The sequence below is a fragment of the Aquarana catesbeiana genome, linkage group LG03 (genome assembly GCF_042186555.1).
Source record: "Aquarana catesbeiana isolate 2022-GZ linkage group LG03, ASM4218655v1, whole genome shotgun sequence".
Classification (NCBI taxonomy): Eukaryota; Metazoa; Chordata; class Amphibia; order Anura; family Ranidae; genus Aquarana; species Aquarana catesbeiana.
This window is the reverse complement of record NC_133326.1, coordinates 26701561-26773649: the sequence shown is the minus strand read 5'-3', so window position 1 is coordinate 26773649 and position 72089 is coordinate 26701561.

The following is a 72089-nucleotide window of genomic DNA, read 5'->3' as shown; positions in this document are numbered from 1 at the left end:
ACAAACAATGAATTTAATCCTACAGAGGCTGAATCCTTCTTCTCAAAAATAACCTTACCTGAGTTATCTCAGAATCAAAAAAGCAGTTTGGATGAGCCTATAACTATAGATGAAGTTGCTAACGCCATAAAAGACCTAAAACTTAACAAAAGACCAGGCCCAGACGGCTACTCGGCTTTATACTATAAAACATTCTCAGAAATACTCTCTCCCATTCTCACTGAAACTTTTAACAAACTTCTAGATGGACATTCTTTTCGGCAAGAAACACTAATGGCAATTGTTTGTATGATCCCAAAACCCCTTTCTGATGATACTTCCTGTGTGAATTATCGGCCTATCTCTCTGTTAAACCTCGATATTAAATTATTAGCAAAAATAATAGCAAAACGCCTCAATAGCATTATAGGAAAATTAATACATAGAGATCAAGTAGGCTTCATGCCAAATAGACAGGCAGGCGATAATATACGCAGGGCAGTGTTATTGGCACATATTGCTAAAAAACGGAAAATCCCTTTATGTTTTCTATCTCTCGATATTAAGAGGGCATTTGACACAGTATCCTGGCAATATATGCAATATTCATTACAAAAATGGGGTTTTGGACCCCACTTTTTAACATGGATCAAAGCATTATATAATAAACCCAAAGCCTATATAAAATATGCTGGATACAAATCTGAAGCCTTTAATATCGAAAGAGGTACCCGACAGGGTTGCCCATTATCTCCCTTATTATTTGCCCTTATACTCGAACCCATGGCCCAATACATCAGAACAAACCAAACTATAACTGGCATTGAAGTAGGAGGTATTACACCCAAACTATGTATATTTGCAGACGATATATTACTTTTTCTATCATCACCACAGGTCTCTGGTCCTAACTTAATACCAGCTCTTGATGGATTTGCAGCCCTATCCGGCCTTATGATTAATCCTAAGAAATGCCTAGTGCTTAATATTTCACTCACAAACATGGAATTGATCCCGGCTAGGGCTGCACTCCCATTCACATGGGCAGAAAAATCAATCCAATATCTTGGAATTCATTTAACAGCATCTCATTCTGACTTATTCTCAACCAATTATCCTCCTGTATTAAGACAGATCACAAATCTAATAAAACAATGGTCGCAACTTCCTTTATCCTGGATAGGGAAGATTAATGCAATCAAAATGACTATTCTACCCAAATTGCTTTATTTTTTTCAGAGTCCTCCCTATTCCAATTCCTTCCTATTTTTTGAGAATAGTACAAAAAAGAGCAACTTCGTTTATATGGGGCTCTTCTAAACCACGTATACCTATACACACACTACATCTTCCCACAAATAAAGGAGGCCTGGGATACCCTAATTTTACTAACTACTACAGAGCAGCACATTTGGCCAGTCTGTCCAAATACCATGCAAAACAGGAAATCCCATTATGGGTATTTATAGAGGCTTCAGAAAATGACCCTCTATTAATATCAAATTTATTATGGCTTGATCCTAAAGACCGCTTTAAAATTCATAATCCCATAACTAAACACTTCCTATCTCTCTGGGATAAACTAAAAACCAAATATCAGTTACAATCTCCACACAATCCTCTCCTTTCTTTTATCAGAAATCCGGCCTTTTATCCGGCATGGATCTACCCAAATTCTTTTAAAGCTTGGACAACATCAGGCATTCAGACACTAAATGACTTCATAGCATCTAAATCATTCCTTTCATTCCCATCGCTTAGAGAAAAATATGATCTACCAAACTCTGAGATATTTAGATATCTCCAAATCAAAAATTTCTATACACCATTCCTAAAGGGGGATACACTATTATCCCAATTATCCATTTTTGAATCAATCTGTACAAAAGATCCATTTGCTAAAGGTACGATTTCATCACTTTATAATCAATTATATGGAGTAGCAAATCTTAATAGACCCTCTTACGTTCAGAGGTGGGAGGAGGACCTGGGACGAACTTTAGAAGACACGGACTGGTCTAACATATGGCTCACATCTAAGTCATCTTCACCCAACATCTTAGCACTGGAGACAAATTATAAAGTCCTAACTCGCTGGTACCTTGTACCCGCTAGAGTGGCAAAATATTCACCTAATACCTCAGCTCTTTGTTTTCGAGGATGCCCAGAAATAGGCACATATTTACACATATGGTGGACGTGCCCAGTAATCCAAACCTTCTGGAAGGAAGTCTTCGTGATTGCATCTAAAATATTTAAAAAAATAATACAACCAGATCCATATTTAACTTTACTTAATCTAAAACCGGAATGGTTAACACTCTCTCAATTCAAACTTATGATCCAACTAATAACGGCTGCAAAACAAACAGTGGCCAAGGCATGGAAATCTCCTACATTGGCACTAGCAGAAACAATTCACAGAATGAATAATACAATGTCCCATGCTAAGATGGTAGCCATCGATCAAAATCAAATTCCAAAATTTGAAAAACTTTGGCATCCTTGGATAAAACAACAGTTCCTGTCAAACTTCAATGACTCTGTCCTGTTGCCATGGTAACAGATTAAATGACTTACAGAGACACCCATTCTAAGGCTTCAAAGAGAACTAAAAAGAATAATAAACTGACGAGCGGGACAACCTTGTGGACCATACCTCTACCTTTCAACCCTTTTTCTTCTTTCTCTTTCCTTTTCTCCACCTTACGATTAAAGCTCATTATCAGAATTTATTTGACCTATATACACTCTACTTGTAAACAATATGTATAGTAGGTATAAATCATTTAAATACCTACAAAAGTAACTAAGGAAATTATATATATCTTTAATTTAGGTTTACGTGAACCCAATGTTTAATATTTGAAATTTCATGATATTTACCTATATAAACCCTACTGTAAAACAATGAGCTTACTTTATAGATCCTTGTAAACTTACTTTATGTATCTTTATAACATTGTATACTCAATAAACTTCTTTTGACAAGGAAACTATTAGATAAGCACCTGAACGACCACAACATACAGGGATATACAATTTAATACTGACATATAATCACAAACATAGGTTGGTCTTGATGGACTTGTGTCTTTTTTCAACCTCACCTACTATGTAACTATGTAACCACTTTCTCAAACTCAATCTTTCTAAAACTGAGCTTGTTATATGTACTCCTTCCTGGTCCCCTCTCCATGACTTTACCATTAAGATCAACAGCACAACGATTGGTCCCTCCACACATGCCAGGGTGCTGGGTGTAATCCTTGACTCAGACTTCTCCTTCAGCCCCCACATCCAATCACTGGCTAAATCTTGCCGTCTTAACCTTAATCGTAAAACATCTCCAGAATTTGCCCCTTCCTGACGAACGGCACCACAAAGTAACGTATCCACACCTTGGTTATTTCCCACCTCGACTATTGAAAATCTCTCCTCACTGGCCTATCCTTAGACAGGCTATCCCCCCTTCAGTCTAATATAAATGCTGCTGCTAGACTAATACACCTCACTAATCGATCCATGACTGCTGCCCCTCTCTGCCAATCCCTTCACTGGCTTCCCCTACCCCACCATATAAAATTCAAAATACTAACCATAACATACAAGGCCATCCACAACATCGCCCCCAGCTACCTCACCAACCTCATCTGCAGATATCGCCCAAATCATCCCCTCCGCTCCTCCCAGGACCTCCTGCTCTCTATCTATCTATCGCCTCCAGGACTTCAGTAGAGCCTCTCCCGTCCTCTGGAACTCCCTGCCCGGTATGTCTGATCAGCCCCTACCCTGTCCACCTTTAGGAAATTCCTGAAAACTCATTTATTCAGAGAAGCCTATCCCACACCCACCTAAGAACTGTACCCAAGCCACCCCCATCAAATCATCCCCCGCAGCTATTACCTTTTTGTACCACCACCCCCTCCCTTTAGAATGCAAGCTCCATGAGCAGGGCCCTCCTATCCCTTCTGTATTGACCTGTACTGTAATTGTGCTGTCTTCCCTCTACATTGTAAAGTCCTGCACAAACTGTTTACGCTATATAAATCGTGTATAATAATAATAATAATATACTGTATACATAAAGAGAAAGAGAGAGAGATGGCTAGAACTTTAAATTCTGTATATTTTGAAGCCTGGCTTCTACATAATAATTCTGACCTGGGCTAGCATGGGATGTCTCATTATGGATGCATCCTGTTTTTGCCTCTCTCTCTCTCCCGCTGACTTGCAGTGGGGAAGAGCCTCTGAGCCCTTTTTGAAGTTGTCGTTCATAGAAACGTGGACAATGTGCAATGTTCAGTCTCAATAATGAAATGTCATTCAAAGACTGATCCATCAGACCTTTCCTTCACATGTAGGAAGATGGGCCTTCCTGAAAGAGAGCTCTGACTTTTGTATATGTGTTTTGCTGTGTGTTTTTTAATGCATTTCTGATGTTGCAATGGGAAAAAAAAATGTTTGTATTTGTCCAACATATTTCAATTCACAGAAGACAAAAGGCCGGAGCTACTAACCTATTCACTTTTTGACAAGTGTATAGTGTAGAGTGTAATGCAGCCACCTCTCAGTACCTTTGAAACAAGCAGAGAAAATACAACATGATTTTTGTACATTATGGTTCACATACAGAAATGTTGCCATTCCGTATTAGGGACATATGCAAGTTCAACTGTCAAGCCAAAGATCAGTGAACACTATGCCATTATTTACTCTGATTTTCCATATTTCAGGTTCCCATTCTGTTTGTTGCTTTATTTGCAGCTTCCATCTATACCTTCTGCTTCTAACTATACCTGGCTTTATTCCGTCACATCTACAATATGCAAGCGCATTAAGGCGGTTTTATATACGCTTTATGTTATGCATCCTTTCTTAACTATTGAGCTTTCACAGCACATCCACACAGTTATCACCCCACATAACACTGTTTATATAATCTTCTATGTCACAAGTGTCAAACATAAGGCTCGCTGGCCATCTCATGTGGCCCTCGCACCCAGGGCTTTTTTTTAGCTGGAACGTGGTGGAACAGAGTTCCTCCACCACCGGCTCTTGGCCTCCGCTCCCCACTTAACACCGTCACTTATAAACACAGAAGCCTTCTGTGTTTACAAGAACAGCTTTCCTCTCGGCTGCTCTCACCGATCCCTGCCTGTCCTGCACTCATGGCGGGGACAGGGGAGATTTAGGTGCAGTGTGGGATGGGGCACCACATGGTAGGCTGCACTGTGACCCCCATCTATGCCTGGGTGCACAGATGCCGAACAATGATCTCCTTGCAAGTAAAAGAGAGAGGCAGAGCTGCCTAAACTGCTGGTGAGGTAGTAGAGCCGGGCCGTGTAGGTGAGATACTGGGAAGCTTTTTTTTTGGGGGGGGGGAGCTATGGAGGGAGATGTGTGCAGAGGTGGGGGGTGGGGGGAGAGTGGTGAAGAGATCAGAGCCAAAGAGGGGTGGAAGTGAGATGTGGACAGCTTATGAAAAAGAGCTGAACCCAGCACACCCCAGAACTCTGCACTCTGTATGTAGCGCACTCCTCAATCCTGCACTCTGTACAAACGCCAAGCTGAAACTCTGCACTCTGTATGTAGCTTACCACTAAACTATGCACTCTGTACATAGGGAACCCCTGAAACTGCACTCTGCACATAGCGCACCCCTGAACCCTGCGCTCTGTACATAGCGCATCCCTGAATGCTGCACATAATTCACTCCTAGCATTTATTGCCTCTTTAAGATCCTCCCACTGTGCAGTTTGGCCACAATTACTATTTGATGCAGTTCTGCATGGGGGGGGATGTTCCTGCACCTATTCTCTAAGAAAAAAGCCCTGGATACATTTATATAGTCTTACAGATACAACCGGCCCTTTGAGGGCAACCATAATGCTTGCTGATGTGGCCTGCGATGAAATTGAGTATGACCCCTCTGTTCTATGTCTATGTTAAGCAGGTAGATAGGGGGGCAAAATATTCACACATTAGTGAGATAAAGTGGAATAGAAATTTTTGAGATTAGGCGTTGCTATATACATCAGGTTCTGGGCTCTTCCTATCCGGCATTTTTAAAATTATAAGTTTGATTCCTTAGCTTTCAAGTTCTTTGAGGATATTTTGAAGAAGATTAAGATACTGAATGCTTTTTAGGTAGTTTTGGAGTAGTTGTCTCCTTTTAATGGTGGTGGAATGTTGTCTCTTGTGGTTTCAAACAGTATAGACTACTTTAGTACGCTCCAAATAGTGTATGTATCACCTTGTCTCCTGTTCTGGCTAGTAGTTTATCAATATAGTGGGCTACAGTTAGTTTTTCCAGTCTTCTGAACGGTGGTCAAGTGTTTTGTCAATAAAGGGTATTTGTTGAGTGTTTGGCTCATAGAGAATAGCAACGGTATACTTCCTACCATAGTTGCTTCCCTTTATTAAGGCATACACTGATACCTTGAAGATCTGTAAATTGTTCTTTAGGGGTGAAGGAACATTGCTTATGTATGGCAATGGCGACATCTTTAGCATTGGGAATTGGGGAGTGTCCCAGGTACCATTGATTGTATAAATAATTTTGAAGTTTAGGGTATTACTTTGTGTAAAATGTGTGTCATGTAGATGGAAGCACAATTTGCGGTCTGAGCCAATTAAGTTCTAGACAATGCTTTTATGTGGGAAGCATATACTGTATAAGATAATGCTTTACCATTTGATATATGTCTATGTGAATAGCTATTAGTTACCTAAGGAAACTGTTGGTTATTCAGCAAGACAACCACGGGTCTGTCCTCTGACATAGAAAGAATTAAATGTCAAATGAAAGAGAAAAAAATAGTCCCAGTAACAGTAACAATATGAACACCAATACTACCAAGGCTTCTGGGGTTGGACAGGCCAAGTTGGTGGCCTAGTGTGTTCCATCCCCTAAGATCCTGGTTCTCTAGGAAAGAAAGCTCTATCATCCAGAGCGTGACCTATTGAGGAGGGATCTTGGTCCTGTTCCCTTGTCAAGCTGGTGTATATTGGTGGAAAGTGTAGAAAAAGTGGGTACCTGGGAGCATTCCTGTCATGGCACAGATTACATAAGGGACTTAGAGGCTAAGAAGAGTGTGAGCACAGTCTCCAAATCAGGATACAAGCAGCTGAATGAGTTTTGTTGTAATATTGGGGTGGACCAGTTTGGTTCGAGGTGCACATCAAATTTAGCTCTATACTGTATGGGCTGAGTTTAGATAAGTTTGTGAGAGGTTTGTCACCTAGCTCTAAAGTTACATGGCAATTATAAAGTGTTCATAATGGAAAACACCAAAGGTGTGTGATTTGAAATTGTAGAAGTAATGTAAGATGGTGACCAAGTTGTAGAGGTAATGTAAGATGGTGACCGAGCCCAGGAGGGGTTTTGGATGAGGTCTCTGTTCTTGTTCCATCCTGACCAGGCAGTAGAATATTCTCTCATAGTGTCTTAGTCACCTCTACATTCTTTCAAGCATTCCTACAGGGTTAATAATGGCACTAATGTAGGGTGTATTCTAGGTGGTCTACCACCATACAACCAGAGCCGATGTCAAACATGTGTAATACTGTATATGCGTAATAGCCTCTCACTGATTCTCACTGATTCTCGGTAGCTGTATTTCCTCTATGACTCTCCAGTTGTGGATATTGACATCTGGTAAATTTAGTGAAAGAAGAAAGTGGGGTAAATCACTTTTATGTCCAAAAGTAAAATTTGTTACCAAACAGAAAAGATAGCCGCAATGGTAGCTGGTTTTTACTCCTCACAAGATGCCAAGTAGAGAACAGAGTGTTCTTCTCATCATTAAACTTTGCTTGGAAAGAGCTGGGTACAGGTATAATTTGGCACCATCAAAGCAGAAGTATTTCTTAGTATGTATTTCTTGCATGATGGCATCCTTCACATTTTTTTTTAAGTGTACATACAGTATGATGTCTCTGGGACGGTCAAGTTCTACACCTGGCAATCTCAATGCTCAATATGTATAACAGTATCGTTTTCCAGGATTTTGTTAAAAATTCCAGTCAAAGTGAGGATTGGGTTCTTAGGCCCAGTGGCTTCTGGACAGCCTTCAATGTGTATGTTGGAGCATCTACTCCTATTTTCATAATCATCTAGTTGGGTTAGTAAAGATTTGATTCTAAGGTCTTGTCTGGAGGATTTCTCTAAAAGAAATTCTACTGTATAAAGTACCCCTTTATGCTTGCTTTCCAGGGTTTACAAACTGTGACACGGTCGGACTTTTCGTCTACAAGAGTCCGACGGACGCCGACGGACAAAATACGGCTGACAATCAGATCGTGCGTGGGCTTCCCCGGACTGTCAGCGGACTTTCAGCGGACTTTTCCAGCTGCAAATCTGACGGACTTTAGATTTGAAACATGCTTCAAATCTTTACGTCGTAACTACGCCGGACCCAGAAATCCGCTCGTCTGTGTGCTAGTCCGACGGGCAAAAACCCACGCTAGGGCAGCTATTGGCTACTGGCTATCAACTTCCTTATTTTAGTCCGGTGTACGTCATCACGTATGAATCCGTCGGACTTTTGTGTGATCGTATGTAGGCAAGTCCGTTTGTTAGAAAGTCTGCCGCAAGTCCAGGCGAGGCATTACTCTCTTGTGTAGTTTCAGTTTTTAAGTTGGCTATTTCTTGCTTGAATGTCTTTTATACACATGCCATAAGTTTTTTAGGTCTTTCTTGGTGGAGATAAACCCTTGTCTGCTACTCCGTCTCCTAATCACCAGCTTGGGGATGTTGACATACCACCAGCAGTAGTGTCCAACCTCTACCTCAAGTGCTCAAAGTTGGATGCACCCTGCTGTTTGTTCTTACAGTCTGGAAAGTAAGCACTCGGTGCTTCCCTGCATTGTTTGGGGGGTATATTGTGGCAAGGGAGATGTTTTCTACTTACCTAACATAATCATATGGGAACGTGTTCCCAGAACTGGGTGCTGTTTTAAATATCGGATTGGGAGCATTTCTTTCACATATCCTCACCCACTCATAGCCAGACCAAGCCCTCAGTCCACCTAACACTATAACACACCACAACATACATGTGTGAAAACACACATGCTTGTTGAGGAATACTGGGAGGGAAAGATGAGCTATGTTTTTTGATCCATAGGTGCTTTTAGAAAACTTCTAGGAGGTAAATGAGTAGATTTAACTCAAAGCACATAGACACATCATAAAATGCACCAACATGTTCTGCAATGCACATGGCAAAGTGTGATTAGGCTGTAAAGGAAACCTGTACTTATTTTCTGAGTTGCAACCCCAGAACAAAAGTATTGTTTTCTCTCTGTCTTCAGCTAGTACAGGGACTGACAAACTAGGTCTCATTCTTCAATGGGTGTTACGACTGTACAAATCTATGGAGGAAACTCTCACAACTGTTGGGTTAATTTAGTAGGCCAAAGTTCCCTGGAAAGTACTTTTACCAGGGACATTGACATTAGTTTCTTCAGCATACTAAACTGTGCTGATAGCCCAAACCCTATTTTGCTTTGGCCGCGTAAACATATCACAACTATTGTACCATACTGCCAGTATTTACCAAAACATACTAGTACTATAAAAATAAGTAAATAAAAATTCTTTGGAACTGTAACAGTATTTTTTTGTACAACTTATAGCCCTTTTGTCTTTTCTTTGTTATCCTTTTTTAAGAATATCCTAACATGTGATGCTGGATAACACCATTTCACAGGGGGATAAGAGCAATGCTTTGGGCATTAAATTAGGCTGATGGAGCTGCATGGTGACCAGGGGCGGACTGATAACTCATGGGGCCCCCGGGCAATAGGAGATTATGGGGCCCCCAGGCAATCAGAGAATATGGGGCCACACAGTATACACACACACACAGTATACAATCACACAGTATACACATACATGTACACACAGTATACACAGACAGATGTAAAAAAACACAGATTTATACATACTGTCCCTGGTTTTACTAAGGCTGGCAACCCTGATGGGGCCCCCTAGTGGCCTGGGGCCCTCGGGCAGTGCCCGAGTGGCTCAATGGTCAGTCCGCCCCTGATGGTGACTTAATGGTTCGTACTCTTGCCCTGCAGCTTGTCCCAATACACGTATAGTACGTTCTCATTGTATTTTGATTATTTTGCAACCACTATGAGAAAATCTACAGGTGGGTTAAAGAGGAAGTAAACCCTGAATAAAAGCATAATGGGCTAGTATGCATCACATACTGCGTATTATGTGCCACTTACCTGCAAACGAAGCCCGCGATGTCCCCGCTGGTGACCGCGTCCATCTTCATCCTTCTTCCTTCTGAGGCCGTGGAATCCGGCTCTGTGACTGGCCGGAGTAGCATGATGTCACTCCCATGCATGCCGACAGTCACAACACGTGCCCTATAGAAACGGCGAGGTCGTGCTCTTTCTACAGTGTGCATGCGCCGATAACGTTGGGGCAAGCGTATATGGTAAATATTTCCTAAACCATGTAGGTTTAGGAGATATTTAAAGTACCTACAGGTACCTACAGGCTAGTAAAAAAAAAAAAAAACTATAATATTATTTAATAATTAAGTTATTGCAGAAAATACGAAAAACGAAATTATCCGAATGTAATCGATTTGTTTCAACTATTCAACTCGCAGGTTGAATAGTTTTTTCATTCTTTTGGATTTTTGTATTTTTGAAAATGTTGGTTCTGTCGGATTCTCATTCTTTCTGACAATTCGTTTTCGTATGCATTCGTCAAAAGAGTCTTTCGTTCATTCTCTTCGCTCCTCCCAAGACCTCCTGCTCTCAAACTCCCTTGTCACCTCATCCCATGCTTGCTTCCAGGACTTCTCCAGAGCCTCTCCCATCCTCTGGAATGCTCTACCCCAATCTGTCCGACTTTCTCCTGCTTTGTCCACTTTCAGACGATCCCTGAAAACTCATCTCTTCAGAGAAACCTATCTGGCCCCACCTAACAAGTGTACATTTATTTTCTACATCCCCCACAGTTATTACCTTTTGTATCTCTTGACCTTCCCTCTTGGATTGTAAGCTGTAAGGAGCAGGGCCCTCTGATTCCTCCTGTAGTAACTACATGCCGACCAGCCTCCGTCGTTAGACGGGGGCAGGTTGGCTCCCCTACACGAATCGCCATAACTGTACGTTTTAAGGGCTATGGGGGGGTGCACGTGCCTGTGGCTCGACCCTGGAGCCAATGCGCATGGCCAGGCCCGATCGCTCCTCAGAGAGCCAGAATGGGGATCTGTCTATGTAAACAGACAGATCCCCCTTCTGACAGGGAAGTATAGAAAGATCTGCTGTTCCTAGTGATCAGGATTAGTGATCAGTGACCAGTAGCGATCTCTCTCTACTCCGAGTCAGTCCCCTCCCCCCACAGTTAGAAACACCTCCCTAGGACACACTTGAACTCCTTGATCGCCCCCTAGTGTTAACCCCTTCCCTGCTAGTTACATTTATACAGTAATCAGTGGCTATTTTTAGCTCTGATTGCTGTATAAATTTCAATGGTCCCAAAAAAGTGTCAAAAATGTCCGATCTGTCCGCCGCAATGTTGCAGTCCCACTAAAAATCGCTGATCATCGCCATTACTGGTAAAAAAAATAATTAACAGTAAAAATGCCATAAATCTATCCCATAGTTTGTAGACGCTATAACTTTTGCGCAAAACAATCAATACACACTTATTGCGATTTTTTTTTTACCAAAAATATATAGAAGAATATATATTGGCCTAAACTGATGAAGACTTTTTTTTTTTTGATATTTATTATAGCAAAAAGTAAAAAATATTGTTTTTTTTTCTCAAAATTATCGCTCCTTTTTTGTTTATAGCGCAAAAAAATAACCCACAGAGGTGATCAAATACCACCAAAAGAAAGATCTATTTGTGGGAAAAAAAGGACGTCAATTTGGTTTGGGTACAGCGCCGCACGACCGCGCAATTGTCAGTTAAAGCGACACAGTGCCATATCTCAAAAAATGGCCTGGTCATTAAGGGGGTAAATCCTTCCGGTCCTTAAAGAGGAAGTAAACCCTCCTATTGTTTTCAGCCAAGGAAGCTGCCATCTTGGCCTCTGATAATTCTTCAACTGCCATAATACTGCGCATGTGACCAGTTATGACACCAGCCATTGGATGGTTTGAAAGTTTGGTTGAGAGCACAACCAATGTGAAAGTTAGCATTTCCAGCACACCGAGAATGTAAGTTTTTTTTTTTAAACTATTAAATCGATGGGTTTACTCCCGCTTTAAGTGGTTAAAGTGTATTGTACTTGTACTGTCTACCCTCGTGTTGTAAAGCGCTGCATAAACTGTTGGTGCTATATAAATCCTGTATAATAATAATAATAATAATAAAATGCCAAATTTCATCCGAATAACGAATTGCACATGTCTATTGGCCATACACTGTTTTTTTGTGTTTTTTTTTTTTTTTTTCAGCACGCAGGCAGATTTCTCAATCCACCTTTTTTGTGGATGAGGAATTCCACTGTATTCTGACAAGGGCAACCACTCCTGTCAGAATACAGATTTCAACCAATCTGGAAAAGTTTTCCATTATGTCCCTTCAATAGAAGTACAGTGGAACCTTGGATTACGCGTATAATCCGTTCCAGGAGAATGCTTGTAATGCTTGTAATCCAAAGCACTTACATATCAAAGGGAGTTTCCCCATAGAAGTCAATGGAAACAAAGATAATTTGTTCCGCAATGACTTCTATTACATGCAATACCGCATGTGGCCAGAGGTGCGGTGGCGCCGGAGAGCCTCGGAAATACTCGGGGACATCTCGGCTGAACTCGGAAAGGCTCGGAAACACTTGGGAACTGAGTATTTCCGAGTGTTTCTGAGTATTTCCGAGTGCTTCCGAGTATTTCCGAACGGCTCTGAACCGTTCCGAGTTTCACCGGCGCCCCCGCACCTCTGGCCAAATGCGGTACTGCACACCCCATTAGCTTGAATTCTGCTCGTTTTGTGAGACAACTCGCAAACCGAGTCAGAATTAAAAAAAAAAAAAAAGTTGCCTGTAAACCAAGGTTCCACTGTAGATCAAATGATCGGCTTCTGTGAATCGGGAATGACCACACACTGCTCAAAATTTAGCTGGTCCCGTCTTAAATAGCTGAATTTCCATCAGTGTTGGGCCAGCTTTAGTATGTACCTGTGGAAGGAGAGGGTAGGTTAGATTAGGTTGGGGGACAGGGGCAAAAAGCATAAGTGCACTTGTTTTAAAGGCTGATTTAAACTCTGCTATATATATTTTTTGTTGGCCCCAAGGGGATTATGCCATAATGTGCCCTAGCATGCACAATATATTATCACATTATGGCAGACTTACCTGTCAAACAAAAGCCCTCCAGCACTGCACTGTCAGCGCTCCAGCTGGTCCCCGTGCTTCCACCTTCTCCCGGTCTTCCTTTTGGGTTCACTCTGTTCAGCTGCTTGAATGGCTGGATAGCAAAGATGTTACTCTCACGCATGCGCATTGGAGTCACTTCATTACAGCACAGAGCGGTGTATGCAGGGTCCGGTGTACATCACCAATGACAGGCAGGGAGAATCATTTTTGACAGAAGAGACAACCAGGGTCTCTTCTGTCATAAAAACACTACTAAACATGTGCAATTGGTTTTGTTCCAAATTAGTTTTTTTTATAAATTTCGACAAATTTGTTGATTCGGAAATATCCGAATTAACGAAAACCCCGTTTAAGGAATTTTTCAGAATATTCGTAAATTTGAATATTCGAACATTCTGAAATCCGAAAATTCGGAAATTCAAAATTCGAAAATCCAAAATTTCGGAAATCCAGAAATTCGAAAATCCGGAAATTCGAAAAATCCAAAAATAAGAACGAAAATCTGAAAAATTGGAAAACCCGAAAATTCGAAAATCTGAAATAATAACTAACTAATAATAACTAATAATAACTTAACTATTACTAACTATTAAATTATAGGTAGTGGAATTTCCTTTCAAATTTGGCTGTTAGTGAATGTAACGAATATGTATTTATCCGAAGTTTCGAATTGTCTGAAATAACTATAACTTTTATTATTATTATTAATAATAATAATTAATTCCGTTCAATTTGTTTAGATGCGGCATTCATTATTTCGTATAATTTGTAACTTTGGATAAATTTGTTTTCATAACGTTGACTAACAGCCAAATTTGAAAGGAAATTCTAATGCCTATATTTTAATAGTTAGTTATTATTAGTTAGTTATTATTTTGAATTTTCGGATTTTCTTTCTTATTTTCAGATTTTCTAATTTACGAATTTTTTAATTTTCGAATTTATGAATTTTCAAATTTACGAATTTCAATCATATCAAATGACCCGAAAAATGAAAAAAAGCAAAAAACAAATGAAACAAAAATGAACATATTTTTCGGCAGTGCACATGTCTAAACCCTAGCAGTCAGCATTTTTTTTTTAATGAGAGTTTCATTTCACTTTAAAGTAAACCATATCTATCAAAGACCCATAAAGCCTGGTACACACTACAGCGCTGGTCAGGAGCCGCTCTACTAAACATGCGAGGTTAGTCCAGCGATCTCCCCCTCTGATCTGTTGTGCTCTGACAGAGGGACGGCCCCCCTGCCAGAACACTCCAATCAGCACTCTCTGTCATTGGCTGAGAGCGCTGATTGGGAGTCGGTCGTATGCTGGTTTTCCAACATGCATGTCCAATAGAAGCCGGCCAAACGTCTGGCTTCTGTCAGACAGACTGACATACACACGGGCAGAATGTCGGCTGGTATTTTTTGTACCGGTGTTTTGGGATTACCGCTACCCATCAGATTGTGCCATGGAAGTGACGTTCAGACCAAAAAAAAAAACTTGCTGCACATGCGCGATTCGTTCCACCATGCGTTCCACGACACTCTGCGTTCCACACACTTTAGGATCTGACCGGTAGCGGTATTCTTATAGAACACCGACCCTCCTACATTAAAGACACATTCTCCTCTCACAGGGGACACTCTTGCCCCCTAGTGGTGGCTCTAGCTCCGCTGTGGAATAGACACCATGCGGACATCTTAGTACACCCAACTACGTCTTGAAATTCAGAATAATTTTAGCAATAAAGTGAGCGTATATCAATTAATAAAGTATTCTTAGATTGTAAGTTTGCAGGGGTGGGGCTCCTCTAACCCTCTTGTTTTGAATTGTACTGTTGGTGTATTGTCTCCCTTTAGATTTTAAAGCGCTGCACAAACTGTTGGCACTATATATATCCTGTATAATAATAATAATAATATTAATATATTGATATCTGTGATATTGATTTATATAGGCTCACTTCATTGCTAAAATTATTCTGCAATTAAAGACATAGCTGGGTGTACTAAGTTGTCCGCATGGGTGTTCTATCAGAATACCGCTACCAGTCAAATCATACAGTATGTGGAACGCATAGCGCGCCGTGGAACACATGGTGGAACGTCACTTCTGTCGCACAATCTGATGGGTAGCGGTTATCTGATAGAACACCGGCAAATGTCTCCCGACATTCTGCCCATGTGTACGGGGCTTAACATGTGTTGTCGTAGTTTGCATCAATGCATTTATTCAATGAGTCAGCACTTATTAGATAAAAGAAGTAGCAAGCACCAGAGAATAATATACCTAATTCCCCTCAGTGTATATAAAGATATATGGGTGCAGCGCTAAACATCTAAAAATATATACCATTAATTTGTAAAAATAAAAAATTTTATAGAACTAAATTCACAAGAAAAATATAAATGTGAAAAAAATGATACACAAATAAGTGACCAATTAATAGTCCATACACCAATGTGAGTAATAATTCCACCAATTCCTGAACATATGGTGCATACATTCCTTATCTAAATCATTCTTAAAGGGGAGCACCAGCCCCCCCCCCCCACCAAAAAATTAAAAGACAGCAGCTGCTGACTTTAAATATTAGGACACTTACCTGTCCAGGGCCATCTTTAAGGCAGGGCAAAAGGGGCAGCTGCTTAGGGCCCCATCATTGTTGTGGGGCCCATGGCAGCTGCCTCATACTTGCCAACTATCCCAGTTTAAATTCCCTTGCCCCTTGAAGTTTTAGTCCCATGATATGTCCCGATATCTCAGTGTGAAGTGCTGCTACTAATGCTGCCCAGCTCTGCCCTATTGTTGTGTACAGATGTCTCACCTGCAGACCCTGTGTTTACATGGAAATAACCGGCATTCATATGTAAATAGAGGCAGCATCCATATGTATATCACCCCCCCTGAGGTCATATTCACCATCACCTATATTGAATGCTGCCCACTGGGGAGACAAAGGGGCATGCTTGAAAGTCCTGCCTACAACTGTGGTCATTAAGCCTAACATCAGCCTGTTCTGCAAAGGTAAGCAAATTGGTGGGGGGGGGTAGTGTGGGGTGTGCAGAGGTAGGCAGAGAAGGAATTACAGTTTGGGGTGCACAGGTGAGCAAGGAGGGGATGTATGGAGGTAAGGAAGGTGGATGCAAAGATGAGCAGAGGAGGCAGGTAGAGTTAAAGGGGTGAAGGGTTGGAGTGGAGAGGATGGGGGGAGGTTTGGGGTGCAGAGGTTAGTAGGGGTTTTAGGATGCAAAGGTGTACTGACAGGGTGGATAAAGATGTAGGTCGCGTGTAGGGCAGCCCATTCATTTCAATGGGCTGCTCTGTGTGCTAGAAATGCAGAAGAAAGTCCCTAACCCTTTTTAAAAATCACAAGGTGCCACAGCAAATGTCAGCAGATGTGTGAGGGTGTCATTAACAATTGATGGCACTGCAGTGTATCTGCTAAAGGACAACACGTTTCTGTGGTGTAAGGAAAGCGATTTTGCATGCATTCTCAACACACACAAATGTGAACGCAGGCTAAATGTCTCAGTTACATTGGTGGTCAGTGTAAATCTTCTCATTACATTGGGGCTTGGTGTACAATCCTTTCATTCACACTAGTGGCCACTAGTAGTCCCCCTTACATTAGTGGTCAGTGTAAATCCCTCCTTAAATTGGTGGTTACTGTGAATGCTTCTATTACATTGGTGGCCAGTGTTGAAACTCCTCTTTATATTTGTAGTCGGTAAAAAAATCAGCATTGTCATTGATCACACCCTCCCCTCCACCCCCCAGCACTGCCACTGATCCCCGGAGTCCTAGGAGTTTTCTGTTTATTGATGGGTCTGCTCACCTCCCCAGTCCATGGTGTGCAGGCAGTGAGGAGATAATGTGCTGTAACCTCTAGCAACCAATCAGTGGGCAGTATTGATGTGCAATAACCTCTATAAACCAATCAGTGGGCAATATTGATGTACAGTAATCTCTAGCAACTAATCAACAAGCAGAAATCATGTGCTGTAACCTCTAGCAACTAAACACTGTAACCAGTGAGCCATAATGTGTGCTGTAACCTCTAGCAACCGTTAGTAAGCGGTAATGATATGCTGTAATGTCTGGCAACCAATCGCAATCGCTGCCTGATCTGATTCAGTAAACTGATTTTGAGTCTAGCTGCTATTTATTGTAAGTCTCAGAGCAGGTGGAGAGCGGAATTTCATTGAGGGGGGCCCAAAAAATGTTTGCCCAGGGTACAATCACTATTAAAGATGGCCCTGTACCTGTCCAGGGATACCGAGATGTTGGCACCCCAGCCGATTTTTCAATCGGTTCTCGGCTGCTTCCGCCGCCATTCCTTTCAAAGGATGCCAGCAGTGAAGCCTTGCGGCTTCACAGCCGACTCCTATTGCGCATGCTGCTCTTTGTGAATGGCTTGGTGGCAGGGGAAGGAGGAGGGGGGCCAAAATTCTGGGGGACCACGCCGCGGCAAGGTCACCCAGGAGTGGAGATGGGTACCTGTCAAAAACAGGTACCCGCTCCCCCCCCCCCGATAGGTGCCAAATGTGGCAGCGGAGGGGGAGGAAGCAAAGAAGTGGAGCTTCCCCTTTTGGGTGGAGCTCCACTTTATCCTATTTATTTACATTTAGATTTAAAGCGGAACTTTAGTCAGAAAATTAAGTCCTACTAGATCACTTCAGGCTGGCCCCTTTTGCAGGTATAGAACATTAAAAAAATAAGTGTCTATATTATTTAAAATCCAAAAATACACTGCCTCACCCAGCTCTGCACATGCTCAGTTGTTCTCCATTTTTTTAACTTTGCCAAAAATCAGAGGCACTAGAGGCGGATCTCCTGACAGCCTAAAGATTTACTGTTGCTCAGGGGCTCTGGGCTTCAGCAAAATGGCGGCCTCCAGCAAGAAGAAACAGGAACAATGCTGGAGGCAATTTACAGGACACACTCATTTTATTAGCATAATTATTAATGTGGAATGTATGTTCCTTTCTAAAGAAGATTCCGTTTTAAGTTGTTATGGCAAAAGTTCCACTTTAACCCTTCAAATGCAAAAAAAAATAAAATAAACTAACAGCACATAACCTGACATTATGTTCATTTACTGGCAATTTTTATCTAATAATTGCCTACAATGAGTGGCCTGCAGTTAGTGCCAGTTCACACTAGTCAGTCACAGCTTGTCTGCTTGCCTCCTTTTGATCCTTTAGGCCTCCCCCTCATCTGCTGAGTAGCAATTCCATGAATCCACCATCCTGAAAAGATAGTGTTGCAGCTGAAAGCCTGGCCGATTGTAGCTGGCAGCTGCCTGTTTTCAAACGAGGAAGAAAAGAAGTTCAATGAGCGTATTTAATTTATCCACCGCCACATTAAAAAAAAAAAAATGAAATTACTGAGGTCTTTCTTAAAAGGAGGATTCTTCTTGTGTCTGCTTCAGAAAGATTTGTTATGTCTGCGCTACCTGCCAACGTTTAGAGAAAGGGAGTGGAGCTGACAGGAATACATGGCACTCAGATCTCTGTGGTGCCAGACTGAGCTGGAGTAAGTATTGTCTTTTTTTTTTTTTTTTTTTGCCTGCATGAAAAAAAATTGGTCTTCAAATTCCTTCTGAGTCTCACTTTGGTTAATTAGAAAGCACAGCTTGATGGGTCTGAGCCAAGTTAATAAGCATTTTATCCAGAGATAGCTGGGTTAGAAACACACTTTGTAGACTGTGCATACAATAAAACAGGACATAAAGGACAACAATACGAAGGAGTAGGTATGTGATTTATTAAACTTTTATTTGTTGTCCTTTATTTCTTGTTCTTCCTCCTTTGAAGCATGCTGTTTGTTTAAATTGTGAACGTCTTATCTAATGCTGAAAGAAGGGGCATCCTTATTTTGTCACCTTATATCACTTTAGTCTCTTCAATGCTGCTTTAGCTGGTTTTTCTAGTCCTAGAAAAGCCAATCTCACCCCGAAACCCTGAGGTTCCTCCAGAGGGGTTCCTTGAGCTGTGCCTGATTGACAACCTATTTTATGGTGCATGCATAGTTCTAGAACCAATGCCACTTGGCAAAGCCAGCAGCATGACAACTATTATCTTTAAATATAGCATTCTGGCCACCACTGTAAGGGTTTTATTCTTCCTACTAACTACCACTGTAAGTGGAATTTTTCTCATTGGCCATCAATGATTTGTGAGATTACCTTAGGGCCAACACCACTTGTCAATGCCAACAGCATGACACTGATTATCTTTTTAGCTGTCTGTATTGATGGCATTCTGACCACTACTGTAAGGGCTTCATTCTTCCTACTGACTATCAATGTAAAAGGGATCTTTCTAATTGGCCCACAATAAATTGTAATTTTTTTGATCTCAGTGCAAAGGGTAGGGATGTCCTTGTTTTGTCATCTAATTTAACTTCAGTCTCATCAATGTTTTTTTAGCTGGTTTCCTAGTCATAGAAAAGCCATCCCCAACCATGGTTCCTCCAAGGATTTCTAATGTGCTTTAGCTGGTTTCCTAGTCCTAGAGAAGCCAATCTCACCCAGAAACCCTGAGGTTCCCCCAGAGGGGTTCCTTGAGCTGTGCCTGATTGACAACCTATTTAATGGTGCATGCATAGTTTTGGAACCAATGCTGCTTGGCAAAGTCAGCAGCATGACACCTACTATCTTTAAATATAGCATTCTGGCCACCACAGTAATGCCCCGTACACACGGTCGGACATTGATCGGACATTCCGACAACAAAATCCATCTGATTTTTTCCGACAGATGTTGGCTCAAACTTGTCTTGCATACACACGGCCACACAAAGTTGTCGGAAAATCCGATCATTCTGAACGCGGTGATGTAAAACACGTACGTCGGGACTATAAACGGGGCAGTAGCCAATAGCTTTCATCTCTTTATTTATTCTGAGCATGCGTGGCACTTTGTGCGTCGGATTTGTGTACGCACGATCAGAAATTCCAACAACGGATTTTGTTGTCGGAAAATTTTTGTTCTCAAACTTCGTGTGTTGGAAAATCCGATGGAAAATGTGTGAAGGAGCCTACACACGGTCGGAATTTCCGACAACAAGGTCCTATCACACATTTTCCGTCGGAAAATCCGACCGTGTGTACGGGGCATAAGGGTTTTACTCTTCCTACTGACTACCAATGTAAGTGGGATTTTTCTCATTGGCCACCAATGATTTGTAAGATTCTTATCTTGGGGCCAACACCACTTGGCAATGCCAACAGCATGACGCTGATCATCTTTTTAGCTGTCTGTATTGGTGGCATTCTGACCACCACTGTAAGGGCTTCATTCTTCCTACTGACTATCAATGTAAAAGAATTTTTCTAATTGGCCCCCAATAAATTGTGATCTTTTTATCTCAGTGCAAAGGGTAGGGATGTCCTTACATAGTTACATAGTTAGTCAGGCTGAAATAAGACACAAGTCCATGTAGTTCATCAACTAGTCCTTGTTTTGTCACCCAATTTAACTCCAGTCTTATCAATGTTTTTTAGCTGGTTTCCTAGTCATAGAGATGCCATCCCCAACCATGGTTTCTCCAGGGGTTTCTAGGGGTTCCTTGAGCTGTGACTGATTGACCACCCAGTTGATGGTGCCTGTACAGTTCTAGAACAAATGTCTCTTGGCAAAGCCAGCAGCATGAAACCTATTGTCTTTAAATCTTGGCCACCACTGTAAAGGTTTCATTCTTCCTACTGACTACCGATGTAAGAGGATATTTTCTCATTGGCCCCCCAATAAATTATGAGATTCTTATCCTAGTACAAGGAGCAGATATACCTTGTTTTGTCATCTAATCTCACTTTAGCGTGATCAATGGATTTTAGCTGGTTTCCTAGTCGTAGAGTAGCCATCGTCAACCAGGGTATCTTCAGATGTTGCTAGGGGACCAATTATCTTTTTAGCTGTCTGTAAGGATGGCATTCTGACCACCACTGTAAGGGCTTAATTTCTTCCTACTAACTGCCAATGTAGGATACATTTTTCTCCTTGACCCTGACATAGGTGTGTACCCCAAATCTCAAACACATATCTGTGTGTGTGTATATATTGTGTATATATTTTATATATATATATATATATATATATATATATATATATATATATATATATATATATATATATATATATATATATAGCAGTAGGGTAATTGATAGTGCCAGTAGAGCAGTGGACAATGTCAGTAGAGCAGAGGTCGGTGTCAGTAGGGCAGAGATTAGTGTTAATAGTTTATTTTTATTATTTTTTTGTTATTACTTTTTTACAACTTTTTTTTAATGTTTACAACATTTTTTGAAATAATTTATTTATTTATTTTTTTACAATCTTTTACGAGCCCCATTGGGGGCTTTGGTGAAATATCAGGGGTCTAAACCAGCCCCTGATGTCTCACTTTTGAGACATAGATTCCCCAGTCCCTTTCTTCAGCAGCCAAGCAGCAGGGGAAATCTGTGCAGCACATAGTGATTAGGGTGTGCCCTGGCACACCTGTCACACCCTGTGCGCACGCCTATGGACCCTGATGAATTTGAACCTTTTATCTCCATCCTTGTTTTATCACCTAGTCTCATGTCAGTCTTATCTATGTTTTTTAGCTGGTTTCCTAGTCATAAAGAAGCCATCCTCAACCAGATTTCCTCCAGGGGTTCCTAGGGGTTCCTTGAGCTGTGACTGATTGACCACCCAGTTGATGGTGCCTGAAATGTTTTAGAGCTTCGTTTGGCCACCACTGCAACATTTTTTTTTTTTTTTTCTTCTTACTACTAACTACCAATGTAAGAGGTATTTTTCTCATTGACCACTGATGAATGCAAACTTCTTACCTGCAAATAGCAGGGTTATCCTTGTTTTATCACCTAATCTCACATCAGTCTCACCTAAGTTTATTAGGTAGTTTCCTAGTCCTAGAGCAGCTATCCTTAACCAGGGTTCTGGAAAACTTTGGGGTTCCTCCATAGGTTACTTTAGGCTCATTGTGCTGTTTTCAATTGAGCCTTTTTCAATTGACCCCCAATGAATTGGTTTTAGTGGGGCTAAAGACCTTAAAATGTTTAGGGGTTTCTCTGGAGTAAAACGTTCTAGAGCACATAGCTAATGGTTCAAAAGGGTTCTGGAAAAGGTTCTACTAAAGCTTTAACAGCAAGTTTTTTGGTTCTGCTCCAATTAAAAGGCTTCTGCCGTATGACAACATCACAAAGCGTACAACTAAAATGCACAGCTCAGTTCCTGTACTACCTTGGGATGACTTCAGAGCGGCTTGCATTGACTTCTATACAGAAGTCGTTTTGCAAGCCGCGCTGAAGTCGACTTTGAAGCTGCCCCTGTGTGAACCGGCTTTTAAGGTTAAGATTTAAGTTTACTAGGAGAGTTGGGTTTAGGGGATCTTTGTGTTAGCACTTAGGTTTAGGGCTCATTCATATCGGGGTGGCTGGCACTGCGCTGGGAACCCTTGCCCAGCGCAGTCCTACTGCAAGGCAAGGCAAGGACAGCACACATGCCACTGCGTTGCAGTACTTTTTGCATCGTTTTGCAACTCAAACTACTGCATTCCAACAACTCTGCAAGGGTTAAAGCGGAGCTCCACCCTAAAGTGGAACTTCCGCTCATCGGATTCCTCCCCCCTCCGGTGCTACAATTGGCACCTTTCAGGGGGGATGGGTGTGCCGATACCTGTCTAATACAGGTATCTGTACCCACTTCCGGGCATAGATAGCCGCAGAATAGCCGCAATTGCCCACCCCCCCCCCCCGTTGTGTTCTGGGAAACACACAGTTCCCAGAACACAACGGGGACCAGTGAAGACGCGCAGTGCGACTCGCGCATGCACAGTAGGGAACCGGGCAGCGAAGCCGCAACACTTCACTTCCTGATTCCCTGACCAAGAATGGCGGCAGGGGGCAGCCGAGAGACGAGCGATCGATCGGCTTCAGCTGCCAACATCGCTGGACCCTGGGACAGGTAAGTGTCCATTTATTAGTATTTATAGCAGTATTTGTAGCTGCTGGCTTTTGATAATTTTTTTTAAGGTGGAGCTCTGCTTTAAATGCTCCACTTTCATGGTACACAATAGCAAATAAAAAAATTATATAGCATATACAAATGCTACACAAGCCTTACTTATTGAATGTTAATAAAACTTCTATCTGCAGTGCTGTAATTTTTTGTAAAAGTCAATGCACTATGCCAACCTGGAGGCATTCTGTACACAGAAATGTCATTTCCTGCTTCCTGTGATTAGCTCACTGATTTACCCAGAAGTCTGCACTAAGATACAGGTCAGATTATAGGTCCTCTGTAAAAAAACATTTCCTTTTTGGTGAGATACCCCTAAAGGGTTAATCACTTCTAAAAGGGATGCTGACACTGCAAATTTCCTTATTAGAACACTGCAAGTACATCAGCTGATTAATAATGAAAAAGTCGCTCCCATGCAGATTCACTCTGCACACAACTAGAGATGGGCCGAACACCCCCCTCTAACAGGGGGGCCCTCAAATCCCGCCCCCCTCCCCCCATGTGAATGAGTATGGGGTACATTGTATGCCTACCCCTTCACTAAAAAAGTGTCAAAATAAATAAAAACAGTAGACAGGTTTTTGACAATTCCTTTATTACATTTTTTTTTAAATGTCCCCCGATGTGGATCCGTCACCGGACCCAAAAGAAAATGCTCCTCAGTCCATAAAGTCTGACTGCCTACTGCAGGCTCCGCTGTTTGACAGTTCTTGTATAAATAAGGGGAGGAGCCACCTGGTGACATCATCTGGTAGCTCCGTCCCCTTGTGGCATCACCAACCAGTGCATGCTGGGTTGGTGATGTCACAGGGGGCGGGGCAACCAGGTGACATCACCAGGTGGGTCTGCCCCTTACCTATATAAGAACTGTCAAATGGGGAAGCCTGCAGTAGGTGATTGGACTTCATGGATGACAAAGCTTTTTTTTTTTCTTCTTTTGGGTCCAGCAGGTGGCGGATCTAAATTGGGGGACATTTTTTTTTTTTAATAAAGGAATTGTCAAAAACTTGTCTACTATCTTTATTTATTTCTGACACTTTTTTTGGTGAATGGGTAGGGGTACTCATTCACATAGGGGAGGGGCGCCCTGGTTAAAGGAGTTTTTTTTTATTCAACTGTCATCAGGGAAGCCCATTGACACCTAATGACTCATCGGTTGTTAAAGACGCGGCGGCTGGCTTCCTGACCTTGTTCCTTAACAACCAGCTATTCACTGCACCCTAATTGGGCAATATTTTCATATTCTCTTATAAAAATTTTCCTTTTAACAAATAAAGTGGAAAACAGTGTATATGAAATTGAAGTGGGTAGGGCCCACTTCCTTTGAAACATGAGTATATATGTGTACATAGAAGAAGAGCAGGAACAGGTTGTATTGTACTTTTCAACAATAAGGAAGGTAGGGTCAAAAATACCATTAACCTTCTGCTCGGGGGGTACCCTGAGGGGGGGGGGAGCATAGACTGAGGAGAGAGGAAGGATATAAGGATCAAAAAGGTAGGCCAGCTTATTTCGTGCCAAGGGTATAGCCGATCAATATGATTTTGTTAGTAGATAGCCATAAAACCCAGATGGCTCTATATGGTCCAGCTAAAGGTAAAATATAATAGGTGGTGTGAGGAGATGCGATAGTTAAGGGTTGACTAGGCAGAAGGCTAGGTACTTAGTGCTCTGGGGTCTGATAACCAGAACTGCCACTGTTGGTGGAATTTATCAATATGCATATGTATTTTGGCAAAGAGTTATTCCATATGAGCATGATCAATGAGTATGTCAATGGCCATACCAAGGTTGGGAGAAGAGGTCTGTTTCCAGAGTCGGGCTATGGCCAGGCCAGCGGCAATGAGTATATGTGTAATTACAGTGTGAAATTTTGATGCGTAGGCCGAGAGTCCTAAACTGAAGAGAGCCATCTGCGGGACTAGTACATTAGGAGTTTGGGTAACATCATGAATGAGAGTGGAAATGCTCTTCCAATATGGAGCAATGGAGGTTCATTCCCACCATATGTGGAGAATATGACCATCTATATCACAGTGTCTCCAGCATTTCTGTCAGCATTTTCATTAGAGTAGAAACAGGTAGGAATCTGCAACAAAGTTTGTTAAAATCCTTTCAATGTACATAGAACACCCAGAGGAGAATGTTTTTTTCTCAACAAAAGTGGGGTTGCTCTTTAAGATTTAAGGATAATGGTAAGTTTTTATGTGTGATGTGTTCCATTTTAAGGTTAGGTGTTTTAATTATTTTTTACTTTTTTGGGTCCTATTGCTGTCTAAGGCATATAAAAAAGTTATTTTCCAGCTAAGTGCAAACTACTGTGCCAATTTTATCACGTTTAAAACCAACATACTGATCTGCCAGCACATTCTTCTACCTTGTGTCAAATGTTGGAATATATGAAAATAAACACGCTGCATTTTCCAATATGTCAGACGTGGAGCTAACAGTGTCAATCTGACATCAGACTAGGTTCACCTTTCATCTTCCTTCAACTTTACAAATAGTGCCAAATCCAGTAAATTCCATGCTGGATGGGTTTATACTGGGGAACTTGTGTACAAAAGTGTACATAAAAGTCACCTGTAGTAGACATGGGGCAGGGGATGTCTGCATGTACGTTGTACATCATGAGCATGGGGAACCTGAAGGTTTTAAAAGCTTGGAAAGAAAGGTGTGAGCAGCCTAATTCATGACTGTGCACATAGAACGTGATGAAGTCACTCACTATAATAGGCCTGGTGGTGTTATATGAGCTGATAATCAGGACCTCAAGTAGAGCACTGTATTTACACACTAGTAGATATGGGATAAATCATGGCTGCTTTTATATAATGTGAAGGCTTATAAAACCTCAGGAATAATGTTTGAAGGCCCCTAATTCATGACTGTGTATTGAATCCACTCAACGCTTAACACTTACCTATATTCTGTGCAATGAAAAATGAATGCCAATGTGCATGCACTGTGCTCAACAGCCTTATAAACTAAATAGCAGGGCTTTACCCCACTAAATTGTATTTATCGGCAGCCCAGCTCATGGTATCAATGAAGAGAAAGCTCCAAAGGTATCATGATTAGAGGCGAGCTACGGGGTTTGCCCCGAACACAAGTTTGGAAGTTCATCAACACACTGGACTTTTAGCCCTTTCAGCAGGAGATGAACTTCATAAAGAGCAGTGGATGTTTCTCCTGCTTTTAAATAAGACAGATTTCTTCTTTCACTGTCAATGGTTGGTTAAGGAAATGCTGCATCCCTACCAACCAGTGATGACACCCAGACCAATTCATTTAATTGCCAGTAATAGTTAAAAAAAAAGAAAGAAAAAAGCTTGGGGTCCTCCCCATAATACTTGCCAGGCCCTTCAGGGCTTGCATGAATTTTAGGGTGGAACCTCATGAAAAATAAATTGTGTGGGGTTCCCTCCAGAAATATACTGTGCATCAGCCCCTTATCCAAGCATGCAGCATGGAGGGTCCAGAGAGGATTGGGGTAACAAGTGTGCACCCCCCACTTGAACTATACCAGGCAACATGCCCTCAACATGAGGCTTTGCCAGGGGATCCTATGATGTAATTGACCAAATATGATCATGTCCATATTTGTTGTCACTCAGGAGACCCCGCCCCTTTGTTTATACTCAGCTGCCACACACTAGATCCATCATTCGTAAACAAGCAGTCCTTGGGAGAAAATGATGTCGGTGGTCTGAGGGTTTTTCTTTCGGTGAGTTGGCAGGCATCGTGACTGTTGATTTTCATCACTTGGTGTGATTGACAGTGGATTTACATGTGTTTTTATTCACTTTTCTCATTCACACAGGGAGCTGTATCTGGGGGCCCCCTATTGGTAAAGGGGTCTTCCAGATTCTGATAAACCCCTGGCCAGCGGGTACCCACAACCACTGGTCCAGGTCTGTGGAAAAGAGGCCCCTGTCCTCATTATAATAAGAACAGGGGACCCCCCTGGCAAGAAAACACCTTCCCTTCTTCATGCTGAAGGCATGTGGCCTGGTATTGTTCAGGAGGGGGGCTGCATGCTTGTCCTCCCTTTTCCTGACTCACCAAGCTGCATGTTTGGTTAAGGGTCTGGTGTATATTTTTATGCCGTTTATTTCTTTTTGTGAGGGACTCTCATTAACATCTATACCAGACCATCATCAGACATCCACGGACATTTGTTTTAAAACATATCAAAGCAGCAAAGCATCACCTGGTGAAGGAAAACCAGGCTAAAATAAAAACCTAATGTAGCCACCACATTTAAAGTAAAACTGAACTGTCAAAGAACCCCTCCAGAGCTGTGGTGTCAGCATTCATGTCCATCATGGGTGCTTCCATCTTCTTCCAGTCTTCTTTCTTGTTCTGGACTCTTCAGCCACTTGATTAGCCAGGCCAAGATGAACTCCTGTGTAGGCTTAAGCCATACTCATTCACTTAGAGGGACAGTGGTATCTGGGGGGCCCCTTCCTAATAAAGGAGGCTTCCAGATTCTAAGTCCCCTGCTCCCAGATCCCCACAACCACTGATCAGGGCTGTAGGAAAGAGGTTCATGCTCTCATTAACATTGAGACAAGGTGCTTTGCCAGAGGGGGTCCCACCTGGTGAAGTACCCTCTATGTTGAGGGCATGTGGCCTGGCATGGTTCAAGAGGGAAGCATATGTCCCCCCTCCATCTTTTCCTGCCCAGCCAGACTGCATGCTCGGATTAAGGGCCTAGTATGGATTTTAGGAGGACCTCACACATCTTTTGTTTTGTTTTTTGTTTTTTTTTATGCGTAGATCCCCCTTGCCTAGTAGCTCAGAAAATGGGCAAGTTTAATTTGACAGATTTGGCTCTTATTGATATCAGTGAAGTTTTCTGAGCATCACACAAACTGAACCCAGGGCTATTTTCTGGCTACAGGCCAGGCCATTCTCTGCCCCTCAACACACGTAAACACAGTGGAAGGATGCTAATTATGTCAGCTCTTATATGTACATATGCCTAAATTCAATCAATGTCATGTGCCCACCAACATCCCTGTCCTTTGTTTACATGTGCTATGAGATGGGTAACAACCCAGCTTGCAGCTCATTAGATTAGAAAATAGTGTAAAGCCAAGGTTCAAATAGAGCGGGTTCCTGCATGCGCTGCTTGGCAAACTTCAAAGAAGTTTGGATATAGAACCTGATCCCTGTTAAAATCAATGGGATTTGAATCTGTCAAATTAAACATACCCATATTCTGAGCCAATAGGCAAGGGGGTTCTCCATGCAAAAAAAAATAAGAATTGTGAGGTCCACCTTAAATTCCATACTAGACTCTTAATTCGAAACATGCAGCCTGGCTGGTCAGGAAAGGGGAGTGAGCGTGTACCCAATTCCTGAACCATACCACATGCCTTCAACATGGGCGTACCTTGCCAGGTGGGACCCCCTCTAGCAAAGCGCTTTGTTGTGAAAGTAGAGTGAAGCCAAGGTTTGGTTAGGACACCAGAGTTCATCTCTACCTGCAAGAATTTCAATGTACGGAATAGGGCTGACCACGAACAAGACCTAACATCTGTGTACACATTCCTAGCACTTAGCAGCGTGGGAACACCCTGACCAGTAATTATTTCTTCTTTGATTGCACGGCGGTTATGTTTTGTTGTCATTGTTGGTGCAAATCGCGCTTAACGCGGTTTTCATATTGTCACCTGTAAGTTATTTTCAACGCTTTGGCTTGAAATCTGAATTCAACAGGAGAGGAGCACAGAGTTCTCATGTGTGATTTAGCCCTTGCAGCTTACAACAATAAAACATTCTATACCATAGATAGTGGATTGTTAGAATCGGTGGTGTCAGATTCAGCCAGTTTCTTCTTAGCTGCAGGAATCCCTTGAGTGCTTTCTGTTTTCAAAGTGACCCATAGACAGCTGGACAAAACAATGCTATTTCCCCAGGTGAATGATTTGAAACTCTCTCACCTGTTCCATTGTCCCGAACATTAGCCACTGAACATTCTATATTTCCAACAAAGGCTGGAACTAATGAGTTGGGTAGGTGAGCTCCCAGCTACATTTGATACCCATGATAAACTGTGAATACGAAATAAATACAGCTTTTCTTTTGCCCAAGGACCTTTAAGTGGGTTATTTATGGCCTGCTATTCATTTTGCAAGCACAGAAAATAGATACTCAAAAATGCTTCCAGTTGTGTTTCTTCTTCAATGAACCTTAAAAACTGTAAGTGGAGAAATGCGGTTATGGTCATTTGTCCTCTTCTATTGTTGCTATTCATTCAGCAATAGGATGTCACATAAAACTTTACATTTTAATTTTAAAAATGATAGAATGCTAGTATGATAAATAAAAAGCTATTTTTTTTCATTCTGCTTTAAAATGTATTTCTTGAAATTTTTTTTTTCTTAGGCCCCTATCATATGGGCATTCCATCAGTCATTTTTTTTTTTTTTTAATCCCTCTTTTTTGTGGATAGAAATTAGACAGTAATGTATTTCAATGGGCATGCCGAAGTTTATTATTATTATTATTATTATTATTATTATTTAAGGTACTTGTATAGCGCAGTCAATTTACACAGAGCTTTACATATACATTGTACAGTCACATCAGTCCCTACCCTCAAGGAGCTTACAATCTGAAGTCCCTAACTCACATTCATATACTAGGGCCAATTTAGACAGAAGCCAATTAACCTACCAGCATGTCTTTGGAGTGTGGGAGGAAACTGGAGTACCCGGAGGAAACCCACACAGGCACAGGGAGAACATGCAAACTCCAGGCAGGTAGTGTCGTGGTTGGGATTCGAACCAGTTACCCTTTTTACTGCTAGGTGAGAGTGCTATCCACTACACCACTGTATATTAATCAGTAGGGATGGGCTCAGTGTTTGGATCCTAGTCCCAACCCACCTGAGCAATCCTGCCAGGAATCCGTCACTGCGCACCGCCAATCATGAGCAGCCTAGTCAGAGCCTGTGTATGTGCAGCTGCGGGCCGGGAAACGCCTCACTGCCTATGATTGGCGGTGTGCAGTGACAGCTTCCTGGCGGGTTTGCTCAGATGGGTTGGGACTAGGATCCGAACATGCCTGAGCCCATCCCTATTAATCAGTATACATACAGTGCCTTGAAAAAGTATTTACATCCCTTAAAATTTTTCACATTTTGTCATGTTCAACCAGAAATGTAAATGTATTTTATTGGGATTTTATGTGATAGACCAACAAAAAGTGGCACATAATTGTGAAGTGGAAGGAAAATGATAAATGGTTTTCAATTTTTTTTTACAAATAAATTTGTGAAAAGTGTGGCGTACATTTGTATTCAGCCCCCTTTATTCTGATACCCCTAACTAAAATTTAGTGGAACCAATTGCCTTTAAAAGTCACCTAATTAGTAAATAGAGTCCATCCGTGTATAATTTAATTTCAGTATAAATACAGCTGTTCTGTGAAGCCCTCAGAGGTTTGTAAGAGAACCTTAGTGAACAAACAGCATCATGAAAGCCAAGAAACACACCACACAGGTCAGGGATAAAGTTGTGGAGAAGTTTAAAGCAGGGTTAGGTTATAGAAAAATACCCCAAGCTTTGAACATCTCCCGGAGCGCTGTACAGTCCATCATCGGAAAATGTAAAGAATATGGCACAACTGCAAACCTACCAAGACATGGCCGTCCACCTAAACTGACAGGCCGGACAAGGAGAGCATTCATCAGAGAAGCAGCCAAGAGGCCCATGGTAACTCTGGAGGAGCTGCAGAGATCCACAGCTCAGGGGGGAGAATCTGTCCACAGGACAACTATTAGTCGTGCGCTCCACAAATTTGGCCTTTATGGAAGAGCAGCAAGAAGAATACCATTGCTGAAAGAAAACCATAAGAAGTCCCGTTTGCAGTTTGCGAGAAGCCATGTGGGGGACACAACAAACATGTAGAAGAAGTTGCGCTGGTCGGATGAGACCAAAATTTTACTTTTTGGCCTAAAAGAAAAACGCTATGTGTGGCAGAAAACTAACACTGCACATCACCCTGAACACACCATCCCCACCGTGAAACATGGTGGTGGCAGCATCATGTTGTGAGGATGCATTTCTTCAGCAGGGACAGGGAAGTTGGTCAGAGATGGATGGAGCCAAATACAGGGCAAATTTAGAAAAAAAACCTGTTAGAGTCTGCAAAAGACTTGAGACTGGGGCGGAGGTTCCAGCAGGACAATGACCCTAAATATACAGCCAGAGCTACAATGGAATGGTTTATATCAAAGCATATTCATGTGTTAGAATGGCCCAGTCAAAGTGCAGACCTAAATCCAATTGAGAATCCGTGGCAAGACTTGAAAATTGCTGTTCACAGACAGCCTCCATACTTTTTGCATAGAAGAATGGGCAAAAATGTCCCTCTCTAGATGTACAAAGCTGGTAGAGACATCCCCAAAAAGAGTTGCAACTGTAATTGCAGAGAAAGGTGGTTCTACAAAGTATTGACTCAGGGGGGCGCTATACAAATGCATGTCACACTTTTCACATATTTATTTGTAAAAAAAATTGAAAACCATTTATCATTTTCCTTCCACTTCACAATTATGTGCCACTTTGTGTTGGTCTATCACATAAAATCCCAATAAAATACATTTACGTTTTTGGTTGTGACATGACAAAATGTGGAAAATTTCAAGGGGTATGAAGATTTTTCAAGGCACTGTAAGGCACTATGTCCATTTATGTCCATGATTAGAAATGAAAGGGCCCTTTTACACGGGCAGCATACATTTTTGAATGAATGAATGAATGAATGAATGATTTGTAAAGCGCAGCAAATGCGAACTGAATCGCCTCAAGGCGCTGAACAGATCCGTGAACAGATCCCTTGCTGAATCGGAGCCGAACAAAATGGATATCGCTTTTGTGACATTCATGTCTGTTCAGTGGTTCCCTGCCAGAGCTTAAAGCAGTAGTAAACGCTGCAAACTATGTATCACATACTAGCACATTATGAAAGACTCACCTTAACCACTTAAGGTCTGCCCTATAGTAGTTTTTCTGGTACAGGGCGGCACCTCTGCGCCGGATCCCATACATATGTATATATATATATATATATATATATATATATATATATATATATATATATATATATATTTACATGATCTGGCTCTTCTGGGTAGTTGGCATGAAAGAGCACCACCGGTGGCTCTCTCCCGCTGTGATTATACACAGCAGGAGCTGATCAGCGGGTACCGCGGACTTGATATTCGATGGCACCTGCCGATTGTTCGGTACAGAGGCAGAGTGGTGATCTGCCTAAACAAGGCAGATTGCCGTTCTGTCAGTAGGGAAGGCATGGCATAGGGAAGGGTGTTCACTGCACACGGGCCCACTGTCACCCACCATGCACACATGGATGGTCCCCTGATTCGCAGCCAGGGATGATCAGTGCAGCAGGAACAAGTCTCTCTTCCTCTCCCTCCCGCGGCTGTGAGCTAAAAAGCCATGCAGGGAGATCGGTGCTCACAACTGTCCCCCGCCACACCGATCATCCCTGGCTGTTCCCTCTGTCCTCCTTTTCCTTGTCCTCCTCCTCTGACCCTGTGTTCTCCGGCCGCTCCTCTGGTCCCCTGTCCTTCTCTGGCTGCTCCTCTGTTCCCCTGTCCTTCTCCTCCGTTCCCCCTCATGCCCCGCAGCTTCCCTCCTCTCCCTCGGGCTGCGGGGGGATCTATCAGGATGCAGAGCGTAGGAAGGAGCCGGTAAATATGTAATTTAACGGCTCCTTCCTTTTCTCAATTGGACACAGAGAGTGGTCGCTCCTGTGTCTTTTGATAACTGAGCAGAGTAAACCCTGCTTCAGTTTATAAATGAACAGGAGTTTATAAACTCCTGTCCATTCATCTTCAATGCTGAGACAGCTGAGAAAGGGACTGAGGAATCTCTGTACTCAGTCCCTTTCTCTGTCTCAAAGGGGAGATGTCAGGGGTCTGTTTAGACCCCTGATATCTCACCAAAGCCCACCAACAGGGCTGATAAAAAAAATTGCAATAAATATTAATACAATTGTAAACAAATTATATAAAATTGTACAAAATACATCAAATAAAAAACTACTGACACCAATCCCCTTGCCCAACCCCCTTCCCCCAAAAAGCATTGTGAAAAAAATATTAAATTGTAAAAAAATAAATACATAAATAAAAAAAAACGACTGACACCATTCACTGCCCTACTGACACTGTCCACTGCCCCATACCTCTTTCCCAGAAGCACTGACACCGTTCACTACAAAATCCCCCCCCCCCAATTATTGTGTAAAAAAAATACAAAAATAAAGACAGCCATTGGCTGTGCAACAATGCCGGTTTCTGAAATTCCAGCCAATGAGGCTGTAGCAATGTTCCTGCATGAGGTTAGCCCTCCCACTTCACTTGTTCACTTGTTTTTGTGCGTGTTTGCAAAATTAAAGTGGGCCGGTCTGGATGAAGTCCAAGGTCAAATTTTTGTCCCAGTCCAGCCCTGGTCACAGGAGTGCAGAACGAACTTCACTCCTGTGATTCACTATATGGACCCCTTATGTATTTATTCGTGTTGATTATATCCCCCCTTAATCTCCTCTTCTTAAGAGAGAATAAATTCAGTTCCTCTAATCTTTCCTCCATGCCTCTTATCAGTTTGGTTGCTCTTCTCTGCACTTTCTCCAGTTCCCCGATATCCTGTTTGAGAACTGGTGCCCAAAACTGAACTGCATATTCCAGATCTTACCTGTGGATCTGTGAGTGTTTGTTTTCAAGGTGTATTTGTATTGTGTGGTCACTAAAACAGAATGTATGTTTGCCGTGTCACTGCCTTCCCTAATATGCATTTAGAGTGAAGTATCGCAAGTCATGTAACAGTTGTGAACATCGCTAGAAGGTGTAAGATATGCAACAGACGCGCGGTTTCCTTATCACACAATCATCTATGTCTCTGTATAGCTCAGTGTATGACATATGTTTCTTTTAGTTTGTATTGGTGTTTTGCTTTCCCAGAAAATTATATATTGATTTTCCCTGATCCCAGGATCAGATATATCAAATTAAGATAATTTCAGAGCACGGACAATGTTGTTTGACAACTAGTACGTATATAGCTGTGGGGTCACCTCTTGGTTAGAGGATACAGGTTTTTAAAGAGTGATAACATATTTAGCAATACATTACCGTGTGATAGCGTATTCTGAAGGCAGTTTATATTAGAAAGGGGGGAGGTGTTGTCGGTAACTAGATTAGGTGTATTGATTAGAGATATATTGCCATTTATGTATTTTGCAGTTTAGCCTGAATCTGCAAAGTAATTGTTGCCCATAGCAGCCAATCAGGATTCTGTCGACCAGGCTTTTTTTGGCACTTTTTGTTTACAAATTTAAATCAGTATTTGTTGCTAGAAAATTACTTATAATCCCCAAACTTTATACATTTTTGTGTTAGCAGAGACCCTAGGGAATAAAATGGCGGATCATGAGCCGTTCGGAATGCTTTCATTAGAAAGCCAGACGCCGGCTACAAAAAAACTGTACTGGAGTTATGGCTGATATCTTCAGCCATAATCCCAGTAAACAATTTGCAAACCGCAATGTAGATACAGTATATATATATATATATACGTATATAAATATATATATATACATATATACAGTATCTCACAAAAGTGAGTACACCCCTCACATTTTTGTAAATATTTTATTCTATCTTTTCATGTGACAACACTGAAGAAATGACACTTTGCTACAATGTAAAGTAGTGAGTGTACAGTAGACATGTGCACACTGAAATATTTCGTTTCGGAATTTCGTTTTCGTCTAAAAAATAAATGTATTTAGTTACTCCCGAAATTCGTTTTTATTTATTTTGTTTTTCGTTAAAAATTGCATTCGTCCGAAAATCCAAATTAAGGTCGAATCTGTCATTGAAGGCTTATGGTGTCTGTCGAATGTTCAAAGAAGATTCGACGGAGCAGCTAAACTGTATGACGCCGTATAGTTTACCTGCTCCATCGAATCTTCTTAGAACTTTCAGCAGACACCATAAGCCAAAGTACGTGTGTACTTAGTTCTAGCTATTTTACTGCTCCTCCTCTTTGGTTACAATCAGCCAATAACATTCATCATCATCATTATTTTTATTTATCTTTCCTCCCCTACGTCGAATCTTTTCTCTCCTACGTCGAATCTTTTCTCTCTATGTAGAATAATCTTGGACTAATAGAGCTAAGGTTAGGCACATTCGACCACAGGTTTGATGGACACAGATTGTTATTGTCATCATCATGTCAAATCTCCTATCTATATCGAACTGTTGTAGCAACTAAAACGAAAATAAAGCATTTGTTTATGTCGGATCTTTCGTTTTTCGGACTCTGCACTTTCGTTATCGTTTGTTAAAACGATAATGAAAATACCTGAAATTCGGACGAAAATGCATTTGGACGAAAACAAATGCACATGTCTAGTGTACAGCTTGTTTAACAATTTATAATTTGCTGTCCCCTCAAAATAACTCAACATACGGCCATTAATGTCTAAACCGCTGGCAACGAAAGTGAGTACACCCCTAAGTGAAAATGTCCAAATTGGGCCCAAATTGGGCCCAAAGTGTCAATATTTTGTGTGGTCACTATTATTTTCCAGCACTGCCTTAACCGTCTTGGGCATGGAGTTCACCAGAGCTTCACAGGTTGTCACTGGAGTCCTCTTCCACTCCTCCATGACAACATCACAGAGCTGGTGGATGTTGGAGACCTTGCGCTCCTCAACCTTTCCGTTTGATGATGCCCCACAGATGCTCAATAGGGTTTAGGTCTAGAGACATGCTTGGCCAGTCCATCACCTTCACCCTCAGCTTCTTTAGCAAGGAAGTGGTCATCTTGGAGGTGTGTTTGGGGTCGTTATCATGTTGGAATACTGCCCTGTGCCCTCAGTCTCCAAAAGGAGGGGATCATGCTCTGCTTCAGTATGTCACAGTATATGTTGGCATTCATGGTTCCCTCAATGAACTGTAGCTTCCCAGTGCCGGCAGCACTCATGCAGCCCCAGACCATGACATTCCCACCACCATGCTTGACTGTAGGCAAGACACACTTGTCTTTGTACTTCTCACCTGGTTGCCGCCACACACGCTTGACACCATCTGAACCAAATAAGGTTCCAGTGATCCATGTCCTTAGTCTACTTGTCCTCAGCAAATTGTTTGCGGGCTTTCTTGTGCATCTTGTTTAGAAGAGGCTTCCTTCTGGGACAACAGCCATGCAGACCAATTTGATGCAGTGTGCGGCGTATGGTCTGAGTACTGACAGGCTGACCCCCACCCCTTCAACCTCTGCAGCAATGCTGGCAGAACTCATACGTCTATTTTCCAAAGACAACCTCTGGATATGACACTGAGCACGTGCACTCAACTTTTTGGGTCGACCATGGCGAGGCCTGTTCTGAGTGGAACCTGTCCTGTTAAACTGCTGTATGGTCTTGGCCACTGTGCTCCAGCCCAGTTTCAAGTTCTTGGCAATCTTTTTATAGCCTAGGCCATCTTTATGTAGAGCAACAGTTCTTTCTTTCAAATCCTCAGAGAGTTCTTTGCCATGAGGTGCCATGTTGAACTTCCAGTGACCAGTATGAGAGAGCGAGAGCAATAACACCAAATTTAACACACCTGCTCCCCATTCACACCTAATGCCGCGTACACACGGTCGGACTTTCCGGCATACTTGGTCCGGCGGACCAGAGTGTGCCGGACAATCCGCCCGTGTGTAGGCACCGGCGGACTTTTCCGGCGGACTTTTTCCCAAAAGCCCGCCGGACCTAGATTTGAAGAAAGTTCTAAATCTTTCCGCCGGACTCAGTTTCGGGCGGAAAGTCCGCTCGTGTGTGTGCTGGTCCGACGGAAAGCCCGCTCGTGTGTAGGCTGGTCCGACGGACCAGATACAACACGAGGGCAGGGTATTGCATCTCACGCTCGCTGCAATAGGAAAAACACATTTTCCTATTGCGGCGAGCGCGGGGCATACCAGGCCCTTAGGTCTGGTATGGATTATAAAGGGAAGCCCCTACGCCGAAAAAAACGGCGTGGGGTCCCCCCTAAAATCCATACCAGACCCCGATCCGAGCACGCAGCCTGGCCGGTCAGGAAAGGGGGTGGGGACGAGCGAGCGCCCCCCCCCTCCTGAACCGTACCAGGCCGCATGCCCTCAACATGGGGGGTGGGTGCTTTGGGGGAGGGGGGCGCCCTGCGCCCCCCCCCAAAGCACCTTGTCCCCATGTTGATGAGGACAAGGGCCTCTTCCCGACAACCCTGGCCGTTGGTTGTCGGGGTCTGCGGGCGGGGGCTTATCGGAATCTGGGAGCCCCCTTTAATAAGGGGGCCCCCAGATCCCGGCCCCCCACCCTATGTAAATGAGTATGGGGTACATGGTACCCCTACCCATTTACCTAGGAAAAAAGTGTAAGTACTAAAACACACTACACAGGTTTTTAAAATATTTTATTAAACAGCTCCGGGGGGGGATCTTCCTCCGGCTTCGGGGGTCTTCTTCCGGCTTCGGGGGTCCCTCCGCTTCATCTTCTCCCGGCGTCCGGTTGGTTCTTCTCCGCTCTCTTCTCCCGGTGTTCCTGTTCTTCGGCCGGCTCCTCTGCTGTCTTCAAGTAGCTCTCTTGCCAGCAGAGGTCCGGACTTCTGGGCTTCTGGGCTTCTGGGCTTCTGGGCTTCTCTTCCCCAGATGTTGACACGACGCTCTCTCCTGCTGGACTGCTCTCCGAGGGCTGCGTTGTGACTTATATAGGTGGAGACCCCGCCCCCTTTTGATGTCACAGTCCCTGGGCATGCTGGGACTGTGACGTTTTAGGGGGCGTGGTCAACATCACCCAGTGACCACGCCCCCTAAAACGTCACAGTCCCAGCATGCCCAGGGACTGTGACATCAAAAGGGGGCGGGGTCTCCACCTATATAAGTCACAACGCAGCCCTCGGAGAGCAGTCCAGCAGGAGAGAGCGTCGTGTCAACATCTGGGGAAGAGAAGCCCAGAAGCCCAGAAGCCCAGAAGCCCAGAAGTCCGGACCTCTGCTGGCAAGAGAGCTACTTGAAGACAGCAGAGGAGCCGGCCGAAGAACAGGAACACCGGGAGAAGAGAGCGGAGAAGAACCAACCGGACGCCGGGAGAAGATGAAGCGGAGGGACCCCCGAAGCCGGAAGAAGACCCCCGAAGCCGGAGGAAGATCCCCCCCCGGAGCTGTTTAATAAAATATTTTAAAAACCTGTGTAGTGTGTTTTATTACTTACACTTTTTTCCTAGGTAAATGGGTAGGGGTACCATGTACCCCATACTCATTTACATAGGGTGGGGGGCCGGGATCTGGGGGCCCCCTTATTAAAGGGGGCTCCCAGATTCCGATAAGCCCCCGCCCGCAGACCCCGACAACCAACGGCCAGGGTTGTCGGGAAGAGGCCCTTGTCCTCATCAACATGGGGACAAGGTGCTTTGGGGGGGGGGCGCAGGGCGCCCCCCTCCCCCAAAGCACCCACCCCCATGTTGAGGGCATGCGGCCTGGTACGGTTCAGATGGGGGGGGGGGGCGCTCGCTCGTCCCCACCCCCTTTCCTGACTGGCCAGGCTGCGTGCTCGGATCGGGGTCTGGTATGGATTTTAGGGGGACCCCACGCCGTTTTTTCGGCGTAGCGGGGTTCCCCTTTATAATCCATACCAGACCTAAGGGCCTGGTATGCCCCGCGACGGGGCTAGTAAGGTGTCAATCTCGCCGATAAAAGCGGCAAGATTGACATCCTTTTCTAGTCCCGTCGCACCTGAGTCACGTTCAAAATGAACGGACTTGTCCGTGTGTGGGCAAGTCCGTTCATTCTGAAAGTCCGCCGGAACTCCGGCGAAAGTCCGTCGGAAAGACGGGCGGACTTAGCCCGCCGGAAAGTCCCGGCGTGTGTGGGCAAGTCCGTCCGTTTTAAAGTCCGGCGCACCTGGCGGACAAAGTCCGTCGGAAAGTGTGCCGGACCAAGTAGGATAGAAAGTCCGCTCGTGTGTACGCGGCATAAGACCTTGTAACACTAACGAGTCACATGACACCGGGGAGGGAAAATGGCTAATTGGGCCCAATTTGGACATTTTCACTTAGGGGTGTACTCACTTTTGTTTCCAGCGGTTTAGACATTAATGGCTGTGTATTGAGTTATTTTGAGGGGACAGCAAATTTACACTGTTATACAAGCTGTACACTCACTACTTTACATTGTAGCAAAGTGTCATTTTGTCAGTGTTGTCACATGAAAAGATAGAATAAAATATTTACAAAAATGTGAGGGTGTACTCACTTTTGTGAGATACTGTATATATACGTATTGTGGTCAGCAAGTAGTTAAAGAAGTTGTAAAGGCAGAATGTTTTTTATCCTAATGCATTAAGATGAAAAAACCTTCTGCATGTAGCAGCCCCCCCAGCACCCCCTAATTACTTACCCGACCCCATATCTCTCCAGCGATGTCCACAAATGTCTAAGTCGTCCGGGACTCTCCTCCTGATTGGCTCACGCGGCTGTCAATCAACGTCAGTCAGCCAATAAGGGGAGAGAGGGGGCGGGGCCGGGGCTCCGTGTCTGAATGGACACATGGAGCTATGACTCGGCTCAGGTGCTCCCATAAAAAGCTGCTGGCTGTGGGGGCACTCGATAGGAGAGAGGGGTCAGGAGCAGTGAAGAGGGACCCGAGAAGAGGAGGATCTGGGCTGCTCTGTGCAAAACCAACTGCACAGAGGAGGTAAGTATAACATGTTTGTTATTTTTTTTTTTTAAAGAGACTTTACAATCTCTTTAACTTGGACCGCAAGAGCTGCATATCTAAGTTGATTAATTATTGTAGGCAACCAGATTTTTTTATGTAGCACACTTTTTAAACATCAGTCCTATTATCACGAGAGTTGGTGGCCATGGGCCTTCGAATTGTCCATTCAGTCTCTTTCATAATTACTGAATAGCACCAACCTCATAGCCAGTAATCGCCCCTTGTTTGGTGAAAGAGTCCCTCTTTCGTCTTTAACTGGCCATTTACACTAGAACATCCAATAGACCCATCTTCTGTGTGTGTCTTCCCTCACCGCCTTCAAAACGCACTGGGTGTGCGATCTGCTGCGGGTGTCAATGTGACCCTAACGACACCCCAAATGCAGATTACAAATGCAGTGCCTTTGCCTGCACCAGATTGTATAGTACTGCAGTACCTATCTTTCTGGCGCAGTGCGTTTTTAAAAGTAGTGCATGCACTACTTTTGGTGCGATCCAGTGCGATTTCATCCCTTTCAAAGAATGGACTGAAAATCACACCGCACTGAATTGCACAGGAAAGCTTAGCGCATCTGTGCAATTCCGGTGTGAACTGGATTTGGTCTAGCTTGGCATAATGTAACTATGCATATCTCATACCCGAGGGGCTGCTGGGAAACTGATGATCACTGTAGTAGTTGGCACTACTACAGTCATAGCAGGAATCTTCCGGCTCGTGTGACAAGCCACTTCCCCTCTGTACACTGACCATAAAGGGTTGTTTACTCAACATTGTTGCCATTAAAGTGTTTGTAACCCCAACATTTCATATTCCTGATATGTGCCTGCTGTACCATGTACTTGTATGAGAAAGTCTCCTATTCTCTTTGTATTGCTTCCTTTGTGTGAAATCCCTGGTGTTCCTGCCAGTCCCTCTGCTTTCCTATGAAAAACTGACCACATTAAGCAGGAGAACACAGCGTGTTCAGTTCTCTAGATGTGCTGGGAACTCAGCCTGCTCTACTCCAATGATCAGACATGTCCTGACACGCCCCCCTCTGCATAGCCTTCCATTGGGAAGATCAGTGTGCTGCTGCTCTTCCTCCCCCCGGCCCTTGTGCAGCTGAGAACACTTATAAAAAAAGAAAAAAAAGGTATTTATAATGTATCTTTATATCTATATACAAAATGTTTTGCCTTTCATTTCTATTTTAAACTGAATGGGTTATTTTACAAGGTGATCGTTTGCAATCACTTTAACAGAATGTCTCTTATTGGACTAGGAGGCCTGGCTGCATGCTTGTATGAGGGTCTGGGTGGATCTTTATGGGAGGCCCCCATTCATTTCATTTATTCACGTGCACAGTGCTCACTGGGCCACCTGAGATATGGACCACCTAAGATGTGCACGTCACATATCCCAGGACTCAGAAGGCCTTGAGTCTTCCATGCAGCTAGTAGGAGGGGGGTGGGCTTAGCGGCGGATCATCGCAAGGCCCCGCCAGCTGAACTCGAAAGAGCCAGTGGGCATCTCGATGACATCACAAGTAAGATGTTGGCGCGGGACTGAGTTGTTTCTGGTCACAGAAACTGTCAGCGGGACAACGCTGGATCCGGTGGCTGGGTGAGTATCCATACTCTGCCTAGAACACCACCAGGTAAGCAGAGGTATAGAATAAAAAAGGAAGTTGGGGTAAGGTGAAGTTCCTTTTTAGCAACCACTGACAGAGGGAAGCTGCCATACATAATAGCCATAGTGATACCACTATCATACATGACATTCAGCTCCAGGTGTTTGTCTGAACACCAGAACAGCCAAGGTCCAATCCAAACTTGTGTTTTCATCCCCACTCTTTATTATTGTACGCAATTTACATCAATCAATCATCTTCATCAATCATCTAACCGCACATAACAAACACAACATTATGATGTTTTTATTGGTGCAATTAAAAGGAGAAGACACAACCTTTACTGACTAGCTCCTGTAGTTATACATGGAGCCTAGAGTATTACTCTTTTATGACTGTGTAGTAGGATATGACTTCTCTTGCAGGGATAGCATAATGATGTCACCTTAGATAATGTTGCTTGTGAGTCACAAGCAAGCTGATCTCCCTGAATTACTTTTAGCAAACGCAAAAGGTGCTTTAATATGTGGTTCTATCATAACTGACTTCATGTAAGCCTTGTACCATACATGATCAATATTTGCAATGTGTTATCTGAACTGGTAATTCTACACCACATGCTGCGTTATTTCTAAATGCTAAATTTCAGGTCTTCAAAATCACATTTTCATGACACCGAGCTCCTGCTGTCAACTGTATTGCTATGTTTTACAGTGGACCATGCTTACTACAATATGTTATATATACAAATTTAAATGTACAGCATCAGTGACCATTTTTAAAGCTGAACTATGAGAATTAGACAAAATCTACCCCTGCAGCACCCCCCTAACCCCTTCCTGCACTACAAGGGTAATACACCTCTGTTCTTGGGGTACGGGGATAAGCTTTAATTATTAAACAAGATTTATATTGCGCCTACAGTTTGTGCAGAGCTTTACAACATGAGGGCAGACAGTACATTTACAATACATTTTAATACAGTAGGATTCAGAGGACCCTGCTCGTTAGAGCTTACAATCTAAAAGGGAAAGTCACGTGATACAAAAGGTAAAAACTGTGAGGGATGAGTTGCTGGAGAAAATAAAAAAATACAGTTGTTTGGTGGAGGCAGGGTAGGCTTCTCTGAAGAAAAAAGTTTTCAGGGATCGTCTACAAGTGGAAAGAGTAGGAAATAGTTGGACAGATTGGGGTAGGAAATTCCAGAGGATGGGAGAGGCTCAAGAGAAGTCCTGGAGGCGCGCATGGGAGAAGGTGACAAGGGAGATGGAGAGCAGAAGGTTCTTGGGAGGAACGAAGAGAACGATTTTGTTGGTATTTTGAGACTGGGTTAGCGATGTAGCTGGTGGAAGAGTTGTGGATGGCTTTGTAAGTTATTGGTATTTTGAATTTGATTTGTTGGGTGAGTGGCAGCCAGTGGAGGGATCGATAGAGAGGGGTAGCAAACACTAAGTGGTTTGTAAGGTGGATGAGTCCGGTAGCAGCATTCATGATGGACTGAATAGGGGATAGCCACCGATGAGGAGAGAGTTGCAGTAGTCGAGGCGAGAGATGACCAGGGAATAGATTAGGAGCTTTGTGGTTTCATTGGTTAGGAAGGGGCGTATTTTGGAGATGTTGCGGAGGTTGAGGCGGCAAGCTTTGGAAAGTGATTGGATGGATTGGGCCGAAATGAGAGTTTAGAGTCCAGGACTACAACTAGCACCTTGGCATGTGGGGATGGGTGGATGGTTGTGCCATTGATCTTGAATGAGAAGTCAGGGGAAGAGGCATGTGGGGGAGGAAATATTATGAGCTTGGTTTTGGACACTATAATACAGTGTAATACACTATACATGGCTCCTGCTGGTTCCCTCAAACTACGGGACCAACCCAACACTGCCACCTATCTCAGGAGCTCCCAGCAGCAGTCACATGCTCACCTTCTCCACATACAATGCAGGGTTAATAGCCCTGCATTGATGCCATGGGATCACCTATAGTTCACCCACAGACCAGACCTAGTGCTGGAAGAGATCAGCACTGGAGCCTGCCCAAACAAGAGTAAATAATACACCTATTGCCTGCACCCCTAGATTAGACTATTTAACACTTACAGTGTTGGAGGGGGGCGCTGCAAGGGTAGATTTTGTCTAATTCCCAGAGTGCACACAAACCTTTACTGGATCCATTGTGAAGACAGAGTTATCCATAAATGTAGTAACAATATATATATATATATATATATATATATATATATATATATATATACATATAGTATATAGTATACACCATATTACCAAATGTATTGGGACGCTTGTCTTTACACGCACATGAACTTTAATGGCATCCCAGTCTTAGTCCGTAGGGTTCAGTATTTCGTTGGCCCACCCTTTTCAGCTATAACAGCTTCAACTCTTCTGGGAAGGCTGTCCACAAGGTTTAGGAGTGTGTCTATGGGAATGTTTGATCATTCTTCCAGAAGCACATTTGTGAGGTCAGGAACTGATGTGGGCGAGAAGGCCTGGCTCGCAGTCTCCACCCTACTTCATCCCACACGTGTTCTATCAGGTTGAGGTCAGAACTCTGTACAGGCCAGTCAAGTTCCTCCACCCCAAACTCGCTCATCCATATAACCGATATATATATATATTTTTTTCTTTTTCCAAAGAGAAGCAACTAAAATAACATATTTTAGTTATATTAAATATAACTAATCAAATAACAAAAGAAATCTGCCATAAGAGAAAGTTAGGGGGTTGCCATTGCTGCTTCTTTTGCTTATTGTCTGGCTGTAATGCTTACCCACTGGTAGAGGCGTAAATAAAACATTCTGGGCCCCTGTTCAAGAATCCAGGGCTACCCTGACTACCGGGGCTGTTTCTTCTGGTGGCCCTTCCCTCCAAGCGCAGGGCCCTTTACACTGCTACAAAACACATTCATTTCAGTGGGTGACGTTCTAATCTTTGTGACTCAAGTCACAGCAAAAAAAAAAAAAAAAAGTTCCTCCACTATTTTTCTGTGACATTGGTGCAATTTGAGTGCCATAGACTGCAATGTTAAATCACAAAAGTCACAAGGAAATTGCTAGCAAGTGGCAAGTAAGTTGCAAGGAAATCACAATCAAGTAGTAGAACTTTGGGGTCGAGAAGTGTAAACCAACCCTTATGGTCCCACAGCAGGGACCTTTCACATGTTCTGCAGTTGGCCCCCTTCCTGCCGTCTTGCCCTCCCTCACTTTGGTGGGATTCCAGGGCCCAGTCGTAAGTGCAACTTTTACGACCCTGGTAGTGCCTCCACCTCCCACCAGCTTTCAGAACAAGACCAGAAGTCCTTATCTGCATAATCCTTCCAAGTCATTAACATCATTTTGAAACTAGAAGTTTGGCAGGACAACCAGGCAACTAGCATGTGCGAAAAAGAGAGTTCAGCAATTGCACCCTCCATGTTCCTCTCATTGTAGGTTTCCTTTAAATCTATCAAGCCATATTGGTTTAAGAAACACAGCAGTGAAAATACTCCGACATCAGGCAAAAATTTCATCTTTTTGAGAATTAAGAAAATAGTAGGCTTTAACAATTGTCAGAGTGAAGAAGAGCAGTCGGTGGCTTTGGATCTAATATTATAAGAACAAGAGGCACCAGTCATGATTTGGGATAATGCCACTTGATTGTAAAGAGAACTTAATAACTGTTTACCTGGCTGAACTTGGGTATTCATGTGGTTGATACAATGTATGGTACCAGTGCTCTGATAAAGTTTATGGGAATAGTTAACCGCTTCAGGGATGTTCTTCTTGTGCTGTCTAGAGAAAGTTTGTATAGAGACCTCTGAGTTTTATACTACAAGGTAAAGCCAACCATAGATTTTTCCTCCAAAGTAGGTGTATAGTCAAAACTTTTTTCCAAAAAACTTTGGATAGGAGTAAGGCAGGGTTATATCCCTTGTTAGTTTTGTGTCCCCATTAGGGAGATTTACGTCCTTTCCCAGTCCCATAGCCAAAACAGGAATAGAGAGGACATTTCTGCAAATTAAGGGAATCCCTCAGGGCCCCCCTAGGTCACCAGAACTAGTGTCCCTATTAGAAGATTTCCACTCTATTACTTTTTTGGGGACAACACAAAATTTGAGATTTTTTTTTCACTTTCAATGATAATGGCAAACAGGACTAATAGACAGAGTGAATCGGGGCGCAGACAGCAGTAAAAACCTGACAGGGGGTTCTAATCCCTCTCTACTCTATCCAAAACGAAAAAAAGGATGTGCCTTTAGTTATACTTTAAAAGAGAAGTATGGGAATTTTTTTGTTATTGTTTGGGGGAATAATACTTAGGTGAATGCAGCATTAGTCTGATGTTGCATCTGTCCCCCGCCGGCTCTAATGCCCCGTACACACGGTCGGATTTTCCGATGGAAAATGTGCGATCGGAGCGTGTTGTCGGAAATTCCGACCGTGTGTGGGCTCCATCTGACTTTTTCCATCGGATTTTCCGACACACAAAGTTTGAGAGCAGGCTATAAAATTTTCCAACAACAAAATCCGTTGTCGGAATTTCCGATCGTGTGTACACAAATCTGACGCACAAAGTGCCACGCATGCTCAGAATAAATAAAGAGATGAAAGCTATTGGCTACTGCCCCGTTTATAGTCCCGACGTACGACTTTTACGCCACCGCGTTCAGAATGATCGGATTTTCCGACAACTTTGTGTGACCGTGTGTATGCAAGACAAGTTTGAGCCAACATCCGCCGAAAAAAATCCTAGGATTTTGTTGTCGGAATGTCCGATCAATGTCAGACCGTGTGTACGGGGCATAAGACTGAGAACTGAGGGATCAAACACGGCTATTCGCTTGGTTCTCATAGCTCCATGAGCAGAGAGCTGATGACTGTCAATCACAGCTTTCTGCCCTGCCCAGCCCCCCCCCCCAGCTCTCACTGAAGTGCTGGACTGTGGAGGGGGCAGGAGCAACCAGCTCAGGCTCTCAGTAGCTCGCTGAGAGGCTGAGCCGGGTGCTGGTTCAGGCATGTGGGTGCAGGGCTTTTTTTCAGGGGGAACTTGGTGGAACTCAGTTCCACCACCTCTGACTCAGACCCTTTGGTGCCTGCTCATCACAATCACTTGTAAACACAGAAGTCTGGTTTCTGTGTTTACAAGTGACAGCTCTGCACTCTGTGTGTAATGCAATCCTGGTATTTAATGCCCCTTTAAGACCCTCCTACTGTTTTCGTGAACACACCCACTATTTGATGTGATTTGGAGGGTGTGTGTAGGGGGAGGGGTTTTGTGGGGCCGTGGTTAAGTTCCACCACCTATTGTTTGAGAAAAAAAGCCCTGTGTGGGTGGATCCCGACCTTATGGTCGTGATCTTTCCTGAGCCTAGACCGGACTTCAGCCCACTGTCTGCTGAAAACGGGTCACAGGAGCACAGAACGATCTGCACTCCTGTGATCCAGAGGAAAAGTACAGCAAAACAAGCTTTGGCTGTACTTCTCCTTTAAGTAAAGCACAATTAAAGTGGTTCTAACCTTGAAGGTTCTCCCTTCTCATTGGCTGAGACACAGCAGCAGGAGCCATTGGCTCCCACTGCTGTCGATCACAGCCAGTGAGGAGGTAGCGGGGGCTGAGCCCTGCTCCATGTGTCTTATGGACACACAAAGTCTGGCTTGGAAGTGAGCACGCGTGTGTACTCCCATAGCAAGCGGCTTGCTTTAGGGGGACTTGGCGCGGAGGGAAGGATCCAGTAGCACCGGCGTGGGACCCCAGAAGAGGAATATCAGGGCTGCTTTTAAAGAGAAATTATTTGTCCATTTCAGAGGTTTACAATACATAAAGTTGATACATAGATTAGAAAATGGACTTGAGAATTCATAGAGAAATAGCTGGAGACACGAAGAACAAAGCCTCGATCTCGGGTACACATAGTGTGGGTGACACACAGAACTAAGAACTAGATGTTCAGGAACATTCAGCAGTAATCAGTGTCCATTATATACACATAAAAAGATTTTTTTTTCTTTTATCAGTGGAGTTTCTTTTTTTGGGAAGCCTTTGTCTGTAATAGAGAACTTATTATAAATTAGGCTCCTGTACAGGTCACAGCAATTCTCATACAGAGCTGGTTGTACAATTTATATGATTAAAACTTTTTTATTGAGAACAAAACAGCTTAAAATGATATGTAGGCGAAAGCACAAAAAAAAGATAGTCGTGGGTAGGGCATAACTGTGGTTATACAATATTTATAGTTTTATTGTAACACTAGGATTTGAAGAAATACCAGGAAACCTATTCAGAACTTGCATGTACACTAATATATTGATCCGGAAAACTGTGATATAGGAAAACTGTCTGCACAGGGTACATAGTATCACTAGAAAGTAATTGGAGGAAAGACCAGCCTTTTTCAACCAGGGTGACCAGGCACCCTGAGGTGCCTTGAGGTTTCTTCAGGGGGGCCTTGGCAAGATGCCTAAAAATTGGCCAAAAATTGTATACAAGCCGGCGTGTGGATAAAGCCTGCCTTTTAGTTACACTAAGTCACAGGTTTTCATTGTGCACCATTACATCCTTCTAGCTGCCAGCAGTGGCAGCTGGTGCTTCATTTTTTTTTTGGGGGGGGGGGGGGGGAGCGACAAACAAAACCCCACGCCAGGTCCGCTCTTACCCCATCTAGGTTGCGGACGGCTTCCCCGGCTTCTTCTCCCAGCCAATACAGACTTAAGACCCACCTCCTGTCCTGATTAGCCAGGAGGAGAAGCAGGAAGACAATAGCGAATGTTGATTCGCTAATGTCACAAGTGGGTGGACTCGGGGCGCAGTGCTCTTTTTTCCCCTCTCACTTTCATTTGTTTGGAACAAACACTACAGGTTAGTTATGGTCATGTACATTGCTCTATGCACACTACACATCCTATAGTCCATAGTCTATCTCAGGAGCGAGCAAGATACGTTCCTACATACAGTGGGACCATGGAGAATGAACGTAGACACCCTCTTACCTCTCACAGGAAGTCACAGCTGCGAAAAACAGGAATTTGAGGATTTGGATTTTTTGAGTTAAGAATGCATACTTGAATATATATATATATATATATATATATATATATATTTATTAATTTATTTCAGGTTTTTTTTTTTTTTGTTTAGTGTAACTTTAAGCTGGCCTTACACCTTTAGAATTTCTGAGAAATTTGTAATTTTCAGAACATTTCGATTAGAGATAAAAAGGACAATTCTACAATTGGTTGTGACCAGAGTGAGCATAAAAAATTGAAAGACGAGGATGGAAAGTTCTTGTCAAATCTAATGAGAATGAACAGATTTCTAATTGCTGAATTTTCTCCCAGATGAGAAAAAATGTACCTAGTCTTACACGTATGCACCTATCAAAATTGATGCTAAATTAGAACAAAAATTGAGCAAAAATGGCAACAGTCCTTCAAAATTAGTTGACTCTATAAACTGCTACACAAACTGTTGGCGCAATAAAAAAAAAAAAATAATAATGAAGGCATCATGTCCATCAAATGGTTGGACAAGCGATTTTGTTACTTTCTCATACATGGAATGGGTCTACAGGTATAAGGCCAGCATTAAGGGAGATTCAGGAATCTCTAATGTCATAGCTGTACCTAAGGGAATGAGTAATGCCCCGTACACATGATCAAAAATTCCGTCAGAAAAAACTTGGATGGTTTTTCCGACGGAATTCCGCTCAAGCTTGCCTTGTATACACACGGTCACACAAAAGTTCTCTGAACTTTCGACCGCCAAGAATGCGGTGACGTACAACACTACGACGAGCCGAGAAAATGAAGTCCAATGCTTCCGAGCATGCGTCGAATTGTTTCCGAGCATGCGTGATTTTTTGCGCGTCCGAATTGAATGCAATCGAACGCATTTTCGGATAGGAACTTTTTCTAACCGAAAAATAGAGAACCTGCTCTCAATCTTTTGCTGGCTGGAAGTCTCCCAGCAAAAGTCCGATGGAGCATACACACGGTCAGGAATTTCTGACCAAAAGCTCACATCCGACTTTTGCTGGCGGAATTTCTGATCGTGTGTACGGGGCATAAGAAACCGTTAAAAAAGTTGTTCACTTGAGTTTTGGTGTTAGGTGTGTCACAGTTAGGGCAGCTCATTCATTTCAATGGGCTGCTCTACCCGTAAAAATTACACAAAAGAAGCGCAAGCAACTTTTTTTTTTTCATTGCAGAACACTAAAAAGATGGGTACTTTGATCTCGTGCATTTTGGCATGTGATTTCACACACAGGTTAGCAAGGTTGGGGCACCATTAAGAATTAATGGCACCTCAGCATTACTGCAAAAGAGATGCACATTTTTTTTGTATGCTTCTGGAATGCGCAAAATGTGAACCTATCCTAAAGGTTTAAACGAAAGATTGAAAGTTTGTTGAAGCTCCTAAAATCAATTAATTTGTTTCACATATAAACAAATAGTACTATCCATAATTTTTATTGGCCTTTAGTTCTTCCATTTTTATAAAAAAAAATGTTTTTTGTTTTTTTTTTTTTACTAATGTTTTACAAGGTTTATATAACTTTCATACATTTTAAAATATTATTATTATATATACAGGATTTATATAGCGGCAACAGTTTGCGTAGTGCTTTACAACGTGAGGGCAGACAGTATGGTTACAAAGCAATTCAATACAGAAGGAATCAGAGGGCCCTGCTCGTTAGAGCTTACAATCTAAAAGATGGATTCAACTGGGAAAAAATTGTAGAAATCATGGTGAAAAGTTGTGCAAATCTTGTGTGAAAACATTCTTAAAGTGATTGTAAAGTTTTTTTTTTTTTTTCTCTCCACTTAAACTGGAGTTCCACCCACTTTTACAACTCTTCAGCATCCCTCACTAAACTGTGCACTGTAAACAAATTGGATATTTTTAATTTTTTTTTTTCAGCACCTACTGTATATCTGCTGTATTCATTTTTCACTTCCTCCTCCCTGGCCGTGGCCCATCGCATCATTTCCTGTTTGCAGTGCCTTCTGGGAAGGGGCGGCAACTTCCTCTGACACTGGCGTTGCTATTGAAACCTGACCTGAAACCTATTACACTGCTTGTGCTGCACTGAGCATGTGCGAGATCTGCAAGGATGAGATCCAGGAAGAAATACAGTCTGGCTTCAGATGCCCACACTTAAGATGGCCACGGCCTGCTGTAAGTTTATAAAATAACAAACTCCTGCTATAAACCAACAAAACAGACCTTAGTTTACAGACTAACTTTACTAGAATACATTAAGCTTGTGTATTATAGGGGTATTTTTATTTAAAAAGTATAATTTCGGCCGGAACACCATTTTAAATACTTTTTTATTGTTTCTCAAATAGCAAAAAAACGTTACAACATTATGATACATTATGGAATATTTTACAATACTTAAAACATTTATATTACTTTATCATCCCATCCCCTCCCTCCCAACCCATCCCTACCTCCCCTCCCCTACACCACAGAGTCATTAAATATATATTTACTTCTATTTATTACAGAGCCTCATAGGTAAAAAGAAAGACAAGCTTCCTTAGGGGCGAAGAGTCATGTCACAGAGACAACGTGTGCCGTGTCTCTAAAATGTTATACTTACCTGCTCCGTGCAGTTGGTTTTGCACAGAGTAGCCCTGATCCTCCTCTTCTCGGGTCCCTCCTCTTGATGGTGACAAACCATGTTGTAATGTTAATGATCTTAATTTATCGTCTCGCCATACATCTAGTACGTCACTACATTCGTAATTGTTGGCCAACATTTGTGTGACCGTGTGTATGCAAGACAAGTTGGAGCCAACAACCTTTGAACAAAAATCCGCAGTTTTGTTGCCGGAAAGTCCGATCGTGTGTATGGGGCATTACATTGCTTGGTGCATTTACTGTTTGCTGTTTTTGCTAAGGGATGTGACGTTTTTTATTTCCTGCTTTGCTTTGTCTACATTCATAGGGCTCTGTCCTGTCATCTTCTTCACCGATCAGCGGGTGCCGGCTGTCAATCATTGTAAACCCCTACCCGGAAGTGCTGGATCACGTATTAGATACATGATCCAGGGCAGGAGAGCCGCTCTGCCGCTGTACTCCTACGTGAGGCGGTCGGCAAGAGGTTAATCCATCTGGGGTTCCATTCAAGAAGCTGGCATGGACTCAATTTTAAGGGCTTTCAAATTTAGTTGACTCAATGATGGCAAGATCGAATGGTCAACCAAAGTGCTACTGGTGTATGAGCAACTGAACCACTTCAGCCCCGGAAGATTTGGCTGCTCAATGACCAGGCCATTTTTTGCGATACGGCACTGCGTCGCTTTAACTGACAATTCCGTGGTCGTGCAGCGCTGTACCCAAACAAAATTCATGTCCTATTTTTCCCACAAATAGAGCTTTCTTTTGGTGGTGTTTGATCACCTCTGCGCATAGGCGTGCGCTCAGGGTGTGCTGGGTGTGCCTGGGCACACCCTAATCACCCCATGTGCGTTAGCATTATCCAGGGGCGGCACCAGGTGGGTGGTTGGGGGTGCCAGTGGCCAGTGTAAATGCCCCCATTATATTAAAGGCTAGGTTCAACCTTAGGAACACATTACACCCATTTTTAGGGTGTAACATAATGAGGGGTAATTGTCAGAATAGACATGGGTCAGAACAGTTGGCAAACAAGTATGGGAACAAGCCAAGGCAAAGTTATTTAGGTGTTTTAAATGGAAAGTAGTCCCTCTAGCAGTGGCGGCCCGTCCATAGGGGGTCCCCCCAATCTACATGCAGGGCGCCGGACGCATGGATTTCAACAGGTTTTTTTAAGCACACGATTAGAGCCCGAGGCTCTAATTGGCTTCAAAAAAGGGTGTGCTTGTGGGGGCAGAGCCCACCCACTTGTGTGACAATAGCGAATTAATATTCACTATTGTCTTCCTGATTCTCCTCCCGGCCAATCAGGAAGCAGTTCCTGAGACCCGATTGGCCACGGAGTCTTAGGACTCCCAACCAATCGGGTCTCAGTCAGGACCCACTTCCTGTTTGGCCTGGAGGAGAAGCGATGGCCCTGGAGCAAGGAACTGCAGCCCGGATCCACGTCTGCCTAATCTGCCTCCTTCCTAAGGTAAGGGGGCCTCCGATCGCCGCCGCATTCCCATTCATCTCCCGCAGGGGGGATCGCAGCATTCCCGCCCGTCTCCGGCGGGGGGAATCTCTGCATTCCCACCCATCCTCCGATCACCGCCGCAAATTGCTCACCCCTAGCAACCCCTAGAGGAACCCTACCATGGAACCCTGGTATTTTATGTTCCTTTATGTAGCGGTTCAAATTTTGCATAATTTCTTTGGAAAATATGGTATTTGGTAGATAATATTGAAACCCTAGTAATGATTTATTTTGTTTTTTAGTTATACTTCCACTTCTTTTTATTCCTGTACAAAGCTGAATCCCCTGTACAAATCTTTGGGCTACTGACATCAACTGCTGGAATGCAGACAACTAATCACTAAACTTTGAGTTTGTTTTGACAACTGTCAGTACATGAAACCTTTCCTGTTTTGATAAAGGGTTTAACTTTCAAGATTATGATTTTTCCTTACCAGCAAATAATGGATCCAAAATAATACATTGTTTCATATTTGTGCTCCTTTGTGTGACAGATCTTTAGTAGGCTGAGACATGAAAAGGATCAAACTTTGGGAAATGTACAAGGGACTTTCATGTTCTCGAGATAGTAATACTTCATAAGTGTAACAATCGGACAGCAGAGACAGAGCGGCTCTTCAGATGTCTGATTTCATTGTTTCGGGAAGAAGTTTCTAGCTAATGTTTAATAGATGCTAAATCAATGTGTGCGACTTTTTATGTGTATTCCTAATCACTGAGCTGTCATTTCTGATTATTTTTCCATAAGGAAACCATACATGAAAAACAAAGGGGGGATTTACTAAAACTGGAGCACTCAGAATCTGGTGCAGCTGTCCATGGTAACCAATCAGCTTCTAACTTCAGCTTGTTCAATTAAAGTGTTACTAAACCCAGGACCCTGCATTCACTATATCTGGTCTCCCACAGTACACAGAACATGGAAATGCAATTATTTTAGTAAATATAAACTGCTAAATACCTTTTCTCATTAGCAGTATATAGCAGTCTTGTGACTTCTATCAGTGTCTGGTTAAGGCTTGTGGGAGGAGTTTTCATTTTCCGCTGACTGTCCTATGAGGCTGTAGGACCCCTGACCCAATGGCGGCCGGTGGTAATTTTCTTTGGGGGGGGTGGCAAACAGTATCACTCCCCACCCCCCCGTCGGTCCTTCCGTCCGTCCGTCTGTGGGACTGGTGCACTTACCCCATCTATGCAGCACTTCTCCTGGGCTCTCGGCGGCGGCAGCTCTCCTGTTCTCCTGCTCTCCATGGGCGATGGCTCTGGCTTTGGTTTCCTCCCTCCTTTTCGGCGTTCAATCGGGAGTCTTCTCTTTTCGGACAATCAGAAAACAGGTCTCACACCCCCTTCTGATTGGCCGGATTGAGGAACAGTGTTACAACAGCAAATATTAATTCGCTGTTATAACACCTGGGTGGGCTCATGGTGCAATGCTCTGCGCCATGAGCCCATATATTTTGAAGCCTATTGGAATGTATGACTCTAATCAGGTGCTTTAAAAAAAACACCCCTGCCGCTTTAATTCAAGTGCCCGGCATCCTGAAAGGGGCTGGATGCCTGAATACGGGGTGGCAGCCACAGCTGTGGATAGATTCCATTAGTCATATAGGGGGTGGCATGGAGAGAGGGGGTGGTGCCCGGGCACCCCTAATGAACGGCCTGCCGCTGCCCTGACCCTTTATCTGGACAGTGATGATTGGCCCTGTGCAGCCTTACAAGAAAAAAAAAAAAAACTCTCTAGTAGACATGTGCGGTTCGTTTTGTTCCAAATAAATATTCAGACAAATTTTTCATTATTTGGAGATTCGGATATATCCGAATACCTGGATGACAGTATAAACCAAGTTTACCAAATGCTCCGAATAACAAAACAAAATTCGGCCAAATTTCCGAAATTTGAATTGAAATTCGAATCAAATTTTGCTTTGAACTCCAGTCGAATTCTAACTGTAAACATATTTCTAAAATCAAAGACTGTGGGGTTGATTTACTAAAACTGGAGAGTGCAAAGTCTAGTGCAGCTCTGCATAGAAACCAATCAGCTTCCAGGTTTTGTTATCAAAGCTTAATTGAACAAGCTGAAGTTAGAAGCTGATTGGCTACCATGCACAGCTGCACCAGACCCTGAGTTCTCCAGTTTTAGTAAATCCCCCCCTGTGTATGTTATTAGAGTACCATTTTGTTAAGCCAAAGGTGGTTTAACTCCACCTCCTAATGACGGCTACAGCACGGATCTACTTTGCTGGGAGGCCGTCAATAGACATCCTCCCCTTTGCACGCTCTCTGCTGTGTGCCCCTTGCAGGGCGCGCACTGTGATCACCGAGTCAATGAAACTCGGGTGATCACAGATCGGAGTAAGGAATCGATCCCGGGCCCCTTACCACGTGATCAGCCATCAGCCAATGACAGCTGATCACGTGATGTAAACAGAAGATCGGTAATGTTTTTTTTTTTCTCCTCACGCTGACAATGTGTGGAGAAAAAAAAGCCATTCACCGGCTTCTGTGCAAGGGACATCGGTCGCGAAGAGGAAGAGGCAAAGCCGCCTCATCTGTGCCAACCAGTACCGCCTACCAGTGCCACCTGCCAATGCCCACAGTGCCATGAATCAGTGCATAACAGTGCCAGCAATCAGTGCCAGCTATCAATGCCCATGAGTGCCACTTATCAATGCCCACCAGTGGTGCCAATCAGTGTCTCATCAGTGCCACCTAGAAGTGCTGTCTATCAGTGTCACCTACCAGTGCCGATCAGTGCCCATGACTGCCACTCATCAGTGCCTATCACTGAATATGAATTTAATTTAACTAAACAAAATAACTAGATTAACGAATCTAAATGAAACGAAACAAAACAAATTTTGTCGTCATGCACATGTCTACTCTCTAGCAATACACACCAAACTGAGCATGTGCAGAGTGCCCCTAAGGCTCTATTCTGTCAGGAGATAGATTGGGGACAGTAAAAGAATGGGGAGGATCAGAGAGGACAGGATCAAACAGCCTTCTTACACAATGTGCAGAAATAACCCCTTAGGTTCCACAATGAGTATAACTAGCATGCTTTACTACTGTGGTTCTCAACCTCAGTCCTCAAGTACCCCCAACGGTCCATGTTTTCAGATTTTCCTTTATTTTGCACAGTTGCTTTAAATCAATATCAATGGCATGGTATTGATAAGAGAGCTATTTTAGGGCAGTTACGAAAACAAGGCCCGTTGGCGGGTACTGGAGGACTGGAGTTGAGAACCACTGCTTTACTGCATATACAGACAGATTTTACTGTTGTGGGTTTAGTAACACTTTAAGCTTTTACAATAAAACCTCAAAGCTGATTGGTTTCTTATGCAGAGCTGCAGCAGATGTTTCCCTCTCCAGTTTTAGTAAATCAACCCCTGAAGTCTATATTATAAATATGAGAAAATATTGCACAGTTATTATATTCAAGCTCTGCGGGAAAAAAAAAAAAAACACAATAAAAATATAAATGATTTTTCTTTTCCTTAAAGTGGTTTTAAAGCACTGAAATGAAAATTGAACAAAGGATATCCTTCTATAGTGTGCACTTGCATACCCTCCAACTTTTTGAGATGGGAACGATAGACACCTATTAGCAAAAGCAAGTGGGCACTGGACACACCCCCCGCCACGCCCCCTTAGGGAAGAATTAAAAAATAAAATAGTTAAACCCACAAGTGCTTTTTTTTTTTGGCTTTTTGAAATTTACAAATGCAGCAATTTAGAAATTGGATGAAAGGTTTAACACTGGGAAACACTTTTTGATAAATAAGTAGTGCATTTTATATACAATAATATAACAGACCAAAATGAGGGACAAATGAGGGGGAAGAGGGACAGAGGGACTTTGTTCTGAATCAGGGACAGTCCCTCTAAATCAGGGACAGTTGGGAGCTATGGACTTGCCTCAATCCAAAGCACCTAGTGTGATTTGTGGCTGCTTTCTCCTTCCTCTGCTTTCTACATGAATCACATCAGACAGTCTTATGCCCCGTACACACGGTCGGAATTTCCGACGGAAAATGTGCGATCGAAGCTTGTTGTCAGAAATTCCGACCGTGTGTGGGCTCCATCGGACTTTTTCCATTGGAATTTCCGACACACAAAGTTTGAGAGCAGGCTATAAAATTTTCCGACGACCAAATCCGTTTGCGTAAATTCCGACCGTGTGTGGACAATTCCGACGCACAAAGTGCCACGCATGCTCAGAATAAATTAAGAGACGATAGCTATTGCCCCGTTTATAGTCCCGACGTACGTGTTTTACGTCACCGCAGAACGATCGGATTTTCCGACAACTTTGTGCGACCGTGTGTATACAAGACAAGTTTGAGCCAACATCCGTCAGAAAAAAACGATGGATTTTGTTGTCGGAATGTCCGATCGTGTGTACAGGGCTTAACTGGACACCAAGCTCTCCCGGGTGGACACACCCCCACCCCCCCCAGCACACAGCAGGTGATTGGCAGCCTCAGCATTTTTGTTTTCCTATGAATCGGTGTAGAGGGGGAAGTGTCCATTCCCTCTTCTCAGGTTTCAGATTATCCTCAGCTCTGTGCTGTGCAATGTTTGGCATCAGATTCCTGCCCGCTGCCTTCTGGAAACTATACAGATATAGCCTTTAATCTGTGTGCTTTATAAGGTTGTAGAGAAGAAAGGGCTGCTGATAAACAGGTAGAATGTATGTATGAGGATTTGCTTCTCTGTGTATCATCTAAGACTAGTCACTTGAGTGGCCCCATGTAAGGGTTTATAACCACTTTAAGAGGTGTTTTTCTAGGGCTTTTTTTCAGCGGGAACGAGGAGGAAAGCACTTGCGGCACCTCCAGCACTGAATGTATGCAATGGCAAGGGGTAGTGGGGTGTGCTGAAGAGTTTAATGATGCCAGCTGCTGGGGAATCTATTGTTTCTGGAAAGTCTTATGCTGCTAGAGGGTCAATTGTTGCTGGGAGGGATCTACTGTTGCTGGTGGGGGGTTCTTATCTTGATGGGGGTCAATTGTTACTGGGAGGGATCTACTGTTGCTGGTGGGGGGTTCTTATCTTGATGGGGGGTCAATTGTTGCTGGGAGGGATCTACTGTTGCTGGTGGGGGTTCTTATCTTGATGGGGGGTCAATTGTTACTGGGAGGGATCTACTGTTGCTGGTGGGGGGTTCTTATCTTGCTGGGGGGGTCAATTGTTGGGGGGGGATCTACTGTTAAGGGAGGCGTCTATTGTTCCTGGTGAATGGAGGGTCTAATAATGCTGGCTGCTGGGGGATCTATTGTTGTTGGGGTGGGGGGTACTATTGTTGAAGGAGGGGTCTATTGTTGCTGGGGGTGTCTTATGATGCTAATGGTCAATTGTTGCTGGGAGCGATTTACTGTTGAGGAGAGGGTCTATAGTTGTTGTCTGCTGAAGGGTCTACTAATGCTGGCTGCCGGTAGATCTATTTTTGCTGGTTGGGGGATTTTTTATTGTTGTGGGTGTCTATTATATCGGGGGGATCTATTTTTGCTTGGGAGGCGGGGAAGCCTGGGCTATTCTTGCTGGCTGCATAGGATTTATTTTACTGATTTTCCTATTATAATTACCAAATTCCATACAGATTACTTAGCACCACAAAATTCTACTTTGTTTCAGTTGCAGCCGCTCCATTAGGGGCACAGGGGCGCCACCCCTCTAATCCAATCACCTGGCCCCCATTCTACATGCAGGGTGCCAGAGGCATTGATTTCAATGGGTTTGTTTATTTTTAAGCACAGGATTAGAGCCTGAGGCCCTGATTGGCTTCAAAAAAGGTGGGCTCGGGGGCGCAGAGCGCTGTGCCCCCGAGTCCAACCAGTTGTGTGACAATAGCGAATTAATATTCGCTATTGTCTTCCCTCTTCTCCTCCTAGCCAATCAGAAAGCGGATCTTAAGACCCGATTGGCCGAGAGAAGAAGCGACCATATTGGCCAGGAGCAGGAGCAGGGGGGAAGCCGCCGAGGAGGAGACGCAGGGGAAAGCTGCCGAAGCTGCCTGTGACCTGGATGGGGCAAGTGTGGGGCTGGTGGGCGGGCAGACGGGCGAGCGACAGGGGGGGTTTGTTCGCCGATCGACGGGGGAGGGGGTTTGAGCAATCGACTGACCGACCAAACGAGGGGGGGTTTGTGTGGTTTGCTTGCCACCCCCCCAGAAAAGGGAGCACCAGCCGCCACTGCTTTGTTCTGTTTTCTCTGAAAGAGGCGGTACTGGGAGGTGGGTATAGGGTAGAAACAAGAGATGGTGCTTGGAGGTGGGTAGGGGGCTGAGACAAGGGGTGACTTGGGAGGGGGGAGTTCCTGCACCTAATTTCTGAGCTACAAAAAAATGTGTTTTTCCAAAAACAAGGATTTGGCTGGAGTTGGGCTTTAACATATCAAAAAGAGTGTGGAATCAGTTTCTTCCATTGCTCTTCTACACATGCCAGATGTTGCAAAATAATGAGTATGAGCGAGACTTCCAAATACCGCAACAATGCCAAACCAAACCACAAAAAAAGAAGAGCTGCTGTCTGTGTGGAGTTTATACAATCCAAGAAGTGGCTGCAACCTCTACTATAAAATGTTGTGAGGTCCATGTATAAAGACTCTGTTAAATGATGCTGTGCCTGACTTTTTATCCGTTGGCTGTGGCTTCTTAAGCCTCCTACAACACGGTACGGAAATCAGAAGGGGATTGTCGTTTGACAGGCTGTTGTCCCAAGTTCTTACCGTTGGTACGCTCCTTTCAACAATTGTTTTCCAATTTTCGGCCAACAAATGTTGGATGATAGGCTAGTAAATTATTGTCAAACAACGGCTCCATGTCAGATTTTCAGATGGTCAGTACACAAAAGTCGAAAGTACAAACACGCATGCCTGGAATCAATGCTCACCAAACACGAAATTAGCAGAAGGGACCCAAAGGGTGGCGCTCAAGAGCTGAAATTCTTCGTAGTACGTCACTACGCTCGTGTTTGTGGCACGACAATTTGTGCAACATTAGTGTGCAAGACAAGATCCTGGCACACGTTCTTTTGACAAAAATCAGGCGCTCGGTTGTCCAACAATCGTATCGTGTGTACGAGGCTTAAGACTCAAACTTAAGTCAATACATTTTAACACCTGTAAACCATACCACTCCGAGGCTTATACTCCAGAACTCCATTAAGTACCCAAAGGAATGTCCACTTATCAGACAGACCACATAAGTGGAGGTCTGTGTGTGTTCTTTGGTATGTGGACACCAGTTTGGATGTTCAATGAAGGATTGGAGCATTTGGTATGGAGTGGCACAGCTTACCATGTATTAAAGAATATGTAAAGCCAACATTTCATATTCCTGATACGTGCCTGCTGCTGCACCATGGACTTGTATAAAACAAAAGTCCTGTTTTCTTTCTGTTGCTTTGTTTTTTAAAATATAAAATAAAAAAAAGCAGCGCTAAAATTTAATATGTGCATTTTAACTACTTGCGGACCGCTGCACGCCAATATACGTCAGCACAATGGCAGCGGTGGGCAAATGGGCATACCTGTACGCCCCTTTTAACTGGCGGGGATAGCGGGGATAGCCCACAGGACCCGTGGACTCGATGTCCACCGGTGTCCCGACGATCGTGTCACGGAGCCCCAGAACGGGGAGATGCCTATGTAAGCATTTCCCTGTTCTGCTTTGTGACATGACAGAGATCGCTGCTCCCTGTGATCGGGAGCAGTGTTCGCTGTCATGTCCTAGGTAGCCCCTCCCCCCCACAGTTAGAATCACTCCCTAGGACACACTTAACCCATTGATCGCCCCCCGTGTTTAACCCCTTCCCTGCCAGTGACATTTTTACAGTAATCAGTACATTTTGTATAGCACTGATCGCTGTATAAATGCCAATGGTCCTAAAAATGTGTCAAAATTGTCCGATGTGTCCGCCATAACGGTGCAGTGCCGATAAAAATTGCAGATCGCCGCCATTACTAGTATAATAAAAATGCCATAAAACTATCCCCTATTTTGTAGACGCTATAACTTTTGCGCAAACCAATCAATATACGCTTATTGTGATTTTTTTTTTTTTTACTAAAAATATGTAGAAGAATACATATCGGCCTAAACTGAGGAAGAAATTGTTTTTTTTATATATTTTTGGGGGATATTTATTATAGCAAAAAGTAAAAAATAATGCGTTTATTTCAAAATTGTCGCTCTTTTTTTGTTTATAGCGCAAAAAATAAAAACCGCAGAGGTGATCAAATACCACCAAAAGAAAGCTCTATTTGTGGGAAAAAAAGTACGTCAATTTTGTTTGGGTGCAACGTCGCACGGCCGTGCAATTGTCATTTAAAGCGACGCAGTGCCGTATCGCAAAAAGTGCTCTGGTCAAGAAGGGGGGAAAATCTTCCGGGGTTGAAGCAGTTAAATGCAAAAGTGACCCACAAATCTTTTTTTTTATTCATCTAACTTTTTTGCACTTACTTACTTTTCTATTACAAAGCTGCCCATGCCTCTTGCCGCTAGTTATTAGAAGAATAGTAAATTGGTCGCTTATTCTGGATATGACTTCACTGCAGCTAAAAGCTAAATGGAGACATGCGTGGCACCGGTGGCATTAATGACAATTGATAACTATTCTTTTTTCATAGACTGGCTTCATTTTGCCTTGCAATGAATCTCAGGCAAATTAGTGGAACAAAAATGTTGCTGTCTGTAGCAGGCGAAGTGCAGCCCGGCTCCCTTGCCAAGAATCTGTTTCAAGAAAAGCATGATGCCAGTTAACCTCATTTATCAATCTGATTAAAATACAGACCTTGTACATTGCTTTTAAATATAAGGGCAGAAAAATGGTTCAGCCGGTACATATGCCAGTACACTTGTACCGTGCAGGAACATTCTAATCTAGACAAGGTTCCTGTAACAACTTTAGAATGTTGCTTGTTGAAAGGGGTCAGTTAAGGTTGTAGCATAGGTGACTGACATATGACTCAGATGGAGAGAAATGCTGATGAGGGTGAGCTGCAAGTAAAGTGATTACATTGTAATAAAACAAAAATAAAAAAGACCTTTCTGAGATGCGTTGATGCTGCTAAATAGCCTATGACATGTGGCATCAATTACTTAATAAGGAGTTGAGCACTGAAGTTGATATTACTATTTTATGGTTACTGATTTTTCATAAATAGTTCTTAAAGACCATGTCCATGCTAATGTACGTCCACAAGCACCTTGATTTCCCTTTCCACTCTGGGTTTGGCCCTTAAAAGCTTGTTTTTGACAGCTCTAACATGAGCGGCAGGTTCTAAAACTTCAATGGGCTTAAAATTGTAAAGAGGAGCTCCAGTCTGGGCAAAAAAATAATAGAAGTCAGCAGCCACAAGTACTGTAGCTGCTGACTTTTAATATAAGGACACTTACCTGTCCAGTAGTGGTGGCTGGTGCTCCATTTTTATGGGGGGCGGCAAACAAACCCCCCACTCGCCAGCCCTGCTCATAGACCTGCCAGCCCCGCACATACCCCATCCAGGTCCCGGTGCGGCTTCGGTGGGTTCCATGGCTTCTCCTCCCGGCCAATCCAGTTGCTTCTCCTCCGGTCTCAGGACACGCTTCCCGTCCTGTTTGGCCGGGAGGAGAAGCAGGAAAACAATAGCGAATGTTGATTGGCTATTGTCACAAGTGGGTGGGCTCAGGGCGCAGTGATCTGCGCCCCGTGCCCACCCTTTTTTATGCCAATTAGAGCCTCCAGCTTTAATCACATGCTTCACAAAAACAAAAAACAGTAGAACTCTATGCGTCCGGTGTCCTGCATTGAGATTAGGGGCTGGGCGCATAGAGATTAGAGGGACGGACCCTTATGGACGGCCTGCCGCTGCTGTCCAGGGACCCAGAGATGTCGGCACCCCAAAGCTGACTCTCCAATCGGTTTCGGGTGCAGGCGCTGGCATCTCCACTAAGGGGAACTGGCAGTGAAGCCTTCAAGCCTTCAGGCTTCACTGACAGTTTCCTACTGAACATACGCTTTCTGATTGGTCCCACCATCTTCTGGGACCTGTAGGTGTCCCAGAAGGCAGCGGGGGGAAAGAGGCCACAGCGATATTACCAGGAAGTGAGAGCCGGTACCTTTTTTTTTTTTAACCTACATAGTTACGTAGTTAGTAAGGTTGAATAAAGACACCAGTCCATCCAGTTCAACCTGAGTGAGTGCAGGTGCATGTCTACAATTGCCCCTATCCCTGTCTATTGCATCTTATCTTATCTATTATTTATTTAAGGTACCCATATTGCGCCATCAATTTACACAGCACTCCACACATACATCACACACTCACATCGGTCCCTACCCTCAAGGAGCCCACAATCCAAGGTCCCCAACTCACATTCATATACTAGGGCCAATTTTGGACAGAAGCCAATTAACCACTTCAGCCCCGGAAGGATTTACCCCCTTCCTGACCAGAGCACTTTTTACAATTTGGCACTGCGTCGCTTTAACTGCTAATTGCGCGGTCATGCAATGCTGTAACCAAACGAAATTTGCGTCCTTTTCTTCCCACAAATAGAGCTTTCTTTTGATGGTATTTGATCACCTCTGCCGTTTTTATTTTTTGCGCTATACACGGAAAAAGACCGAAAATTTTGAAAAAAAATGATATTTTCTACTTTTTGTTCTAAAAAAAATCCAATAAACTCAATTTTAGTCATACATTTAGGCCAAAATGTATTTGGCCACATGTCTTTGGTAAAAAAAATGTCAATAAGTGTATATTTATTGGTTTGCGCAAAAGTTATAGCGCCTACAAACTAGGGTACATTTTCTGGAATTTACACAGTCTTTAATTTATGACTGCCTATGTCATTTCTTGAGGTGCTAAAATGACAGGGCAGTACAAAACCCCCACAAATGACCCCATTTTGGAAAGTAGACACCCCAAGGAAATTGCTGAGAGGCATGTTGAGCCCATTGAATATTCATTTTTTTTGTCCCAAGTGATTGAATAATGAAAAAAAAAAAAAAAAAAAAAAAAAGTTACAAAAAGTTGTCACTAAATGATATATTGCTCACACAGGCCATGGGCCTATGTGGAATTGCACCCCAAAATACATTTAGCTGCTTCTCCTGAGTATGGGGATACCACATGTGTGGGACTTTTTGGGAGCCTAGCCGCATACGGGGCCCCGAAAACCAATCACTGCCTTCAGGATTTCTAAGGGCGTACATTTTTGATTTTACTCCTCACTACCTATCACAGTTTTGAAGGCCATAAAATGCCCAGATGGCACAAACCCCCCCCAAATGACCCCATTTTGGAAAGTAGACACCCCAAGCTATTTGCTGAGAGGCATGTTGAGTCCATGGAATATTTTATATTTTGACACAAGTTGCGGGAAAGTGACAATTTATTTATTTATTTTTTTTTTTTTTGCACAAAGTTGTCACTAAATGATATATTGCTCACACAGGTCATGGGCATATGTGGAATTGCACCCCAAAATACATTCTGCTGCTTCTCTTGAGTACGGGGATACCACATGTGTGGGACTTTTTAGGAGCCTAGCCGCGTACGGGACCCCGAAAACCAATCACCGCCTTCAGGATTTCTAAGGGTGTACATTTTTGATTTCACTCTTCACTGCCTATCACAGTTTCGGAGGCCATGGAATGCCCAGGTGGCACAAAACCCCCCCAAATGACCCCATTTTGGAAAGTAGACACCCCAAGCTATTTGCTGAGAGGCATGGTGAGTATTTTGCAGCTCTCATTTGTTTTTGAAAATGAAGAAAGACAAAAAAAAAAATTTTTTTTTTCTTTTTTTAATTTTCAAAACTTTGTGACAAAAAGTGAGGTCTGCAAAATACTCACTATACCTCTCAGCAAATAGCTTGGGGTGTCTACTTTCCAAAATGGGGTCATTTGGGGGGGGGGTTTGTGCCACCTGGGCATTCCATGGCCTCCGAGACTGTGATAGGCAGTGAAGAGTGAAATCAAAAATTTACGCCCTTAGAAAGCCTGAAGGCGGTGCTTGGTTTTCGGGGTCCCATACGTGGCTAGGCTCCCAAAAAGTCTCACACATGTGGTATCCCCGTACTCAGGAGAAGCAACAGAATGTATTTTGGGGTGTAATTTCACATATTCCCATGGCATGTTTGAGCAATATATCATTTAGTGACAACTTTGTGCAAAAAAAAAAAAAAATAATAATAATTTGTCTCTTTCCCGCAACTTGTGTCACAATATAAAATATTCCATGGACTCGACATGCCTCTCAGCAAATAGCTTGGGGTGTCTACTTTCCAAAATGGGGTCATTTGGGGGGGTTTGAACTGTCCTGGCATTTTATGCACAACATTTAGAAGCTTATGTCACACATCACCCACTCTTCTAACCACTTGAAGACAAAGCCCTTTCTGACACTTTTTGATTACATGAAAAAATTATTTTTTTTTGCAAGAAAATTACTTTGAACCCCCACACATTATATATTTTTTTAAAGCAAATGCCCTACAGATTAAAATGGTGGGTGTTTAATTTTTTTTTTTCACACAGTATTTGCGCAGCGATTTTTCAAACGCATTTTTTGGGGAAAAAACACACTTTTTTACATTTTAATGCACTAAAACACACTATATTGCCCAAATGTTTGATGAAATAAAAAAGATGATCTTAGGCCGAGTACATGGATACCAAACATGACATGCTTTACAACTGTGCACAAACGTGCAGTGACAACAAAATAAATACATTTTTAAAAGCCTTTAAAAGCCTTTACAGGTTACCACTTTAGATTTACAGAGGAGGTCTACTGCTAAAATTACTGCCCTCGATCTGACCGTCGCGGTGATACCTCACATGCATGGTGCAATTGCTGTTTACATTTGACGCCAGACCGACGCTTGCGTTCGCCTTAGCGCGAGAGCAGGGGGGACAGGGGTGCTTTTTTTTTTTTTTTTTTTTTTCTTTATTATTTTTTTGCTTTTTTATCTTATTTTAAAACTGTTCCTTTCATTTTTTTTTTTTTTAATCATTTTTATTGTTATCTCAGGGAATGTAAATATCCCCTATGATAGCAATAGGTAGTGACAGGTACTCTTTTTTGAAAAAATTGGGGTCTATTAGACCCTAGATTTCTCCTCTGCCCTCAAAGCATCTGACCACACCAAGATCGGTGTGATAAAATGCTTCCCCAATTTCCCAATGGCGCTATTTACATCCGGCGAAATCTAAGTCATAAAATGCTCGTAGCTTCCGGTTTCTTAGGCCATAGAGATATTTGGAGCCACTCTGGTCTCTGATCAGGTCTATGGTCAGCTGGCTGAATCACCGGCTGCATTCTCAGGTTCCCTGTTGAGACAGGAGAGCCAGAGAAAAACACGGAAGACGGTGGGGGGGGGGGGCATTCTCTCCCACTGCTTGTAAAAGCAGTCTAGAGGCTAATTAGCCGCTAGGATTGCTTCTACATGAAAGCCGACCGCTGGCTGAAAAGAATGATACCAAGATGATACCTAAACCTGCAAGCATCATTCTGGTATAACCACTCAAAGTCGTGAATGCTGTACTCAGACAAAAATATGGTTAACAATAAAGCACAGTAAACGGTAAAGTATAAAAAATTGCAGACCTGAAAAGCAAACATGATAAAACATAATAACAATAAAACATTGCAGAATAGAATACAGTAAAAAAGAGCAGAACAATAGAGAGAATAGAGAGAGAGAGAATAGAGAGAGAACAATAAAACGACAACTATTATTTTTTATTTTATATTTTTGTTTGTGTTTTTTTTTTTTTCACTTTTTTTGTAACTGTAACTTTTATAACTGTAACCGGTTCCAGGTTCGGGTCTCTCAAAATGCGATGGCATCTTGGGAGACCCTGTGAAAGTGTGTCCTAGTCTGTGCAATGCTGTACCCTACGCTAATACTCAGCTAGTGAATGGTAGCGTTCAAAACATTCACCAATGCAAAGACCAGGATTGTCAGGACAGGAGGGACAATAATAGCGGGTGTCATGCCTATATCCGCGCTTGCTGCAGACACAACATCTTTTTGGGGGGGGTTCGTTGGGTAGGGGTACTCGGGAGGACATAAAAATGCCTCTCATGCAGCCGACTGCATTTGGTTGGGGATGTGAATGGGGGAAGTACGGGCGCTGCAGAAGTGGTGGGTTCCCAATTAGGATTGGCGAATGCAGCAGGAAGGGCATTATGGGCACGACGGGCCTGTGTTTGTCTTCTTGGTGGCAGCGGGACACTACTTGTGCTTGCCACCTCACCAGCTTGAACTGCACTTATGGGACTCGCCACGTCACCAAGTGTTACTGCAGTGCTGGTTTGACTACGACCGGGGTGTACTAGGCCGCTGGCGCTTGCCAGTTCACCAAAACGCTACCAAAAAAACTGTTAACGATCGCAGGGATCAGGCCTGACTCTGCGAACGCTGCAGTTATGCATTTAGTGTTTTGTAAGTGACAGTGATCGATCGATACTGCACTTGGGTGGGCTGGGCTGGGCCGGGCGGAGGGGCAAAACGCAGGTGCTAGCAGGTATCTGGGCTGATCCCGCTAACACTGCGTTTTTGGGAACCCTAAACTGCTGGGGACGCCAGTATAGATCTGATCGGATCAGATATTGATCAGTTCAGATACTATACCACTAAGGGAGGTGTACAGTGCGTGCGTGGGTGTTAGCGCTACTGGCACTAACCTGACGCTGCCTGGGGCTGGTGCTTGCCAGTTCACCAAAACGCTACAAAAAAAACTGTTAGCGATCGCAGGGATCACGCCTGACTCTGCGAACGCTGCAGTTATGCGTTTAGTGTTTTGTAAGTGACAGTGATCGATCGATACTGCACTTGGGTGGGCTGGGCTGGGCCGGGCGGAGGGGTAAAACGCAGTTGCTAGCAGGTATCTGGGTTGATCCCGCTAACACTGCGTTTTTGGGAACCCTAAACTGCTGGGGACGCTAGTATAGATCTGATCGGATCAGATATTGATGCGTTCAGATACTATACCACTAAGGGAGGTGTACGGTGCGTGGGTGTTAGCGGTACTGGCACTAACCTGACGCTGCCTGGGGCTGGTGCTTGCCATTTCACCAAAATGCTACCAAAAAAACTGTTAGCGATCGCAGGGATCAGGCCTGACTCAGCGAACGCTGCAGTTATGCGTTTAGTGTTTTGTAAGTGACAGTGATCGATCGATACTGCACTTGGGTGGGCTGGGCCGAGCTGGGCGGAGGGGCAAAACGCAGGTGCTAGCAGGTATCTGGGCTGATCCCGCTAACACTGTGTTTTTGGGAACCCTAAACTGCTGGGGACGCCAGTATAGATCTGATCGGATCAGATATTGATGCGATCAGATACTATACCACTAAGGGAGGCGTATGCTGCGTGCGTGGGTGTTAGCGGTACTGGCGCTAATCTGACCCTGCCTGGGGCGACGCATATCACCGCCGGGCGATCAGGGGGCTAAATCTTTATTCGGTAATAAACGGCGGGTTCCCTGACACTATAAAAAATAAACAAACTAACCAGCGTCACCCGTAACGGTTATACAGTGATCAGTGGTGAAAGGGTTAACTAGGGGGCAATCAAGGGGTTAAAACATTTATTAGATAGTATATGGGGGTCCCTGTCGCTATAAAACTCTGACGGCGAACCTAAATATTTACGTCCCTAACTAGCATCACCAGCGACACTAATACAGCGATCAGAAAAATGATCGCTTAGCGACACTGGTGACAGGGGGTGATCAAGGGGTTAAAACTTTATTAGGGGGGGTTAGGGGGGTACCCTAGACCTACAGGGGGCCTAACACTCACTGCCCTGACACTGTAACTGTCACAAACTGACACCAATACAGTAATCAGAAAAAAAAAAAAAAAACTGCTGGTGTCAGTTTGTGACAGGGGGGGGGGGGGGGGGTGATTGGGGGGGGATCGGGGGGGGGATCGGGGTGTTTAGTGTGCCTGGCATGTTCTACTGTGTGTGTAGTGTTGGTGCACTTACATTGCAGTCTTCTCTCCTCGGCCCGGAACGGAAAATACCGAGCCGAGGAGAGATGACATCATTTCCTCTGCCTCTGTGTACAATACAGAGGCAGGGAAATGATCCCATTGGCTGAGAGCGATCGCGAGGGGGGGGCCACGAATGGATGGCCTCCCCCTCACCTCCGATCGCCGGGGGAGATTTGCCGACCGCCGCAGGCACCGGGGGGGGGTCCGATCGGACCCCCCACCTGCGGGCAGGCAAGGACGTACATATACGTCCTTTTGCCTGCCCGTGCCGCTCTGTCGACGTATATAGTCGTGCGGCGGTCGGCAAGTGGTTAACCTACCAGCATGTCTTTGGAGTGTTGGAGGAAACCGGAGTACCCGGAGGAAACCCACACAGGCACAGGGAGAACATGCAAACTCCAGGCAGGTAGTGTTGTGGTTGGGATTTGAACCAGCGACCCTTTTTACTGCTAGGTGGGAGTGCTACCCACTACACCCCTGTGCTATCAAAATCAGGTACCCTCTCCCCCTTCCCCTCAAAAAAGTGCCAAATGTGGCAGTGGAGGGGTGAGGGGGGGTGCGAACAAGCAGAGCTTCCCCTTTTGAGTTTAAGTGTTACTCTCTTTTAGATTAGGCATGGATAGAAGAGATTATTTTATACTACAATGTTGCACTTCATAATAGGCAACTGATTTTAAGTGGTTGTAAACCTGTATATCCCTCTATAGTGTGTACCTGTCTCAATTAAAAGCACGGTGGGGTTGTTTTACTAAAAGTGGAGAGTGCAAAATCTGCTGCAGCTGTGCATGGTGGCCAATCAGCTTCTAAATTTTTTTGCCAAAAAATTGAATTGCTTAATTGAGCAAGCTGAAGTTAGAAGCTGATTGGTTTCTATGCACAGCTGCACCAGATTTTGCACTCTTCAGTTTTAGTAACTCAACCCCTATGTGTCATGTTAGTCTGCTGCTTTGTTCCTCTGCTATCAGCAAGAGTCACTTCTGACATTTTTTCATGACACCAAGAAAAAATGGTGACAGGGGAGGGACCTCTAGCAGATTGACAGCTTCAGCTCTGTTCCTGTGTGGATGGGGGTGTGTCTCTTCCTTCTAATCAGCTCTCCACACTAAGCTCCACAGAGTGTAACTTCAGCTCTCCACCTTTTTCTTCTGAACTCTCAGACAAGCTTAAAAATTCAACACTGAGCAGCGCTCAAATCCAAACAGTGTATAGACAGTAAGTTTAAACCATGAAATCAATGATTTATTAAGGAGTAAAATTGGAAAAAGTCATAAAACACTGTAATAGTGCTAATAAGAAGCCAACGATACCACTAGGAGCTCACAGGCTGGAGGGGTTAACTTCTCCGGAGGGCTCGCTGGTGGCGCACCAAGAGGTGCCAGGAACCATGCTGGGGTGGGTGGAAGCCCGGTGTGCAGAGTGGCTTTGATGGCTGCTGGCTGGAAGCCAATTGACGGTTGCGTCCAGGCAGCGTTGTTACCACTATAGGCAGGGGGACATGAAGCCAACCTGGAGGGGGATGATGAGGTAAGGTGTCCACTGGACAGAGCCTGCCGTTGGAAAAGAGAGTCGACCAAAACCGAGAGAGCCGAGCTGAGCTAGGAACAGAGCTGTTAGGCGTGCCTTGATGACTTCAGCACCGAGCCAGAGATGTGGAGAGGAAGGGGAAGCCTGTGAGCCAGCGTGGAACGCAAGCGGTCCTTTTCCTGTGACTACGCGTTTCGTGCACATACGCTCTGATAAATTCACGGGAGAGGTGGCAACAGAGAAGATATAAACCCTATATGGGGGCAGGGAGTAGGCAGAGCTAATTTGGGAGCCTGGGAATGATTGTTAACCCCTCGCAGCTCATGGATAGTACATATATAATGAATTAACTTAAACTAAAAATGTTTACCTGGATGTAATTGTTAAAAAAAGAATTATAACACAAATCAATAAACAGTTATACAAAGATGATTAAGAAAGAATTATGGTGATATTTGAGGGTCAGGTAGTGATTGTGAATAATGAAACTTAACAAAATTCATGGTTCAAGTAAAAATTGACAACAGTAATGAAATAATCAAAAAATAATAAAAATGAAAATAAGAGAAAGAAAAAGAGGAAAAAAAAGTGAAAATAAAAATGAAATAAAAAATAAAATGAAATTAAAAATAAAATGAAAATAAAAATATTAAAGAGAAAATAAAAATAAAGATAATGATAATAAAAATGAAAAATTGAAAATAAATGATAAAAATTGAGAAAAAAATTTATATGAAAATAAATAAAATTTAAGGATGAAAAATGATGAAAAAAATAATGACAGAAATAAAAAATTTAAATAAAAAATGAAGATGGAGATACCAATATTGATGAAAAATTATACGTGCACATACACCTGAAGATATATATATGTGTGTATACATGGCGTGTAAAGATTAAACAATAATGTGCATCTCCAATTCCTCATTTAGGCCGTTAGGTGAAAGGGATCCAAACATGTAAATCCAAAAAGTTCCCTCCTACACAGGAGGGAGAATCACTCGTTCTCAGTAAGTGAACCCTTAGGTGTGGTTTTTATTGCCAATACCTCAAGGCACTTGATGTCACTATTGTGCATCTGGTAAAAATCGTGTGGGACACTGTGCTTGACACATTCTTTTTTGTCTTCTTTTTTAATAAATCTACGGTGTTCACCCACCCTAGTATGCAGCGTGCATCCTACGTATAAAAGATTGCAAGGGCACCGTAAGACATAGATAACAAAGTCAGTCGGACAGGTAATGAACTGCTTTATCTGGAACTTTTTGCCTTGGTTGGTAATAATATTAGAACAGACATGTGTTATAAATTGGCAGGTAAGACATCCTCTTTTGAAACACTGAAAGATGCCTGTCCTGCTATCAAAGTATGACTAAATGTCAAACACAGGTCTTTTGTTAAGAGGGTTTAACTTAACTTAGAACCTGCTATCAAACATTTGTTGGCGCAAAGTCCGACAGCAAATGTTCGATGGAGCATACACACGGTCGGACTTGCCTACAACAAGCTCACATCCAACTTTTCCCGTCGGAAAATCCGACCGTGTGTACGCGGCATCACTTTTCCATAAAGGCCAGATTTGTGGAGTGCACGACTAATAGTTGTCCTGTGGACAGATTCTCCCACCTGAGCTGTGGATTTCTGCAGCTCCTCCAGAGTTACCATGGACCTCTT